Source organism: Rosa rugosa, chromosome 7, assembly GCF_958449725.1.
Source record: "Rosa rugosa chromosome 7, drRosRugo1.1, whole genome shotgun sequence".
NCBI lineage: Eukaryota > Viridiplantae > Streptophyta > Magnoliopsida > Rosales > Rosaceae > Rosa > Rosa rugosa.
The window spans coordinates 14,572,964-14,644,749 of NC_084826.1; the positions used below are offsets into that span (position 1 = coordinate 14,572,964).

The following is a 71,786-nucleotide window of genomic DNA, read 5'->3' on the forward strand; positions in this document are numbered from 1 at the left end:
TCTTTGTCAACCTACCAATACATAGTTTTACTTCGCAAATATGCATTTCCAAACTATCTATGCAGCAGTGATTGCGAGTTCATATTTAATTTGTTATTGTAGTTTCATGAGACAAAGTAGCTAGCAATTTTTGTATATATTTATTTATCTGTCCAAATCCAACTAAGTATTGGTTTATTTCAAAATTCAGAAAGAAGAAAATTAAACCAGGAGATGCATGGAAGGATACTCAAATGATTGACCTGGCCGGTACTCGATCGATTATGCTCAAGTTGATTTCTTGTTCTTTTATTAGAATCTAAAGTATGAAACAAAAGATGACTTTCATATAACACTGTGACGAGAAATCACGACCTACTTATAACAGAAAAAAAGTGTGAATTGGCTCTACTTCTGCCACAATCCTTGCTATCCTCTTTTCCTATCGTTGGGAAGTCAAGGGTAATAAGAAGATGCTAGAGTTTACGGTTATCTTGTGGACTTTACGGTTGATCCTTGTTATTAACTAAACCAATATGAAGTTATGAACATTCCTTATGTTATCGGGGGTATCCCCATTTTATGATTGATTCAGCGGCGAAGCATTAGTACGTGGGCGTGGAGCCAGTGGCAGCGGTTGCTGAATGGTAATTAACAGAGCCGTCTCAAAAGTTTTAGAGGCCCTGTGCGAAATTAAAAATAGGGCCCACTTTTTGCAGTTTTATATGTATATACTATTGAAAATTTTTGTTATATAGAGAAAATATAATACAAGATTATTTTTAAGATTGAAAAATCTTCAGTTGACCAAAAAAAAAAGATTGAAAAATCTTTTATCATTTTTCAGAGAGAAAGAGAACTAAAGCTTTGTTACAAAAATTTCATTAAAAGAATCAACATTACAATTGAATTATTAAAGAAGATAAATAAGATACTACCCAAAAAACATAAAAAAATTGTAAAGAATTCAAAGGATCAAAGATAAATATAGGGGCCCTACTGCAGTATCCACCAAAGAAATAAAACCAGGAAAATAGAGGAAGGAGAGGGGGGAAGGAAAAAAGAAAAGCAAGAGACATACAATGGTGAGAGTCGAACACCTAAAGAGGAAGGAAAAGAAAAGCTCAGTTCAGTGCCAACTGAACTACAACAGACTTATGTCATGAGGCCCTTTTCTATATATCTTATACGTCTCAGAACTTAAAATAGGGCCCCAAAATTTGGGGGCCCTGTTCCGTCGCTCATGTCGCACTTGCTCTAAGCCGGCTCTGGTACTAATTAACCAGCTGGCCAACTCCACTATTAGGTCCTATAGCTAGACTGTTGGTTTCTACACTTCAATGTTATGCGAGGGTTGTGTTATTGGCAAGCTTCTGTATTACTTTTTTATGCCAATTGATCACAGATTGTTAATACTTCTTCGGTTTATAATTGTTTCACATGATTGAATATCTGATGTTTGTTTATGGAAGGACTTTGATTATCACACATTCATGAAGCTATTGGCATTGATCAAGCTAGGTAGTGGTTTGGGTTTGATTCTCATCCCCTCTCCAAAAATGCAAAAACAAAAAAACAAAAAAGAAGATACAATTCCCACTGAACATTGCTAAGGCTGCAAAAGGTCAACGTGCTGATTTTCCAAGTTGTTGAGTAGCTAGCTAGCTCCATGCCTCCATAGTCCATACACAATATTGCCTTTTTCAATCGTCAAGTCAATTTCCTGGACTCGAGGAAATTCTTCTTATTATGCTCACGGGATGAAATATACTCTAGAAAATTGGCAAAATCGGTTTCTTTGTATCGCCTTGGGTTTGATTCATCCACAAGTTTTGGTGATGGGCCAACGGGGCGCATGAAAGGAAGACTGTGCAGAGAAGCCACTGAAATCCTATCTTTTCTAGAGTTCACCAGGACTCTGTGTAGAACACTCTTGTATTTTCCGTTGCTAAATATCTGCCGCAAGAACAAGAACCAATCAGTCAACAATTCACTGTTGAGTATCAAAAAACTAGGGTAAACTCACATAAATTATTACATGAATCTGATGTCAAATCAATGGTATATTGTTTCACTCAAATATATATTATATGATATACATTATTGATCGTCTACACTATCTATATATGATCTTAGAAATTTATATGCAGAATGATTTTACCGTCTCTCTTGTTTGGATACGCAATAATAAAGATGTATCGTTCTACTTAAATTTCATTATATTTAAAAATAAACACAACATGACTTTAAATAATGGAACATGTTACCCGTATATTGCATACCGTAAATAATTGTGGTATCCAATATTGAAATAATTCATTAGTTACTGATTATTCAAACTCACCTCAAGATGATCGCCAACGTTGACCACGAAAGAGTTGGCTATTGGTTCAACGGTGACCCATTTATCTTGGAATTGAATTTGAAGTCCTTCTATCTCATCTTGGAGAAGAAGTGTGAGGAATCCATAGTCAGAGTGAGGAGGCATCCCTAGGGTTAGATCAGGTTCTGGGCATGGCGGGTAGCAATTGACAACCATTAGCTGGCTTCCATCTTCGAATTCTTTCAACACCTCATCTTCTTCTGTCGTGTTCTTCTTGGCAGCTGATGAATCCACAAGTCCTAAGCTCTCAAATATGGCCTCCATTAGCATTAGGAACAAGTATTTGGTTTCTTTTGCGTAGGTAGCCGCCAAATTCCTATATATAAGGTAGAAGAAAGAAACAAATAATTAAAAACATATACAGGACAACAGATTGAGCTAGCAAGTGATACTCATCTATCATCTTTTTTAATTTAAATTATTGGATAATTAAGAAATAAATTAGTTTGCTGAGCAGCTGGTGCAGAGCTAGTGGCCAATTCCTCACGAGCCATATATTAACGACAGCCCCTAATTCTAGGGTTTTATAATAGTTTCTAATTATGCACGCATACAAAGGGAAGTTAAAACTAATTAACCAATGAACAATTTAACTTCAATTGACCAATCTCACATACACGTGCAATTAATACCCGTGGAACTCACATATGAAAGTTCCCAAATATGTTCTTCCATCAAATTTGTTTGTGGAGCATAAAAATATAACTATCCATCAGTACTAGTACTTCACTTTTATTTTCTCACTTGACTAGTTAACAGAAAGCAAATCAACTAATGGTAAAATACTTGGGCTATTATCATAATCGATTTATTGTAGAAATTTCGATCTAGCAGTTTATCATAAAGTTATGATGATTCTGAGTAAGTCTAAAAATATTATTATTCCAATCAATGAAAGGGTCCAGAAATAGGTTAGATTGTGATAGGTGAAGACGATAGGTGAAGACCATAATATATGGTTAAAGTTGAGCTCTTACCTTATGTCGACAGGTGAAGAAGGCCAGTGAGGAAGAACGTCTGGTAGGGGATGGCACAACAGCTTCAGGAAGTCCCTCCAACAAAACACCTTATCCTTGTTCTGATTAAAGCTAGTTCCATACCGAACAGGAGCTCGCATATCCGAGGACATGTACTTGGCTCTCTCCTCAAACGGTAGCTCAAAGAACTTTGTGCTCACTTCGATCATATTGCTTATAACATGGCTTGGAATGTCATGGTTTACCAGCTGCATTAACACAAAACTGATCATTAATTAATATTCCTTCAAAGCTCGCCGTATCTAGAGTTCTAGACTACATCTTTCAAAAACAAATTAACTGATAAATGCTCTGAATCGGTGATCTGATAACGTACCACATACCAGACTTTCAGAAAAAAAGTGAAATTTTCTCTTTCAACATGTACGTAATTAAAACTCACCTGAAAGAAGCCGTATTGTTCACAAGCATTGGCGAGGGACTGAAGGACTTGGGGTCTATTGGGACCCTGCAATTCTTGGAAGTCAATGATGGGGAGCTTAAGATTATTCTTGGTTACATTTGCTTGGTCGTGATTTGTAATACCGGGTCGCTCCAATACGGGCAGTATGTACTTGCTTGGAACTTTGTTTATTCCATTCTCATGCAAGCGCTTCACTCCATTCTGGTACTGGCTCTCCTCATTCTCAGTTGTCAAAGCTGCCATTGCTGGAGACATGGCCTGAATTGCAGAAACCCTAATCTCGATCAAATCTGCAAGCATAAACATTAAGGAAACATGTGTTAATATATATATTATGAAAGCAGTAGTGGTGTATATATAGGGCTTTGTTCGTGGGTGTAGCTAGGGGTGTGATCAAAGAAAGATGGGGAAAAAAGGACATGAAATAACTACCTGATTTCCTAAAACAGAAGGAAGGAGTGGGAGAATAATATAGAAGGGAAGAAATGAACAAGTTGGGGTATTCTGAGAAAGTTTTGGGGGGGATATATAGCAAAAAATCTGACGACTATACGTGTACAGTAGCAAGTTTTGGAGAAAACTGGAGGACTGACTGGTTCCTTAGATTATAGATACAAATGAAACCGTTGACAAAGTTGGAGTCAGACCACGGGGAGGTGTTGTAGGGACACAAGATTAGAGCATATATCTTAATAATCTCATGTCTTTGTCCTCTTTCCTAGAGCTTTCCACTTTTCATCGATCTCTCTCTATCTTTCCAGAAATTAAAAATGGCAGGATACCATGGCTGACTTTTGGCATGCAGCTTCGTTCAATTAATTTAAGTAGCTATACATAGCCTGGGGTCCATTTCCATCTTAATTTGGAAATAGTCTTTTTATTTTCTCCCAATAACTTCATTTACCTCTGTCTAAAAAATAAATCGTTTTACTCATTTTCCCCGTTCTGATCCAGAAAAAGAAAAAAAGAATTCATTTACTAAATTGTAGTATGTATGAACTAGTATCAAACTTTTCCAGAGAAATTGTCAAAGTAATATTTAAGGTCAAAATGATAGAAAAATATTACGTTAATAACAGAGATGCACTAACACAGACTTTTGAGTTGAGAATAGATAACGTGACCAAAGTAATGCAATTTATATTTGATTCACCTATATATATATATATAAACAATAATAAATTGTAGTCAAAAGTTCGTCCAGCATGCACTACATGCAAATCAAAAACAACAATCCTCTTTGACTCTTAGTGAAGGAATTCACTCAAGCTCTAAATAGATACAGGATTTCAATTCCAAATATCTCACAATTATACTGGGCTATAAAATTATGGATCTTCAATTTGTTGAGAAGATAAATCACACATGAGAAAATGAGGACATTGCCTATGGGTTTATAAGGCGTGTTGATATATATATATATTTTTTTTCCATGTAATATGGGCTTTAAATCCAAAATCAATTGACAATGGATGAAGTGACTCAAATCCTTATAAATCTCATTTGCAAAGTCCCCATTTATCCCACTCCATTTTCCTATATGGGGTTCATATTCTAATAAACATGCCTCTGCATGTATGGCGAATTTTCAAAGCCATACATGTAGACAACTTATATATATTGGGCGACGTTGAGCCCGTGAGCCATGCACACGTGGAATAACCATACTCTTATACCATGATAAAGTAATATGAGCTTTACTTCCAAAACCAATTGGCAAATGGCAATGGATGAAGTTGACTCAAACTCTTATAAACTCATATCCAAGGTCCCCATCTCTCAACATGCCCCCATGCACATATGTGGTGAATTTTCAAGCCATATAAGTTGACAACTTATATTGGGTGACATAGAGCCTATGCGGCCGCGATGCATTCACACATGATAAAATAATATGGGCTTCACATCCAAAATCAATTGGCAATTAATGGAGTGACCTAAAACCTTATAAAACCATAGGCAATGTTCTCATTTTCCAATGTGGAATTCATAATCTCAACACAATTGGGATCTATGATTCACCTAATAATTAATTAGATGTCAGACACAATATGCAAAGAAAGCGCACACCCCTCACTCTTGAACCACCATCAGTCACCAACACCATATGTAATTCATACTCGCAGTCGAGTCTCAACCATCCCATATATACTGCACATCAGGATCCCCATGCTCTCGACCTTTCAATATAACCACTGTCTCCATGTCACTCCACAACATGCTAGCCCATATGGCAACAAACATAATATGTTTTAAAAAAATAAATAAATAAATAAATAAGGGATGATGTGATATATATTAGCTCCTCAGAAATAGACGATTTAGGGAGCAAGTCTCACCCTCAAACCCGAATCGAAGGTGAAGGGTATACCACACTTTGAAAGTCCACCACCCGTCCCTTTATTTATATTTTTGTTAGTAATAAAGAAAAATACAAAATAGAGGGGAGAACAAAAGCCAAACCCTAAAAATACAGACATGAGAAAGAAATAAACATATTATGTTAAATATCATAATGAATTTGCGTTTTGAAAACCACCTTGCTCCGCGCCTCCCAAATGAGATCATTCGACACAATCATCACTACCAATCGGATATAAAAACGACTGTATATCACACAACTGTGATGTCCTTGACTGAGAGAAAATCACCCACCATCATTTTTTGTTCACTGGTCGTAGGGAAAGGAGGATGAAACACTAGGCTTTGATAGAGAAGGCGGCGAGAGAAAACCCTCTGAGTTTCATTTTCAAAGTTCAATTTGTTTCAAAAAAATAAGGAAAAAATTCACCAACGGTGTCTGGACACTTAGGGGACTTTCAGAATAATACCTAAACTTCTAAAGTTATCAATTTGATACTTGGACTCATTATTTTGTATCAACGTCGTACCTATGACCAATTTCCGTCATGGAGCCGTTAAATTTTGCACGTGCTATGCAGGTGAGTCACTTAATGAAGACAAAAATATTGATTTACCCTCAAATTTTTTTTTTCTTTCTTTCTTTCTTCTTCTTCTTTGGTTTCTTCTTCCCCCAATTAGTAGCGGGTCATTCCGGCTATGTCATAGTCTTGAAGAACACCGGCGCCGCCTTAAGCGATTGCGGCCACGGAGAATCACAGCAGACACAACTCACACAAGCGATTACTCCTCCATCACGACCAGCGGCCACTGGACTCCACCGCCACTGAGCAACCGCGTCCTCCTCCTCCTCCGCCCTCGAACTCCTCCCTCTGCCTCTGCCTCCTCTGCCGACCTTCACTCCCAGCCTGTCGATCAAGCGCGCCACCGGCCTACTGACGATGCCGACTTCGGAAAACAAGGATGCAGGGGGTTAGGTTGCCCATTGCTGAAGAGGACGAGGATGAAGAAGAAGAGGACCATGATGAAGAAAAAGGGTTTCGCCGGAGATCGAGAAAGGAAATGGGCTTGATGGGCGTGGGTGGGAGTTTCTAGGTTTCGTGATCTAATCGACTGGTGTGGTCTGGTGTTGGTTGTGGTGGTGTTGGCGAGGAGAAAAGGAGAGAATAAAAGATAGGGTTGAGAGAAAAGAGAGAGAAGAAATAAGAAATTTCTTCAAATTTTTTTTTTTTTTAATAAAAAAGTGTAATAAGACAATTTTACCCTTGAAAATCAAGTTACATGCGTGACACGTGCAAAATTTAATGGCTCCGTGATGAAAATTGGTCATAGTTACGACATTGATATGAAATAATGAGTCCAGGTATCACACTGATAACTTTGTGAGTCCAGGTATCACACTGATAACTTTGTAAGTTCAGGTATCATTCTGAAAGTCCCCTAAGTGTCTATAATTCTAAAAGTCCCCTAAGTGTCTAGACACCATTGGTGAATTTTTCCTAAAAAATAATGCTAGTTTTTCAGACTAAAGTAACGAAGATCATTAACTCTGTAGTGCAAAATGACAAATTTTAAAAGAGAAAGCAGCTCAATTATAGCTAGCTAAGAGTCGTCTCAATGGAAATAACTGCTATAGTTTTCACTTTAGAAATTTTTTGACTGCCTATACAAAATCAATGAGGCGCCTCAATGGAAAAGTTCTCGTGTTTCCACACCAGTTGTTCACTTGCATGCAGGACTCATTCTAATGTTATCATTTGCTTATGGCTTGATGTCATCGATTAGGTTACTATAAGATTTTTAATTGAAGAGATAACTGCGAAATCTTCTACGATAGGCTAGAAACAAGTACTTCATATATATCTGACACACAATTTCAACAGTATATAAATAGTACTGTTTTGCAGTATTTAGATTCAGATTAATCTCTTGGTTTTAGCTTTATATATTACAAATGACAAAGACTTCCATCATATGCATACAAGTTAAACACAAAGAATCAATCATTCTGTAGATTTGCAAGGACATGTTGTTGTCTATAGAGATACAAGTGAAAGCGTGTGAATATATCTCCCAGCCATGTTTCGAAGGATCCAAAGGAAAGACGACGATTTCTTTAGAAGCTTTATGCATGGTTGAAAATCACTGAAAAATCAAGGGCTCGCAACATTCAAAGCTTTTGTTGAGTCCACACAAACTTCCCTATTAATTGATTAGCAGAACCTAGTCTCTACATAAATGTATATTGGCCTTCTATATATCGTTTTCATTTTCATACATGACAGTTTACTTAATTAGTTTCGGGAAACAATTAAATTGTTATAGACGTATTTCCAAAAAGGTTAGAGGTATAATATACATGTGTATACCATAGGATGATAGGATTATGGCTAAGATGGATGATAATGCTGCAAAATTATTTGGGCGATCGAAGAACAAAATTTGTACGAAATAATTAAACTTGTGGGGTGTGGATACTGTGGGGATAAAGGCATGTGAACGAATAGGATTCACTACCAAGAACTATGTTCACCGTTTACTATATATACCGACTGTTTTCAATTATATCAAATTAAAAATCTATATCGTATTTTCAACTATGTTACTAGAGATGACAATGTAGGAAAATTCAAACTTGAGATAATAGTGATGTACTCTACGAATACTACTATGCACCACCACATGCATCATGGATAATATGGTATATTTTATTATTATTTTTTTTTTTTCAGAAAAGAAATATTCTTCCTCAAATTATTCCCTTCAAAGTAAGTTTTGGTGAAGGTGATATGAAAACAAGAGAGGAAAAACAAGAAAAACTCATCTCCTACTACAATCGTAGACTTCAAATTTTTATCAAATATACGGATGGTATGGTAAAGACTAAAACTCTAAAAGCTAGCCCTTGCATGGAGATCATTTCCTGACCCATCAGCCAGTCGTAATCGATCGCGTTCACGTTGTGGTCTGGGCTCTGCGTTGTCCCTGAGTCATTGGTCCACTGCCTTGTGACGTCCATAACCCTAGCTGATGCAGAGTCATCGTACCTTACCGATTATATGTGCCACGTGGCAGCAAAGGAGAGATCCACGGTGGCATGTACATCATTGGCCTGTTAGGGCAACCAAATATTACTTCTCCTTCACAATGCAAGCATCTAATAATAATACCAAACAAACAAACAAACAAACTATTTAACGTAATTAACATACTAGAATGGTTATAATTAATGGCAGCTCTTTAAATATAACAAGCTTATCCATGCATATACAGCTGTTAAGCTCAAAGTTCTTATGCTTAATCAAGCGATTATAATTTTTCTAATAATTAAGATAAGCTTAATCAAGTAAACGTGCGCGTGCATAGATATGTGCTTAATTAATATGATGAAGTTGCCATATATATTAGCTAGCTAAGCTATGGGGTTGTAGCTAGACTAGCTAATTAGAGTAGTATAACCCAACTAATGTCAGCCTCATATAGACCTTGCTGGCCATAGCCAGGAAGCAGATATTGATTTTTATTTTCTTTTTAGTATTAGAAACTTGCTAATTGGTTGGATTTATTAGTTGTAACATGATTAGGTGAACCCTAACAAAAAGCCAAGCTCTCGTACGTTTAAGATACCTAGCTTAGCTATATAATAGTACTTCTTATGGTCCTAAGATACTATTATTATTTCTGTATTATTTTTAACTAAGTTCTACTCAGTTGTCCAAACTTATGGTCTTCATTTGTTCCCTACCCTATTCCCTGAATGCATTTCTTCACCTAATTAGCTCACTCTCAATTATGAACTTGTCCTTTGTTCCCTACCATATTTCTTCAATAATGCCTCTTCACTTTCGCTCACTCTTATGATCCTTTAGGCCATGTTTGGCACTTTTTTTTTTGGATGGGATCGATAATAGACTATCCAAAGTCCCTAAACTATCCCAAATTTAAATGATCAAACAAGTGAACAAGAGTTGCCTCAAAAGAGACATGGTTTCCATATATATCCTTTCGATCATTTGCAACCGCATTTGCCTCTTCGATAGTTCGATATATAGGCTTGAAGCTCATGGACTGAAATTTCTCTGGAAGGCCCTTGTTTGGCCGGTATGAGTGCTCTCCTGGATTGTTTGGTTTGGTGCGTTAGACTAATTGTATAAAATTAGACTTCATTGATGAAAATTTAGTCTATGTTTTTGATATATCACATTAATTGTTACTATTCCATTAAAAATGACGTCCATATTTTTTAAAATTTAGTCCACCTTTCAAAGTTTTAATTATGTAGATATTAAGTTATGTTTAAGCAAATTTTTGGAGCCTTAATGAGTATATGACTGTATTTGAGTAACAACGTATTATACGTAATCTCAGGTATACTAAATAGTTACTCATATGATGAGCAGTTTTATATATTGGGTACTTGTATTAAACTGGAATACTGGATTAGTGTTGTCCAATGTAATTAGGTGATCGCCCCTGTAAGTTTAGAATGATTAAAAAGCTAGCAGCTATGGAGATAATGGTAGCAATTAATTAATCAATTTTCTAGCTATTTGTTACGTTACTAATATTTAACAGTATTTAAAGCTAATATTTAACTGCAATAGTTAATTGCATCGCAGACCCCCAAACCCTAGCTAGCTAGTTATTACTGTTTATAACTGTGAAGCACGAGTGACCTAGTAGAAGGTATCTAGGACCAAATTCCTCTCCTTAATGTCTTATATATGTCCAACTGTCCAAGTCAATGCCATTATCAAAACCCTACCATGCAAAACAGAGACGACCCGCCTGTGTGTGGGTAGGGGTGACGCCAAGCTCGTTCGTGGTCTAATGGTGGTTTCGTGCTTCCCCCAGTTGAATTCTACTTTCTAATATTTGTCCTTTGCTCCTCATTCGTTGCATGGTTTTCGGTCCACGTCAGCTCCCAATATTATAATCTCTTTCCTATAGTTTCTTTGTTGGATTTTTAATTTGGATATGCATTATTCAAAATTTGTGGAACTTCCTGATGTGTGGTAGCTAGTTCTGTTTCATATCCAGAAATTAGCTGCCGTTCAAATTTTTGTCAAACTCAAGCGTCTAGATAGTCATAGGCCGTGTTGAATTCAACTTTTCCGGTGCGCGATGATAGAGAGGAGTACTTTGATTAAGCAGAATAGCAGATCATCGTTTGATTTATTAATTTGTTTGAAAATAATTCCGGACACTAGTCAATGTTACAAACTTGTGTATGTGATGGTACGTTTTGGCGTTCATATTAGGTCTAGTCATATATGTGCTGTTTGGACCAAATCAAGCCGATTTGTGCCGAAATATTCAGCTACTGATATTTTGGTTTGGCTGAGTCATACTGAGTGTAATATTTTGTCGGTATATCATACAATATGAGAATTTGCATAACGTCGGTATACTATACCGACCAAATATATCTATACATACCCTCGAACCGAACCACTGTAAATGGATTAAATTTGGTAAAAGGCAAGATTCGAACCCTCTTACATAGAAACTCTAATCTCAACCACTACACCACAAGTTGTTCTCATATACAAATTCTATGTTTATACACTTCTTACGCAATAGAAGTAAAACAAACCAAAAAAGTAAAACCTCATTATTTTCATCATATTCTTCTTTCCATTTCTTTCCTCATCCTCTTCTTTCATCCCCCCTTTTCTTTCTTCCAGTTCTTTCATTGTCCTCTTCTTTTGTCCTTTTCCTTCCTCTCCTTCTATCTTTCTCCATCAACTGCATCATCATCGTCATTAAATCAACATCATTAGATCATCCTCATCTCCAACATCAGATCTGTATTTTCATTGTCGGATCTGCATATTCATCATTCGATTCCAGATCCAGCTATCCTCCGAATCTTTGCCATTAGGAATGTGAAAAATATTACGTGTAAAATATATTTAATAAGGGCACATTAGGAATGTGAAAAAAAATTAATTCAGCAAAATAGAAAAGGAAATAAATTTGATGTGGCAACTGAGTCATTGGACCACAATTAACAAAAAATATTGACCCGGACAACAACCAATATAGGATTCAGTTTTTGGACTTAAATTCAATAATGTGTGCTTTGGTTTGCTTGGTGAAGGCACTTTGCTTGCAGCAGTTGGGTCCTCAATTCATTTTTTTTTTTGAATTATTTTTCTTTTCTATTTATGAAAAATTTTAAATACACTCCCGGCCTCAATTACTTAATGCACACCCCTAATATTTTTGTCTCATTTTTTCACCAAACTTCCATCTATGCCCCTCTTCATTAAATAAATAAATGAGAAAAACTAAAAAAAAAAAATTAGGTCAGGTATGTATCATAAATTTTTATTTAATAATTCTTTTACTATAATTTTTTGATTTATAGTGGAATTAATTGTTAATTTTCAACAAAAAGGAATTAATTGCTAATTAATTCCGGCACATGTCAATGTGGTAATTACTAATTACCTTTCTTCTTTCTTATATCAATGAGATTTGTATATCGGTAGAAGATTGAATAACTTAACTTTCTTACCTTTGTTGTTCTTCAAGTTGAAAAAACTTGATGCCTCGAAGAGTTTAAAAGATTCAATATATGTGAATATTTTCATGATCCATATAGTCGTGGTCAATTATGGCCTGAGATGAATGATAAATCGTTTTGATTTGATTCAAAAAAAAAATAGTCATGGTCAATATTAAAATCGGTAAAGAATGAGTTATGGTAGTTGTTTTGCAAAGGAAGTGACTGGTGATGATGTATTCATGTATCCAAGATATGTTTGATGGTTTTTGTAATACCCGGTTGTTTCTTTAATCAAAGCAAACAGTGTGCTTTACTTTCATGATTCGATTACTTTAACTTTAATGATTATGCTGGGTTAATTGTTTGTGTTGATCGACATTGCCGACACTCTCTCTCTCCCTCACTCACACTCTCACTCTCTCTCGTCCGAAAGATACCGAAACAAAGCAAAAATTTCTCCAAGCTCTCTTTTCCTCCACAGGCCATCATTCAACGCCGGACAACCTCCAGTGGCATCATCTCAGCTTTGCGAAGCTACCTGCAGCGGTTTTGGGTCACGGCACAGTCGGAAACGGCGGCGAAGAGACCGGGTACGTCCAGCCCCGATTTCTTTCCAAGTGTGATAACTCGAGCTACAGATCACGAAACCTCCTCAAACTTCGTCCACAGCTTCGCTTCAACCATCTGAAACTCCCAGAAACACCCTTTCACGGCGGCGCTGTCTCTGGAGGCGGTTGGAGTTCAACCCCGACTTGAATCGAAACGGAGCAAGGGATCCAAATATCTCGAGTTACAGGACTTCGTTTTAGGTGTTTCTTGAACCAGTGAGTTCATCTTGTGTTTCTTAACAACTCTTCAGAAGGAATCGAAGCCCGAAATTGAAGTTTTTACGTCGAAACTCAAGCTCGCCGGATTCTGGAATTTTTCCGACCACCGAAGCTTTCGATCGGTATATCTCGAGCTACAGACCATATTTTTCTGTGATTCTTGAACCAATGAGTTCACATTGAGTTTCTTGACAACTCTCTAGAAGGGATCGAAGCCTGAAATTGAATTTTTGACGTCGAAATCAAGCCTTGCCGGATTCTGCAAATTTCGCCGGATTCTGGAAATTTTCCGGCCACCTCGACTGTTTTAGGTAATTTCAACCACTTCCGGTCATTTTCAGCTTACATGGTAGTTATGAAAGTTGTTAAGCATGATGAGAGGAAGAGGAGCAGCCCGGCCCCGACACCATTGGCGGTGGTCGGCGGCGGCTCTGCCACTAATTCCGGCAGCCCTTTACGGCCACCTCCGGGGATCAAAAATATGGTTTCTGTACATTTTCAGATTCTATATTTCAATATGATCATTTCGATATATTATACGCAATTTTTGGATATCGTATGATTAAGTTATGAATTTTTAAGTTTAGATCCATTTCGATCGTTAGATTTGTGATCTGTGAAGTTAGGACCGTCAGATGGACTTGTAGTTTTGATATGATGATCTTATGACTGTCCCAGTGGCTTTGTGTGGTCATGGGCGAAGATCCGACCGTTGGATCTTCGTATAAATGCAAAACAGTGATTAGGGAGGCGATTCGTGAGAATCCGTCCGTCGGATTTTCGTATAAATTTGTGAAGATGTTAGTAAGGACGATTCAGGAAGATCCGACCGTTGGATCTTCGTGATGATTTTTGGGGGGTGATCCTAAAGGCGATCCGTGAGGATCCGACCGTTGGATCATCATTTAATTTCGATCCGACCGTTGGATTGTCGTTTGAGTATGTTTTTGAGCTATTGGCTAAGTTAAGGTCATGTGTGATTAGGTGATTGACGGTCTCCCTTGGGTGAGCGGTTTCGGTGTGTATTGTGTTGAATTGAAGACGCAGCGGGAATATCGAGGTGAGTAAACCTCACGTGGTTCATATTACGAACCGAATAAATTTAATTACTTTATTTTGTCGTAATTGTGTGAAAATATTTATGAAATAAATATTTGTTTTAAATCATATGGGCTTGATCAACTACGGTCCATAGGTAAGTAAAATGTATTTAAACTATAAAAATGAATTTCACGATTTTATTGTGTGGACTATAGTTGGTATTAGTGATTATCCCTGAGCGGATAATTACGTATATATATATTTATGTGGAATATATATATGGATGGTGTGGCATTGTGGTATGTGGATTATTGAATTGAATATTTACATATGTCGGAAACATATATGTATTGGTAGAATTGTTGTGATGCAAACAATATTTGTGAGTGAGTTCATATATTGTTTTTGGGTATGACTTTTCGGGAAACAATATGTCGTGGGAAATGGTATTTCTATTGTTTTGAAAAGTGTTTGAGGATTTGGGGAGTTGCAGGTTGTGATTTCTCCTTTTGGGTTGGGAAACATTTTCAGGTCCGGTATGACCATTTTAAATGTTTTAATCTGACGACCGGTGGTCTGAGGATTTGAGAGTCACAGGTTGTGATTTCTCCGTTTGATTTGTTTTAACATTTTGGGTCCAGTGCGACTCGCTTAAATGTTTTGATCTAAGGGTCAGGTTGGCCTAAAGATCCGGGGTTTGCAGGTTGCATCCTCAGGCAATATATCGTAATTACGCCTTTGGCCCGGTTAGTGATTTCGATCAGTTAGAGCTCTAGTCTTTCTGCCAACGTGTCCAGGTTGGACCGGATTTTCATAATGATTTGTTAGGTTAACATTTCCTATGATTTTGTCACGATGTGACTTGTAAGAGTCCTTTTGGTAAAAGGTGTTGAGTTTTGGATGGATTTATTAGTGTGAGTTGATGATGTTTTTAATTAATTTCCTTGTTAATTCTTTTGTTTAAATTTCTATTCTTTTTCTCTTTTCTTCTTTTTCGGTTATATTGTTTATTATCTCTATTTATTTCCTTGATCATTTCTATGGTTCGATTTCCCGTTTATTTCTCGTTTTCATTTTATTGTTTGATTTTAATGTAATCTCCTGAACTAAATTATATGCAGGGATTACTATGACTTCTGATTTTATGCGTGTTGGTTATTTCCTGAATTAATTTTGTATGCATGATTAATGTTCTTATTAGTTTAATTGGGAAGTGCAGTGATGGATGAGACTTGTAGAAAGTTGAGAAATATTATTCCGTATTGTGGGGATAAAGACATCTTGTTAAGAGTAGAGATGAGTGATTCATTTGATTTCTTTGTGTGTGATTTCAAATGATTTGGAGTTAATGATTTTGGTGATCGATTATCGAGATTGTGGTTTTCTTTGTGGATGTTGAAATTGTTGGTTGTTACTTGAGTTAAAAGTACTGTGTTATAATAAATCAACCATTCTTTCTTTTACTCATACTGGCTGTCAAAAGCTTACCGGGTTTTGTGTTGTTGCAATCCCGGTACACTATTCAAACGGTGTAGCAGATAATCCTACAGGACTGGAGAATTCAGGAAGGTGATCGAACCGTGTAGAGTAGCTGCTTTGTAATACTCTGATTTTCAGTTGTGAGGTTTGTTATGCTCATTAGAGCTTTACAATTTACTTTGTACGAGTGAGTTGTAATAATTAACTCGAGGTCTTCGAGTTTTGAATTTGAGCGTGAGTGGCGAGGTTGTTTCTGAGAAAAAAAAATTCAGAACGTTTATTTGTTTAAGTTGTTTAATTCATGTTTCGGATTTGAATTTGTTATTCAAAATTCGGGGCGTGACAGTTTTATAACTTCTTTAAACATGTTTCAACCAATTTGGTTGCTTGCTAATTCTTCATGTGGATTACAATTATTTCATTTGTCATTGACGTTCATATATGATCTTGAAGAAACGTCGATTGTATCATGAAGACGAGGAGACAATTGAACCTGTAAGAAAATATTTAATTAATATTTTGATATATAAAGCACTTAATTCTTATTTTATTTTTGTGAATTCTTCTTTATTTTTATTTATTAATGGAGAGGGGTATAGATGAAAGTTTGATGAAAAAAAAAATATAGAGGGTGTATATAAAACTTCTCTCTATTTATTTGTTCCTTAGTGCCCTTTTTTTTATTCTTCTGATCGACAAATTTTCTTTTGACTTTTTATTTATAAGCTTTTGTTCTATTTTATTTAAGAACATTTTCTTCTGCTTTTTGTTCCTTAGTGTCCTACTTTTGTAACAGAAAGAAAAAGACATTAATTTTGCTTCCGTTATATCTTTTTTTTTTCTTAAGTATTTTCATAGAAAGTTACGATTAATAATATCTCATTTAAATTTTCACACTAGATCTTAAATATGCATCTCTTCTCTCAACTCTCTCGTGGGGATATCTCTAACTTAAGGTCAAAAGACTGGAAATTATGATGGTCTCATCGAAGTCATACGATATAGCTAATGACGTACAAGAGAAGCCAAAGAACTATGACATCATTTCAGTGGCCTCCTTGTAGTGACCACTAATATATGGTCACTAAATGGGTTTTCTGACCACAATTTGCTATTTTAAGTGACCACTTCAATGGTCATTAATGAGAAGCACAGAAGCTGCAGTACACTAGCATGGCCGTCTCCTGCAGTACTTGGAGCAGCTTCTGATGATAATTCACATATAAAACGATGGGAACGACCAATATCATCCCCAAGTCCACCATTGGATACCATGAATAAGATTGATGATCTTCCTGAAACTTTGCTGGTTCAAATCCTCTGTAGACTTCCTTGTAATATATAAGTCGCCTCTTTTTTTTTTTTTTTTTTTTTTTTAAGGAGAAGTCGGCTTTTCAATGCAATTGTGTCTCGAAACGTTGGCTCACTCTCATCTCTGATCCTTATTTTGTTCGGCGCTATGTGCGTTTCCAACATGTTGAGCAAGCCTATCGGAGGTGCTCTACTGGACACATATAGCACATTCTTTCCATTGTGCGAAACAAGCAATCTTCCATTGGATTTCATGATCCCTAGCTTGTTTTAGAGCCAAAGAAGAATTGGAGACCCAATGTTAACCAAAACCAGTTTTGTTCGGGACGTGTAAACGGTGTAATGACTTGGTTTTGTGTTGCTCAACCTTGTATGATCTAAGTGATTCCTACATATGCCATCCGTTAACCAAGCAATGGGTTGCTCTTCCTCCTACAGTTTATGATTACTTTGGAAACCCCAAAAGAGTAAAGGGACCAAATTAAGGGTTCATCTGTGAACCCTACTACAACTACTCAAACGAATTAGACGGCCGTGATGATCGAAATCCTAGTCATACTAGTTCTATCATACTCAGTGTTCAATAGACGTGGAGAGTTGTACAATTAAGAGTTTAAGACCGTTATCTTCTCAAGTGCAGATCTTTTCCTTCGAAAGTCGAAACTGGTGAATATATGGAGAGAGTTGATTTATTCCTTACGCTTTGACGGGCTCTTCATCTCTGCTGTAAGCCTTGCTTGCAATGGATTGTTGTATTGGCCGGTTTGGTTTACTTAATCAGGGAGGTATAGTGTAATTGAGGTGGATCTGTTTGGGAGTACAATCAGTTCGGTTAATTAAGGTGCCGTTTGATCTTCGATATGTATATCGATCTAGGTGTTTGCCGAGGGTGTCTTCAGTTGTGCCTGCAATGGGTTCATGATGATTCAAGTGTTTGGGAGTCGAGAGAAGAGGTAGACAACACCAGAGGCAATTAAATTGAAGAAATGGTATTCGATAGTCAAAGGGTTCCCTTAAATCAGATGATTAAAGATCTATTCTTTGATAACTGACCTTCATATAAGCTTGAGCAAAGAGGTACTAGGTTTCCGCCCAAATAATGTCCTGGTTTTTGGTTTAAGTGACTTCATTGTCATGTGCAATTTTCGTGATAGTTCCCCAAACTTGCAGTCCATTAGTTTCTAAAATGGTCTACCCATTTGTGCTCCCATGGTGGCCAACACCAGTTCCTAGGCTCTAGATAAGATTCAGTAAATTTCATTTCTCTTGCAGTTATCTTATGCTTCTCAGTGTTGTTATGTTCTAGTAATTTACTCGTAGCATTTAATGGATATTAACTTATATATCATTAACATGACTGGAAGAGACTGTTATAGCCAAAATTAATTGGAGATGTTAACAAGTAATATCTCAACCAACTTAACCTGGTGGTATTTGTCTTTCCAATATCGAAATAACTGTTAGTTTGAATCCCTCATCTCTGTTTAAAAAAGCATTATGTGAATTGGGTATGAACAGCGAACAAATTGATTCTGAAATAGTGTCAGAGTTGTATCCAAGGCAGATGCATGAATGTAAGCTGAAAGTGTAGCGAGCAAATGTTGCTGCTTTGCTTGATGGGTATGAAATAAGGATGGTTGTTGAAGGATATTGACACTTAGTGTGCCTAGTCAAACTAGGATAAGTTCTATAGTTGTAATAGGAGAGGTTTCCTACTCCAAGTTAGAATAGGAATCCTTGTACTATTAGATTATGCACTTTGTAATCTCTATATATAGGGCTCCTATTCTCTATAATAAAATACACTTCTCTCATCAATCTCTCTCAATACCAATATATATACTTAAACACGTTATCAGCACGAGCCCTAACCTTGAGATCAAAAATCCAAAACCAGAAAATTCTTCAACATCACCTTTTCACCGTTGCACCTAGCCCGTGCTAGACTAGCCACTGCTGCCCACCTGCGCGCCCCTGCGCTGCACGCTGCCCCTGCAGCCCTCACACACCCGTGTGCCGCCTACTGCCCCTGCAGCATCGCCGCACGCCTGCTGCCCCTGCAGCACAACAGGACGCTCGTTCCTGTGCAGATCAGTCTGCTTGCAAGCCCCGAAAAGTCTTGATAGGGACCTCAGATCAAAATGCTTCCTTCATCAAAGTTGTTCATCTCTGTCTCTTCTATCTGACCTCCGAAATTCAGCCTTATCAGAGTTGTTTTGAGACTTTTAGACCAATCGAAGTGAAAGCTGTTCATAGGCAGCTGCTGCCACCTTCAAGCATCACTGCAGCAGCTCCTAGCCCACGCTAGCCTCATCTGCGTGCCTGCCCCCGCAGCGCCTACGCGCCCCTGCGCACGCATCTGTCGGCCAGCTTCTCGGCTTACCTCGGCCAGACCTTTATCGGTCACACAGCAGGGATTGAAAAATTGTTTGCAATCCCCGAACCAGGATCGATAGCACGCCTACAATCCTACACGCCTGCATCAACACGCGCGTGTATTGAGAATTTCAAATTATGAAATTCATGTGTAAGTTTTCACTAGTAAGTTGTTCCCATTTTTGAAATTGAAATTTATTTTTATTTTTCCGGGGACTTACAAAATCCTTTCTTCTACATCCCACCTTTCTGTAACGTGGGTTCGATTTGCTAAAAGCGGAATCGTGGGGATTCACGCTACATACGAACTAAGAGTGTTCGTAATCTTCGGACTAAGAGCGTCCGTGAGCATCGATTTTTACGAACTAAGAGCGTTCGTAGGCTACGGACTAAGAGCGTTCGTAAGCATAAAAATCTGACCATATAAGCGTCATTGGTTTCAATCCATATCCAAAAAAAAAAAATTTGGAAACTATCAACAAAGACAGTGGTTATTACTCTTTCTCACTAGGCGTACTCAAGAGTAATTGTGATGTCTAGGAAAAGTTTGAACTGAGAGAACGGTCTTAAAAGTGAGCAACGCTCCACCAAAATCTCGCCTTACCTTACCTGGTCACAACCAAATTGGAATTACCAAACGGATTGAGTAATTACTACTTGTCTAAAGCTTGATTATCCTTTTTGGATTAAATTTAGAAACTTTGACGTAATCATTGGCTTTCATTAAAATAAAGTGTCGTTTTTGATTCGAACTTTATTCATTCAAGTATGTTTCCCGGAGAGCTAGAATGCCTCGTGGATAGTGCTACTACGCACACCATACTTCGAAATAGGCAGTTATTTCTTGAGATGACGCCTACTCGATCTTCAGTGACTACGATGGCAGGGTCATCTAAATTGATTCATGGTCAAGGACCAGCTCAATTCTTGTTGCCACATGGCACAATCATTAATGTTACTAAAGCTCTCTACGCTCCTAGGGCAGGAAGAACCCTATTGAGCTTCAAAGATATAAGAGCCAATGGTTTTCATGTGGAAACACATTGTGAGAATGGACAAGAGTTCTTTTGCATCACCTCTAATGACTACGGACATAAACGAGTATTAGAGAAACTTATGTGTCGATCTAGTGGGTTGTATGAAACCACTATTCGAATAATTGAATCCAATCATGTTATGAGAGATGATTTATGGGATTCTGACACATATAGGCTTTGGCATGACTGTTTGGGACACCCAGGTCGTGATATGATGATCCGTATATTAAAAACTTCACACGGACATCCATTTTTCAGAACGAAAAGAAGTAAAAATCGGATTTTGGACACCGAAAGAGCACCTGCGCCTCACGGCGCCGTTCACCCCCAGAACCGGCCATCCTTGGCCGGCACCGCCGTCCCCCTGCGGCCTCAAGGTGGCATTGACGCCACCAATGCTCTTTCTACTCAAAATTTTGCTTCTAAAGTCAATTATGACTTTGTGGCTCAACCAAAATCCTCATTGGTTGTTTCTAAAGCCCATCATTCGTTCTGCAAAGCCTGCTCTTTAGCAAAGTTAGGATCGAGACCATCCTATGCAAAGGACACCAAAGAAAATATACCATTCTTGCAAAGAATCCAAGGTGATATTTGTGGACCTATTCAACCACCATGCGGACAATTTAGATATTTTATGGTGTTGGTTGATGCATCGACACGCTGGTCACATGTCATGCTATTGTCCACAAGGAACGCTGCATTTGCTAAACTCCTAGCACAAATAATTAAGTTACGGGCTCACCACCCTGATCATCCTATTAAGTCTATAAGATTAGACAATGCTGGGGAGTTTACATCAAAAACTTTTGATGATTATTGCATGTCCATTCACTACTAGAATTTTATTCATAGACATCGGTTCTGGACCGATGTTAAACTAATTTTCGACCGATGTCTTAGTGGGTGTAGAGAAAAGTATAGACATCAGTATAAGAGTGTTTTCAACCGATGTCCCAGACAACAACCAACATCGATTCTAAAAAACAAATCGATGTATAATCGTTATAATCATCATATTTTTGTATGTTAGGTATGTCTAATTCTTCATATTTTCACATTTTATGCTTAATAAAGTATTTGTCGAACAATACCTACGTGAACATTTGCATCGATTTCTATTCCAGAAGCGATGTCTAGTACACTTGTACACATCAGTTGCCATGAGTATTGTTTGTTCGTGGGCATTTTTACATGTAGCTTGGCACATTATTTTCTTAGGAACGATGTCTATATCTTTAGGCGTCATCGGTTTTTTTTTAAGGACTGATGTTTCATTTAACACAGCACATCGTTTTCATTTAAGCAAAACGATGTTCAATGGTTTTATGTACATCGCTTGCTTTTTCTAGAACCGATGTGTTGTTTCATTGTAGACATCGCTTTTGTTTTGTAAAATCGATGTGCACTGGTTTTGAGTACATCGGTTCTGCGGACACGACTCGATACATTAATAATCATAAGACATCGATTTTCATTTTGATACTGATTTCTAATCTCTCAAGTGACTTCGTTTTCCTTGGCATTACTGTTTTGTTATGCTTTTATATACTTCACTTCATTTTGACAAGCGTGATGAGCTAAGTTTGCATCTAGCTGCTGCTGGGAAAAGAAATGCATTTCATAATCATCCAAAAATTGGGGCTTTCCATTAATTTTCTTTCCAAATTTATGATTGAACATATGTCACAAAAGAAAACCCCAAAACTTACAAAGGATAGCCTAGAAACATATGAGCAACAATCTACAAAATTTCTACACCAAACTTTGCTTCAAAGCAAAAAGTAGCCTTGCTCAAAATTCATCTTGGTAGTCAAGTGCAAGAGAAATATGTATTAAGCTAAAGGTTCACATGAAGTGAAGTTAACAGCGGTAACCAGACCAATGTGACTAGATCACCTTATCAGGCTTGCCCATCCATTTCACTTCACACCCTAGCTCTTCATATTTGGCAGCCAAATATTTCATAACTTGTAATCCAAGGCCCTGCAAGAGAATGACAAAGTCAGTTTCACAGTGCAACATAAACCTAATGACAGTGATTTCTGGTATTACTAAACTCAACAAAAAGAAATACCGACATGACTGAGCTTAAAAAGTACTAAAAAGGCAATGAATCTCAATACACATAATTCACATCGGAATACCAAGTGAGAATAAGCATGACCACTTTACCTTATCACTATCATCTCTCATCACATTAGTGGTCAAAGCCATCAACTTTTTCTTGCTACGCTCTGGCATTTCTACCAAGCTAATCTGCACAAATCCCAAGAGAACCAAATGCAAATGCAAATGCACATCAATATTCAAATCAGTATTATGGAAAGATAGTCTCGATAATATTCAAACAGTTCTAAATCTGCACAGAAAATACTGAAAATTTCCACTCCAATTAAGATGCATGATGCCTCACCCCTCCTTGTCCACCCCTCGCTCATCACGATAAGTAATCTAATTGGGAAGATACAAGAGAAAACAAAGAAGAATTTTATACACAAGTTACAACCATGTAAACATTATAAACGAGAAACAGTATGCACCAACACCCACCTCGTCGTCTATATAGTCATTGTTTTGCAATGCATAGAGCCAGAAGTTAGGCACCCCTTTCTCTGCCAAAATACGTAACAGGATAATAAATAGTGATGATATAAATAACAAACTGTTAAAGTTAATGAATATATAAAAGTATCAAAAGTGTACCATTGACAAATGCTTCCTCTTCAGAGTCGCTACTAACTCCATCTGCTTCAGGATCAATACTCTCTCCATCTGCTTCATCATTTATGATATTGTATCGCTGTGAAGTGGAGTGACAATTAACTTTATCTTTAAAACAAAAAAAAGGTATAGAGATGACACAAAGATTGATACATTGTATAAATTGTCTACATACCTGTGCGTACAAAGTTTGACATGATTGAAGATATTTTGCTTGAATTGATGCTCTATCCTTGTCAAACTCTGCTTTCAATGCATCATATTTTTCCTTCAAGTTGAGAAAGCATCAAGGTATTTCAAATGCAAACTTCTATAAAATGATCATGTAATGTAACAGCGTGAATGATCAAGAAGTCGCAGTAAACACACCACAAGAACTATAATATGGATCAATAAATAAAACAAAGCTGTAAAGGTAGTTGCTAGCTATTAACAAAAAACATAACAAACTAATTTGGAGTGCAGACATCCAAGCACTGTCTCTCAATTGTAAATAATAATCATGGAAACATATCAAATTGAATAATGCAATGTCCAATACAGTAATACAAATTTCAGAGTAAGGGAGAATAGTACCTGGATCAATCTTAGACTTCCAACACACTCCCTGACATTTTTTGATAGATTCTTGAGGAAATTGGAGTGCTGTGCAGATATTTGGGTATTCTCCTCCAGTCCAGTCTCCCCCATAAACCATGAAACGGCACGTGGGATGATCTCATCTCAAATGGTCAACCTACACAAGAATAAAAACGTCGAGCAATAGCAAAGTTCAGAGAATCTGTTTATATTGAGACCTTAATCATACTGTAGCTAATAACAAAGTTCAAGCATTTGCCTGTGGGTAAAACCTAAGTTATGAGCTCACCCAAAGAAACAATCCCTTTCCATCTCGTCTTTCAGATTTATGACCTGTTGAGAAAAATGAAATATAAGAAATTGTGTGTACACAGTCAATGAGTCAAATAAGGAAACAAATTTAAATATGATGACCATGTTACAAAAACCTCACCTCAACAGTATCTTTCATATCTTTCAGGTTCTTTGGGATTTCAGGTGGACTGAAAAAGCCAAAGAAGCTTTTATTAGTCATTGGCTTATGATGACCATAAAGCAGTCATGAAGACCATAAGTTTATGTAACCAATAGTATATTGAAGTTCATGACAACCATAAAAGCATCTAATCTGATCGATCTATAAGTTTGTTCAACTGGTTCAACTATAAGTCACTCCATGCATAAGGTCATATCTATTCTTACCTGCAAGAACTTGATCATGTATTTTCTTGATGTTTATACATCACTATACAGGTGTTGAGGTTCAGGACATCACATAATTGCCTTCTGCATAATTTCCCACACACTGCATTTCCACTTCAAGGGAATATCTTGTGTTTCTTTCCACTGTCATATATATATATATATATATATATATATATATATATATATATATATATATATATATATATATATATATATATATATTGCGCGGCATGACCTTCTTTATGCCTGCACCAAAATTGTCAGGAGTATCTACCGTGTTTTGACAACTCAATAAACTTGACCGAGCTAAATGCAACTACATTTTAGTAATAAAAACTATTGACTGCAGCTGAACAATCTTGTGACCTAATATGAAGTAGTAATGTAGGTATCCCACCTCTTGAGCATCCAGAACTTAAGTATTTACACTAAAAGTACTTCTGTGAATTTGTAGATCTGCATCTTTTACTAATTATGAGTAACATGACTAACATCAATATTCTGTATACTTTAATGAAGAGTAAAGAAATTAAAAAGAAGGACTAAATTGAGACCAGAAACCTATTATCACAAAAAGATTTCAGAACCCATTACCCAATTGTAACTTGTAAGTACCCAAAAAAAAAAAAAAAAGGTTTCTGGATTTAATCTTTGTTACTTTAACAAAGGTTCGATAAGAAACTGTAACTAGTTATGAGCAGAGTTCACTTACCAGTCACATCATACATAGAGAACGAAATTGGCAAGAAAACTGGCAATAGAAAGAATCATTATTTCATTGAACAACTACCTCAAGACAAGCAAGTGAAATAACACTCGGAAAAAACAAAAAGCTGGGCAAGAAGAAAAAGAGCCACGTACTTGTACTAGCAAAGAAACAACCGTTGGTTAAGCATAGCATGGCAAGTATACGAGGCAAGACATTTTCCATACTTTCTTGACAGAGCATAAACCAGAATGGTTTCAGTAATAACAGAGATGAGACCAAGAAAGATCCTAACATCATAAAATACCCTCACCTGTAATCAACAACAGTTTGGCTCAGAACAATTGGATAAAAATCAATACGATAAAACAAAATCTCAACAAACATGAGAAGAAAACAGTTCAAAAGGCAGGGACAAAGTTCTTACTTTTTCCTCTCCGTACAACAAGGAAGCCAGTCGACCCACCAACTCATGGAAAAGAATGTATAAATTGAGTGCAAATTGAGAACTGCACGAGGCATATTGCAATAAGAACCAACATTAGATAGTCATAAAACACAAAACAAACTGGTCATCAGAACAAACCCAGCACAAACTTGTTGGACCTAACAAGATTTTCGATCAAATACTAGGAACCCATTACTACCCAGAGTGGCAAAACCAAATCCTTTCAATCTAAACTACTTGGACTCTTAGTAAACCAAAGAACATATACCCTAAGTTCTGAACTTTTGGAGCAATTAACTCCAAACTCTTTTCCTCTCCAGTCAACTCCAGACCACTCAATCTCTAAAGCATAACAAAATCAACAGTTCAAACTCAAGGTGACCATACAAATCATAGAATAAAGCAATTAAAACCAAAATTGCATAGCTCACAATTTCAATTGGTACAAAGATTGGAAGCAAGCGAGAGCACATACCCAAGCTGGACTTGACTTTCTCCAACAATTCACAGTTCTTCAACCCACCCACAAACTCGAGCTTCTTAAACTCTAAACAAAAACAATCATACTTCAACAATAGCCCACAAATCCGTACAATAATTTCGCCCAAATGAAAACAATAGCCCATAAAAACAATCATACCTATAAAGATTACTTCGTCTCCGACCGGTGACTCGCAGCACTGTCCAAGAATGGAGTCGTAATCGAAACCTTCGAGAGGTAAACCCTACAGTGACCTCCCAGTCGTTCTCTGAAGCCACTCGCACCGAATCACCGCTATGATATTGCAGTCGCCGAGCTTCGATTCGAGAGACTAAGAAGGAACGCCGCCATTTAGAACGGCTTGGATGATGTCCTCGTCCTCCTCGAAGCACAATGAGGGGTCGGTGTGGACGAATTTGGGTTTGGCTGGGGGAGGGCAGCAACGGCAGTTGATGAGCACCTCGTCATCGTAGTGGGAGGCACGTGAGATGAAGGACTAGACGAAGCCGAGGAGATAGATGAAGGAGGCGATGAGGGTAACAATGGCGGCGACTGAGGAGGAGGAGCTCGAGTTTGGTTCAGAAAGGAGGTCGAGAGTCGAGATAGAGCTCGAGTTAGGGTTTATGTTTCTGTTTAAGTTTTGGGGTTGAGCGCTTTTTTTTTCCAAGTGTGAGAATTTTGAGTTTTAGAACCCGCTTCCTTCAATTCACTTAAACACTTAGCGTTTTTTGCAAAAATAGGTTCCCGCAAATTTTCAAACAAAACTTTTAACACCGGTCATTTTAAGACCCGATGTTAATGATATACATTTAAATCGGTATTTTCGTAAAACGATGTTAGATTACGTTTTTACATCGTGTGCAAGTCTGACCGATTTAAAACATGCGATGTCTATGAACAGATTTCTAGTAGTGATTGGGATAGAAATTGAACATCCAGTTCCTCATGTTCACACCCAAAATGGTCTCGCAGAAGCCGCCATTAAACGACTACAAATGGTTGCTAGGGCATTGGTAATGCACACCAATCTCCCTATTTCTGCTTGGGGCTATGCAATATTGCATGCAGCTGTGCTTATTCGTCTGAGGCCCACTGCCACTCAACCCTTTTCTGCGTCCAAGATGGTGACTGGGTATGAGCCTAATGTCTCACACTTACGCATATTTGGGTGTGCAGTTTATGTGCCAATTGCGCCGCCACAACGCACCAAAATGGGTCCTCAACGACGATTAGGCATTTATGTTGGATATGATTCTCCAAACGATTATCCGCTACATAGAACCCTTGACAGGCGATCTTTTTACCGCTAGATTTGCGGATTGTCACTTCGATGAGACAGTCTTCCCGTCGTTAGGGGGAGATAAGAACATCAATGTTCAACAGGAACGACAGGAATTGTCGTGGTCTGTCCCCACTCTGTCTCATCTTGATCCCCGAACCGCACAGTCCGAAATTGAAGTGCGGAGAATTCTCGATCTTCAAAACATAGCAGAATCGATGCCTGATGCGTTTTCTGATATCGCTAAAGTGACGAGATCACATATACCTGCTGCAAACGTGCCTGCAAGGATTGAAGTCTCTAAAAGTAGAGGACATGACGCCAACTCAAGAATGCATGAGCATGGCGCCAACGTCCCATCTCTTAAAGATGGTGACGTTATGGCTAGGCCCACGGCTCCTGCCAGGAAGCGCGGGAGGCCCATAGGTTCGATGGATTCTCGCCCAAGAAAGAAAGCGAGTTTGGCTCAAAATAATCCATTAATCATCGATGTGAATAATCCATCTCATGAGAATATTCCGGATTATGGTTATGTCCAAGAGACATCATTGGGGGACGCTCCAATGTCAGAACCAACTCCAGAGAATAGAGAGATCTCCATAAATTACACTAGTGTACATGAGATGATGGATAGAAATTCTATGGCGATTGATGATGCATTTGCATATCATATTGCAAAAGGAATTATAGAATATGATGATATCGAACCTCGCTCTGTTGAAGAATGTCAACGAAGAGCAGATTGGCCTAAATGGAAAGATGCGATCCAGGTTGAATTTGATTCACTAACAAAGAGACAGGTATTTGGGCCTGTAACGCAGACACCCCAAGTGTAAAGCCTGTTGGCCATAAATGGGTCTTTATTAGAAAGCGTAATGAGAAAAATGAGGTGGTAAGATATAAAGCCCGCCTTGTGGCGCAAGGTTTCTCACAACGCCCTGGAATCGACTACGAGGAGACATATTCTCCCGTAATGGACGTTATAACGTTCCGCTACCTTGTCAGTTTGGTAGTTTCTGAAAAACTTGACATGCAGCTTATGGATGTGGTTACAGCATATCTCTATGAGGATCTAGATTCAGAGATATATATGAAGGTTCCAGATGGACTTCAATTACCCAAATCAAGTGGCTCTAAACCACGGAGCGCGTTTTCAATAAGATTAAAACGCTCACTATATGGATTAAAACAATCCGGACGGATGTGGTATAACCGTCTAAGTGACTACTTGATTGGGAAGGGATATATTAACAATGAAATATGCCCATGCGTGTTCATTAAAAGAACAAGTTCCGGATTTGCAATCGTAGCAGTTTATGTCGATGACATGAACCTAATTGGAACTCTAGATGAGTTGAAGGAAACTGCTAAATACTTGAAATCCAAATTTGAGATGAAAGATCTTGGGAAAACACGGTTTTGTCTCGGTTTAGAACTCGAGCACCGTAGTGATGGGATTTTGATCCATCAGTCTGCATATACTCAGAAGGTCCTAAGGCGCTTTAATGAAGATAAAGCGAAGCCTGCGAGTACTCCCATGATCGGCCGTAGTCTTGAGCCCGGAAAAGATCCGTTTCGTCCAAGGGATGAGGACGAAGAACCATTAGAGGCCGAAGTGCCCTATTTGAGTGCAATAGGCGCATTATTGTACTTAGCTCAATGCACAAGACCGGATATCTCATTCGCAGTGAACTTGTTAACTAGACATAGCTCTGCGCCAACACGCCGCCATTGGATTGGTGTAAAGACCATCTTTCGATACCTAAGAGGTACGATTGATATGGGCCTATTCTATCCCTACAGAGAGAAAAGGAATGACGGAAAGTTGGGATTGGACCCCAAAAGGCAAAACGCCCCCGTCCATGGAATGGCCGCCGCTCATGGTGGCCGGCGTCCTCCTATCTCCCTCCATCAAAACTACAATGATGTCTTGATGGGTTTTGCTGATGCAGGGTACCTCTCTGACCCTCACAAAGGTCGCTCCCAATCAGGTTATGTCTTTACCATGGGAAGCACTGCGATATCTTGGAGGTCTACAAAACAGACTCTTGTTGCTACTTCCTCAAATCATGTAGAGATTATTGCTCTACATGAAGCTGTACGTGAATGTGTATGGCTAAGGTCTGTAATTCGACACATTCAAGGAAGTTGTGGTTTGAAATCTACCACGGATGAACCTACATGCATTTATGAGGATAATGCAGCTTGTATTGAACAAATGAAGTTAGGTTTCATCAAAGGCGACAACACCAAGCATATATTGCCTAAGTTCTTTTATAATCAGCAACAACAATCACTTCTAAAGATTGAAGTAAACCAAATCCGATCAGAGGATAATGTAGCGGACTTATTCACTAAGTCGTTACCTAAATCCACCTTCGAGAAACTTGTGAAGAGTATCGGATTAAGAAGGTTATCCGAACTCTCATGATTGTAGCAATCAGGGGGAGATATCGACATCAGGGGGAGTTACTCAGTCTCGAAGGATCAAGGACGTGTTGCACTCTTTTCTCCTCCTCGAGTTCATTTTTATCCCACAGGGTTTTTCACTCGAGCAAGGTTTTTAACGAGACAATGGATGAAGCGTCGCCACCAAGTTTGAGCGGCACAAGGGGGAGTATTGAAGGATATTGACACTTAGTGTGCCTAGTCAAACTAGGATAAGTTCTATAGTTGTAATAGGAGAGGTTTCCTACTCCAAGTTAGAATAGGAATCCTTGTACTCTTAGATTATGCACTTTGTAATCCCTATATATAGGGCTCCTATTCTCTATAATAAAATACACTTCTCTCATCAATCTCTCTCAATACCAATATACTTAAACAATGGTATTGTTATTAAAAATTTAAAACTCCCTAAATTGGATTGGGGTAGGAACAATTTTGGGTGATAGTAGCAACAGTTCATTTTCAACTGCAAGGACTTTGCATATTGGTCTTGAATTCTTGATGTTAATATTGGCCAAACAGTGAGATCCAAGGAACACTAAGAATTTTCAGAACAGTGAGATCCAAGGAACACTAAGAATTTTCAGAACATTCAAAATCTGAGAAGAAATTTTGCCCGAGGTGAATTTGGTTCATTTTAGTAAACTTGGATATTGGTAAAGTCATCCAAGTTTATATTGAAGAAGTACGAGTCCTGGTTTTCTCCGTGTTTGCTTGGTTCATCCACTGCTAAATAAATGAAAACTGAAGGGACAATACCAATAATGCATCATTCTTTCATGCAACAAGTTCAAACTGTTATTTGCAGCATCATATTCTTATATACTAAAAGTAAATTGCTTTAGGAGCCATAATATTATTATAATTTACAAAGACAGGTTTACAGCTTTGAATAAAGATTTCATCTTCACAAAATGTATGCAAATTTATTGTGTTTGGAATCAAAACCTTAGTTTGCAGGAGGCAATAGTGGGTCTTCTGAAGCGAGAGACTTGTTCTGTTTTCTTTTCAAAGATAACAGAAGCCAATAGAGAAAACCAGCAGAGAAGAAGCTAACAAACCAGGCATTGTTGTAGATGATCACAAATGTATGTGATACTGAAGAAAGAACACCAACTTTTTGCAAGAAACCTGGAACCACGGGCAAAATCCCAAACACAAGAGCTGCCATTGCTGCCAAATTGTAGCCTCCCGTATAGTAGTAAGCGCCATAAGGACTTTGTGTGTACAAGTCCTTCATGCTTAAGGTTGTGTGGTGGACAAGATAGTAATCTGCGAGAATTATGCCTCCAATTGGACCCAACAGAGCAGAATATCCAACAAGCCATGTGTAGACAAAGCTCTCACTTGATCTAAGAAGCCTCCATGGCTGAAATGCAATTCCAAGCAAAGCTGTGAAAATAGCTCCCCTTCTGAATGTGAACTTCGAAGGACTAAGATTGACTAGCGCATTTGCTGGTGCCACAACATTAGCTGCAATGTTGGTGGTAAAGGTAGCAAGGCTAACACCAAAAATGGCTAGGAATATTGTTGTTACCCCTCCGATCTCACCAAGAAGTTGGATTGGATTGGATATGACACGCCCAAAAATTACCTCAGTGGAGCAGGTTACAGCTAGGCCAACGAATGTGAATGCCCCCATGAAGATTGGCAGCCCCGCCTGACCGATGACCTGATCAGTCTGGCTCTTGGCGTATCGGGTAAAATCGGGTATGTTGAGAGCAACAGTAGCCCAGAAGCTTATGTTTGCAGTGAGGGAAGGAAAGAAGAGGGACCAAAATTGTTGGGATGTTAGTTTGGAGGATATGGAAAGCATGTGGCTAAAACCACCAGCTTTGACATAAGCCCAAATTACAAGGCAGGACGTGAGTGTGATTAGAATTGGAGCAGAGTATTTCTCAAGCTCTCTGATTCCATCCATGCCTTTCCAAACAATGGCCGATTGGGCAACCCAAAAGACAATAAAACAAGCAAACTCTAATGGGGATGTGCCTAGCCGTGGCAGGAATTGAGACAAAGAGGAACTTTTGATTGAACTTGGTAGTAGAAGGAAAATTGCTTCACCACCGATCCACGTCTCAATTCCATACCAACCACAACCTACCAAGGCTCTAAGAAGAGTTGGGATATGAGCACCATGGATCCCAAATGAGGATCTAGCCAAAACCGGGAAAGAGATGCCATATTTAGTGCCCGGATGACCGGTGAGGATCAGTGGGACTAGTAGTACTATGTTGGCTGCTACAACTGTGGCAATTCCTTGCCACCAAGCCATTCCAAGGTCAACTAGACTACCAGCCAGGTAGTAAGTTGGCACTCCCACAACAAGGCCAACCCAAAGACTAGCCAATTCCCACCGGGAAAAACTCCTCTGGTCCGGCGTTGTGGGCTTGAGATCGTCGTTGGTGAGAGTGGGATCGGCTTCAAAGTCATCGAATTTGGGACTAGGAGTGGATTGGATTGAAGCCATGGTGGTGAAAATGGGGCTTCTAAGAGTAAGATGATGATGAGCTTGAACATGGGTGGTGTGGAACTTGGCAGTTAAGTTAGTTGGCAAAAAAGGAGAGGTCAGAAAGCTAGTTGGGTTTTTGGTTATTGCAGGAAAGGAGGGATGGAGATGGAAGCTGAGACATTTGGGCACCATGATTCACTGGGATTCCTAATGACTCTGGAATCTATGGTATCAGTTTGAGATAGATGATGAGTGGTTGCTATCAGCCAATGAGAATTGCTTTGTTTTTGTGTGAATGAATGGGGTTCCTTGGAGTCTAAGTCCCACAAGTTGACTATTCTATATTTTGGAATTTGGAATCTTGGATCAAATGACAGATCAAATCCGCAACTCTAATAATCACATGACAGAGCAAGTCTGCAACTATAATATATTTTATGATTTTTATCTCCTCAATCAAACATTAGGAAATTTCCAGGTAACCTACACAACGTACTTTCTTTGTTGAAAGGGATTAAAATAAGATAATTTCAATGTGTTGGAACTTGTGGGACTCTAGTCCCCCATGGAAGAAATTTTGAAGGATCATACCCTTTTTAAGGACACACCCATGTAAAGAATTAAATGGGCAACAAGTCAAAATATGGGATTCGGTGGGCTTTCCTATTGGGCTTCTCATAGGAATATATATATATATATATATATATATATATATATATATATATATATAATTTCTATCTCAGGTCACTGCAGTGCAGACCTCTATCTGATCAAGTTAGTGAATTCAATTTCGAATTAAAGTTATTTGATTTCAATTGCTTACTTGTTATATATGGGAATCTGCTTTTACTCGAAGGAATTTGCTTTTACTTGAGGGAATCTGCTTTTACTCAATAAAGGCAAAAAACAGGAAGCAACACGATTATCTATGTTTTTGCCTCGTGAATGAATAGTGAAAAGTTACTACTGTTCATAAATAGTGAACTGTCTTGGTAGTGGGTCTTGACTATTTTACTCGAAGTCTTCTTATGGGTCTTGGCTGTCTTGGAAATCAGCCCATTTGACTAGTTTACCGGGAGTGCCTGGATGACTGCGAGATGAGGATGAGGATCGGGAAGAAATTTCTTCTTCTTCATCAGATTCATCTTCATCATTACTGAGAGTAGCTGCTTGTGCTAAGAGCTTTTTTGCTAACTCTTTCAATTCTTCTGACTTGGAGGATGTATCTGATTTTGCTTTCCCCTTTGACTTGGAAGAGGAAGGTGACTTGAGGGATTTAGGTTGTGACTGGGAAGTGGATGCCGTTTGGGGTGGCATTGGAGTGACTGGAGCTCTTGACTGAGTAGGTTGTGATGGAGTAACTGGAAATTCTTCATTAAATTGGGAGATAATTCTTTCAGTTTTGAATTTATCCCACCATTTGACTAGGAAATGCCTTGAGACTACATGTTCTTTGACTTCATAATGCCATTTGAAGATCCAGGGGAGCTTGTATTTGGCATAGGAAAAAACATATTGTCACTCTCCCCTATATGAAGGGATTCAATGAGAAAAATATTCCTACCAAAGCTCGCCCAATCCAAATGAATCAAGAAGTCATGGAATTTTGCAAAACAGAAATTAAAGATTTACTCCATAAAGGAATCATCAGACCTGCCTTCTATGTGCAAAAAAATGCTGAATTAGAAAGAGGAACTCCACGCTTAGTCATCAATTATAAACCCCTCAATACAGTACTAGAATGGATTCGATACCCTATTCCCAATAAAAGAGATCTCATTAACAGATTAAACAATTCTGTCATTTTCTCCAAATTTGATATGAAATCAGGTTTCTGGCAAATAAAAATACAAAGACAAATACAAAACTGCTTTTGTCACACCCTTTGGTCATTACGAATGGAATGTAATGCCATTCGGCCTTAAAAATGCCCCCAGTGAATTTCAGAATATTATGAATGATATTTTTAATCCATATAGTCATTTTTCCATAGTCTACATTGATGATATCCTTATTTTCTCACAATCCCTTGATCAACATTGGAAACATTTACACCAATTCTTCACCATCATCAAAAACAATGGTCTAGTCGTCTCTGCTTCAAAAATTAAGCTCTTCCAAACTAACATTAGGTTTTTAGGATTCAATATCCATCATCTCCAAATTAGTCCAATAGATCGAGTGATACAATTTGCCGACAAATTTCCAGATGTAATCCTAGACAAAAACCAATTGCAAAGTTCTTAGGATCCTTAAATTATGTGGCAGATTTTTACCAAAATCTAAGAAAAAAATGCAAACCTTTATTTGATAGGTTACAAACCAACCCCCCTCCTTGGTCATCAATTCATACTTCTTTAGTCAAAGAAATTAAAAGTTATGTCAAAACCCTTCCATGCCTAGGCATTCCCCTAGCCAATTCCTTCAAAATTGTAGAAATTGATGCTTCTGAAGTAGGCTATGGTGGTGTCTTAAAACAACAAATCTCTCCTACTCATCCTGAGCAAATAGTTAGATACTACTCTGGAGTCTGGAACCAATCACAAAGCAATTATAGTACTATCAAAAAAGAAATTTTATCTATTGTTTGATGTATTAGTAAATTTCAAGATGATTTATTAAATCAAAAATTTTTAGCCAGAGTTCATTGCAAAAGTGCAAAAGATGTTTTAGAAAAAGATGTTCAAAATATTGCTAGTAAACAAATCTTTGCCAGATGGCAAGCGATTTTAAGTATTTTTGATTTTGAAATTGCATTCATTAAAGGTAGTGACAATCACATACCAGACTTTCTAACCCGAGAATTTCTACAGGGTTCCAAAAATGAAGACTCGATCATCCACCGGGAGAAATCCCTCAAATCTAGACAATGAAGACCCTTTTGATATTTGCCCAACTGCTCCCAAAAATACAGTTAAAACAGAATCATCAACACCAGTCAAACAAAAGTCATCCTCTAGTCTTGTCCCATATGCTGGGCACCCACCACTACCGCTACCACCCAATAATAGATTCAATACCATTGGTAGCATCCTTGGTACTAGTCGTCCCAACTACCAGTCAGCCCTAGTCAACCAATATGACCCATTCAAATCTGATTCTCATACAAATTACAAAAAAACCTCTCCCTATTACCTGAGAACTAGTCACCATCTTTTCTACGTTGAACCAACCAAGAGTCATCTCAAAAACCCAATGTCCTTAGTTAAAACTTACTACCCTCCTGGTTTTCACTTTCTACCTAGTCATCCTACCAAGTCATTAAAATTTTATAGAGATATTCTTTTTGAAACCAAATCAGTCACCATTAAGCCTATTCATGACACAAAGGATCCAACTAAGATCCTATATCATTATATATATATATATACTGTTATTGTTCGTATATACTGATTGGATCTAACACAATGTATTTTACAAGTCAGGAAATTACTTGTAGGGGGAATTTGGAGTTCTTTTTCTAACTTTACTTTCACTATGCCACGTTTTTGTTAAGCCATTAAGCAAATCATATAAGCTGTATTATTTATCGCACCATCATATCGGTTCTAACAATAAAATCATTAGATTAAGTTGTTCCCCAAAGCCAATAATGCATTAGTGGGTGTCCAAAGATAATTGGAGCTAAATATTGGTTACACCCACTATCACGCATATCATGTTGAACCACCTTAGTGTTTTAACCTTAATGTAACGAAAAGTAAACATCAACAAAAACGAGTCTCAAATCATGTCGGCAGATCTTAAAATAGGAGCTAAATGATTTAAGAATTGAACACGAATGATGCATGAGTAGTGGCAAACTACCAACAACCAGAACAGGAACCTTAAGGTGTCCAGGAATCATGAATGTGTAGATAGATATCATAGAATCACTCATTTTGCTCAAGTCGTGGAAATATTAGGGCCTACATCCCCTTATTCTTTCATTTCTTTCGCCTTTGGGACAAAAGTTTCATTGATTTGTAGTCACCGAGACAAAGTTTCAAAGAAGACTCACCTGTTGAATGACGATAGTTCTATAGTGCTCTGGAGCCGAAAGTTGTTTGAGTATGAAAACAGAAACAATGAGCATCTCTCTGCCGTTTGACATGGATTTCAAACATGAGCGGCTGCAACAGAAGCCATGAATCTCTATCCAAACGAACGAAGACAGAGTCCACACCGACAGCCAAAGTTATACGCAACAGCCTTGTGTGCTTAACTGGTCAGCATCCACCATTCCAACTCACAGAGCACAAAAAGCCACTGAAGACGGAGCTTCCTTAACCATATGGCCGGGGGCACCAAGTCAAAGATTATTGGATAATCTCAACACAGAACCATCTACTTATCACCCGTGAATCCCTTACCTGTCCCTTAAGCAACAATCCATCTGTCCAAAATCATATTCAAAATTAAAATCCGGTTGGTGCTTGGATATCTCCAAAAGACCAAATCTTGGTTGTCTACATCACCAAAAATAATATTCATGTCCATTGTCATAGTTACACTTGGGCGACCTGTAACCATAAAAGCGGAGCACTCTCAATGTCCACACCAGCACTGGGTACGTGTAAGCCACTTGAAGCACTCAAAGCGGATCAAAACCCAGCATTATCGGAACAATCTACGAAATCAAAGTGCTACCCTTTAGTCTCTTATATATACGTACACTCAACCAAGTGTCATAGCGCATATATAGTCCCACAAAACTCTCTCTTCTCTCGGTCATTTCGTCGAACGCTTTCAGAAACGAGCTTGATTTGCAGAAACCCAGAAGTGAAATGAGCGATGGAGGACTTTGCATCCAACTTCCAACCTTCTTCACGGTCCTACTTCACACCCCTTTTGATTTCCATGGCCGGAATAGTCTCCACTACTCTAGCCGTAATAGCATACCATTTCATAGTGACGAAGTTTTGCTTGAGGCATAGGCATAGGCAGAGACAGAGAATACTAGAAACATTCTCCAATTTCTCACCGCAACCGAACCCCAACAACAACCAAACTGGGGTAGATAAGAAAGTCCTGAGCTCTATCCCAATTCTCTCTTACTCCACAAAAGACGGACTGACCGGTCTAGATCAGAGTGAGTGTGTAATCTGCTTGGGTGAGCTCGAAGATGGTGACATGGTGAGGCTTCTGCCCAATTGCAAACATGTGTTTCACAATCCATGCATAGACAAATGGTTCTTGGCACATACAAACTGCCCGGTTTGTAGGGCACCTATAGCCGCGCCCATTAAAACTGTGGAGCCTTTGCCTACAGATCAAGAAACCCGAGAACAAGAAGTTCGAGGTGAAGCCAGCAGCGTTGAATGTTCTAATTCGAATTCGTCTCCCCAGAGTCATGAGGAGGAAAGGGGACTACTTAGCAATAATCCAACCACTGTTCAATTGCCAAAAAATGGTTTGCTAAGGAATTGTGTGTCCCTCGTGCTGTTGCCTATAGAAGGAAGTTCTAAGAAGAAAAGATTTGTGAACGGGTTGGAGAGGTCATTGTCTTTGGATCTGTCACATATCCTCATCAACGTACAGAGAGAATGTGGCGATGATCACGAGCCCTCTTCATCATCATCTCCATCTTCTCCTTCTTCTTCTTCTCCTCCTCTGGCGAAAGCGGTTCTTGTAGAGTCTGGATCATTCGGGGAAAGATCTTTCAGACAGTTTGATCGGATGTCTACAGTGTTAATAAGATCACTTTCGCAGTTGCGGGTAGGGCAAAGTAGCAGCACCATGGCCAATGGTCATGAAATTCTTCCTTGTTAGGATGTTCAAAGATTCTTTTTCGTTAAATGACTTTGCTAGGAGACTATTTTCTTTGTGAAAGTAATAAGCTAGCTAGGATCGCATTATTCATTCATTCAATCCAAAAAGAGAGACATTATGCATTTTTTTCCTGGACTCCAACAACACTAGACACCTATTCTTTGTCAATTTTTTAGTAAACCAATTTTAAAATGGTAAGTACCAAAATGAAAAGTAATATGAAGCGTTATAGTTTTAAATTTGGATAATTCTATTTGCACATCCCAAAATACGTTGGTGATGAAAAATTTTAATTAGACTTTGACTCATAAATAAATTCGGACTAGAGTTGGAGCTGGCCAATAAAAATCGAAAATCATTGTTTGACCGTTCACTCGTATGCATGGGGTACATGCACAATACCCTCCAATGTCTAAGTCAATATTTTTCTTACTTGATTGTAGTAAACAGGTTGGAATGAAATGTTTCACCTAACAATTAATAGACCTCTTTAAATAGCGTGAAGTGCAGCTTGGGCTCCAAGCCAACCTTCTGAAACTTGGGCCAGACTCCTCGAGGATGTGCCTTGGGCCTTACTCTACTCACCCTGACCCAATGGCGTGCTGCCACTTGTCACATATTTCTTGAATCATGGTGATGAATTATTATTGAATAAATGTCATTAAATTTTATTTCACTGCTGGGCCCTCTGTTATAATTGCATGCCCAAAATTGATTGTCCACCCCCACAATGCCCCCTTTTTCTCTTGCTGTGCACATTCAAATACAAATAGGGAAGGGAAAAGCCATTACTTTCAACAATTTGTCAACCTTAACAGGAATTGGTTAGCATAATGAGAAATAAACTATGCAATATTCACATGTCTGCACTAGGAATAAATACATTCAACAGTAGAAAACAAAGACATTCAGCGATATTAAGAGCGAGAAATCAAATCATATAAGATGAATCAATCTCTACGATTGTCCTACTCGAGGAATCAGTTCCAACAAATCAAGTGCAACTGTCTTACTCTAGGAACTAGTCTCGAAGCATAAAGGTAACTATCTTACTAGAGGAATCAGTCTTGAAGCATAAAGATAATTGTCTTACTTGAGGAACCAGCTCCTATGAATCAAATGCAACTGTCCTACTCGAGAAATCAGCTCCTATGAATCGAATGAAACTATCCTACTCGAGGAACCAGTTATACAACAATAAAAGGCAACTTGCTCGACTGCTCGAGGAACGGTCTCGATAATATTATTCGTGCGAGGAATGCACTAGAAATAATTTCGATAGTCTCTTGAATAATCAACATGAGCAAAAATCACTAAACATTTTTATTTTTTCTTACTTGATTTTTATCAAGTCGTACCAATCTTTTAAGGTCAAATGAAGTCAGGATCTTGAGAAGAATTTTGGCACGTGGACTTTTTCATGATCCCTCTTGTTACCTCGACTCATGTCATTATATTGAAAAAGTTGCCCAGCTTTCATTGCTGCGAGGATTGCTGGTCGCACTCTCTCACACTTATATATCTCGTGACCCCTTGCATCGTGGAGCAAACAATATCGACTCCTCTCAACCTCATTAGCCTCCGGTCTGGGTTTTTCCACAAATGGTCACTTGTTGGTATGAAAAATTCTGATTGGACTTTGACTCACCAATAAAGTCTGATGCCTAAGTCAATATTTTTCTTAGTTAATTTTAGTAAATAGGTCGGAATGATATGTTTTACCTGATAATTAATTGGATGCTCTTTAATAGCCTGAAATGTTACTTAGACTCCAAGCAAACTTTCTGAAACTTGGGCCACACTCCTCAAGGATGTGCCTTGGGCCTTACTCTATTCACCATGACTAAATAGTGTGCTGCCACTTGTCACCTATTCCTTAAATCATTTTGATTAATTATTATCAAATAAATGTCATTGAACTTAGTTCACTGTTGGGCTCTCTGTTGTAATTGCCTCCACAAAATACTTGATACACATTTTTTTTTTCACGTATAAAATCATATTTCATGGGTAAGTAAAAGGACCAAATAAAAATCACCCAGCAGTACCAAATACATATGTCATTGAACTTAATTCACTACTGAGCTCTCTGTTGTAATTGCAGGCCCAAAATTAATTTACCACCCCACAAAATACTTGACACACACACACACACATATATATATCTTTGTTGGAGAAATTACAATAAAATTATAATTTCTATGTGAGAAACTCGTTGACAATAGGCTGAGGCGCAGGTATCTCGCTTTCTTTAAGGAGATTCAATCCCTTTGTGGAACAATGCCGGTGCACCAGAAATCTCTTGACTTGTCCCCTCCAGGATACAACAGCCCAAAAACAAGTTGTACGGCTCACACCAATCTGCACAAATTGGAGGAACCCAAAGCTCCACCAAAAGAACACATTTCTTTGGCTAAAAAACACACAAGACACTTTGGGGAATTTTGGAAAGAAAGTTGATGAGTGAATAGTAGTGTTTCGTAATAGTATTACGTAAAAGCAATGATATATTTGAGCATGCAACAAATGGTGCTATTTATAGGCACTTAGGGCACTCCCTTCAATTAATAGGGTAGTAACCAAAAGCCATAGGTTACAAGAATTAAAACCCAAAATAAATCAAAATAAATCACCATGAGTTACAAACAAAACTCAATAAATTTTGAATTTAAACACACAAATAAATTCAGAATTTAAACACAAAATAAATTCACCCAAATTTAATTTCAAAAATAGATAAAATATTAAAATGTTACAACAATCTTTTTCACATGTACAGTCATATTTCATGGGTAGGTAAAAGGACCAAATACAAATCAATTTAAAAGATTATAATCCCCAAGTCTTGGAGCCTGTTTTCTGATCTTTATCCACGAGCCTTGCAAGTTGCAACAAGTTGATTACACAAGTTGTTTCGGTTCTTAATCAACAGAATCATCACCAGTGTTTCAATTCAGAATCAACAGACACATTTCTGATCCAAAAAAGAAAAAAACATTATTTATATCTTAACTTGCAAAATTTTCTTCCATTAATTTCTTAATTGAAAGTTCTCAACAAAAAAAATCATAACTTTGAACATAAAATGCACACTCAGAATCCTTTAAGCATAAATAAGAAAGGAGCACGCCATAGAGGACAGTCGCATTGATCAGTTGCTTATATATACAAAACTAAACGTGTCCAAATATATGTGTATGTATGTATATATTGTTGGCGTGAGTCATGCCATGTAATTAGGATTGTGAATATTGAGTATTATTAGAATTATTTTGTTGTAATTAGTTTCCTAATAGGTCTTGATGTATCTTGTATATATACTCCGTTCGGAGAAGGTAAATATTACATCTGAAAGTTCCAATCTCTTTGTTCCTTTGTTCTATTTGACTTGGTATCAGAGCCGAGATCTCTTCGGACTTGGTGTAGGTGTTATTTGGTTTCCGCTGCGAGAGAAAAAAAAAATCAATTTGCTCTTGTTCTTTTGTTTCTTTGGTCGCTGGCCCTTTCGTTTGATTACTGATCCCTTTGCTTTATTCTTGGTTACTGGTTCTATTGCTTCAATCATACCTTGGTTGTACGCTTGGTATTTGGAACACTAATTGATATATATCAATCATCAATATATCAATCATTCCTTTGGTCTACGTTCTGTACTAAAGCATCCCTTTGGTCTACGTTCTTTTTTATTACTGGTCTAAAGCATCCCTTAAGCTACGTTCTGCACATCAAGTCCATTCTACACATCTGCTCTTAGGGACCGACCGCTTCCATCAACAATTGGTTTGTGGTTTCTTAATTTGGATATTTGAAGAAAATTGTGGATCTGACTATTACCGATGGGAATACTAGAGGAAGTGGTGGTGGTCAAAGAGGCAAAGCGGCAGTCCAATTGGTGCCAGAACCTGACTTCTACGGCATTGCAGGGCAAGATCCTTCACAGGGTAATGTTTCCTTGACTAAGGAAACTCGAGGTAAAATTGGTGTTGCTTTACATGTTTATGACTTTACTGGTAGTGATACATGGATAATTGATTCTGGTGCGTCTGACCATATGACCTATGATAAGTCCTTCTTTATGTCTATGTCATACCCTTCTATATCCCCTGTTTCTAATGCGAATGGTGCGTCTTTTCCAGTCTTAGGTATTGGGTATGTTCAGGTTACACCCTCCATTGTATTGCATGATGTGCTTTATGTACCCTCATTGTCTCATGATCTTTTGTCTGTATCCCAGTTGGGGTCACAAAATAAATGCTTTGTAACCTTTTATCCAATGTATGTTATTTTTCAGAATCTGTGCACCAGGGTGATCATGGGCAAGGGAGACTTGAGGGGGAGACTGTTTCACTTAGATTGCATGTACGCAGAGCCAACACAAGCACCGGAACAGCCTTTGGCCCTGACATTGAATTCTGACAGATTGAGTGAGCTATGGTTGTGGCATAGGCGTTTGGGTCATTCATCTTTTGGAGTTATGAAGAAGTCCATGCCTTCATTGTTTCTGGGAGTTAGTAAGTCTAGCCTGCATTGTGAAACTTGTGCTTTGGCTAAGAGTCATAGGTCTAGTTATCCTTCGAGTTTTCATTCTAGTACTATGCCTTTTGAGTTAATTCATTCAGATGTATGGGGTCCTTCTAAACATTCTACCCTTTCTGGAATGCGATATTTTGTGTTATTCATTGATGACTTTACTCGATTATCTTGGGTGGTTTTACTTAAGTCCAAAGATTATGTTTTCTCTGCTTTTATAGCATTCCATAAGGTTGTTCGTACTCAATATGATGCTCATATTAAGGTCTTTCGTTCCGATAATGGGGGTGAGTTTGTCAATCATTCTTTTCATGAATATTTCCAACACCATGACATAATACATCAAACTTCATGCCCACAGACACCTGAGCAAAATGGGGTGGCTGAACGGAAAAATAGTCATCTTCTGGACATGGATCGGTCTCTTCTTCTTAGTGCTAACATGCCTAAGTATCTTTGGGGAGAGGCCGTATTGTGTGCTTCTCATCTAATCAATCGTCTTCCATCTGTCCCTCTTCAAGGTCGTGTCCCACTTGAGGTCCTGTCTAACTATGTTTCTATTTCATCTTCTAATACTCTTCCTGCTCGTGTCTTTGGTTGTATTGCTTATGTTCATCTATATAAGAATCAGAGGTCAAAGTTGGATGCTAGAGCCCTTAAGTGTGTGTTTGTGGGGTATGGTTCTCATCAGAAAGGTTACAAATGTTATCATCCTCAATCCCAGAAGTTTTATGTCACCATGGATGTTACGTTCAATGAAGATGCATGTTATTTTTTGCCTCATGTGACTCCTCATCAGGGGGAGAAGTCTTGTTATTATGAAGATTTGTTTAGTGGGCAAGATGGGAGACTGGCATCCGAGTTCTCAAGGCTGGAGTGTTTGGGAACGGAACTTGGAAAAGAGGACAGCAGCACACCGAACGGAGAAGAGAATTTGGGTAGTCAGCTACTGACTAGTCTACCGGATCAGTCTGACCGGTCGGCCGGAGAGGAAGTTCCCGATTCTATTTCCAATGAAATTCCCGATGTCGCCAATGCCGTTTTGAACAGTTCTTCTGTCTCTTCCTCTCCTTCAGTGGTCTCACCTACTCAATCATCACCCGAGGTATGTTCTAATCCTTCTTTATCTAATACTCATTTTGTGTTAGCTAGTGTTCCTTCTTCTGTGTCAGATATTGTTCCCACCGAAACTCTACCTAGTCCTTCTGTGTCATCTAGTGTTCCTTCTTTTGTGTCAGATATTGTTCCCACCAAAACTCTGCCTAGTCGTTCCACCCGTGGTCAACCCCCGAAGCACTATGAACCTACTCTAAGTGCAAAAGCTAAATACCCCGTCGCTAATTATGTGTCGACCCATAGACTGTCTAAACCGTATGTAGCCTTTGTGAATCAATTATCTTCTGTGTCTCTCCCTAGTAAAGTGCAGGATGCAATGAGGGATGAGAAGTGGATGCAAGCAATGACAGTCAAAATGGATGCTCTTGAGAAGAATTGTACGTGGGAGCTAGTATCATTACCACCCGGGAAGAAGACAGTTGGTTGTCGGTGGGTGTATACCGTGAAACAAAATTCAGATGGATCGGTGGACAGGTACAAGGCAAGACTAGTGGCTAAAGGCTATACTCAGAAGTATGGAGTGGATTATGATGAGACATTTGCACCAGTGGCCAAAATTAACACAATTCGGGTACTTCTTTCGTTAGCTGCCAATCTTGATTGGCCTTTACAACAGTTTGATGTTAAGAATGCATTCTTGCATGGTGATCTGCATGAAGAGGTTTATATAGATTTGCCTCCTGGATATGGTACTTCTACTGGAGAGCAGGTGGTGAGCAGATTGAAAAAATCTCTTTATGGTTTGAAGCAGTCTCCTAGAGCTTGGTTTGGCAGGTTCACCAAGTTCATGAAGAAAATTGGGTACCGACAAAGCAATTCAGATCACACCTTGTTCCTTAAACATCGGTGTGGTAAAGTGACTGCCTTGATTATTTATGTTGATGACATGGTTGTGACAGGTGATGACTTTGAGGAGATTCAAAGGTTACAAGGTCAGTTATGTTTAGAATTTGAGATGAAAGATTTGGGTAATTTGAAATATATCTTGGGAATTGAAGTTGCTCGTGGGAAGGATTGTATTGTGTTGAGTCAGAGGAAGTATGTTCTCGACTTGCTAGCAGAAACAGGTATGCTTGACTGTCAACCTGTTGATACTCCTATTGAGCAAAACCATCGGTTAGCAGAGTACTTAGATCATGTCAATTACCTACGAATAAAGCAAGATACCAGAGGTTAGTTGGCCGGTTGATTTATTTATCCCACACTAGACCAGATTTAGCCTATGCAGTTAGTGTGGTGAGTCAGTTTATGCATAATCCCAGTAAGACTCATATGGATGCTGTATTTCGTATTTTGCGGTATTTAAAGTCTGCTCCAGGGAATGGATTACTCTTTTCAAAACACAATCACTTGTATGTTTCCGGGTACACAGACGCGGACTGGGTAGGTAATATTACAGATCGCATGTCCACTTCTGGCTACTTCATGATACGCTATGAGCGCTCAACTTAACCTTGCAAAATGTAGTCGTCAGTAGTAAAGGATAAGCAAGGATCGTTCGATGCCAAAGATTGAGGGTAACTATATTAATCACATAAAAGAAAAAAAAAACAAAACAAAACTAACACTAAAGAAAATGTCACACAACAAAAAGAAAAGAGAAAGAAAGATGGAGGGACATAGAGGAGGATTGAAGAAGGCGTTGCAATCCTAAAACGAACTGAACTGGGGTTTTTGGTTTTTAACGAAAATAAAAGGAAAATAAGAAAGCAAAAACAATTTTAGAGTTTGAAAAACAATATGGAGAAGACGTTAGAGACTCGGAAATCCACCACCAATTACTTTCGAACAATGTTAAGTTAAACTAGTTTCAATTACTAAGGTGTGAATATAAACCAACCAAGAAACAAGTCGGAGCAGATCATGTCCCTTATTAATGTTTCCCTAATTACTTAGTCTACGTGAACGCACAATGGCTAAGCCTATCAAACATGCAATCAAGGTATAGAACGCTATCCTATCAACAACACATATAGTGTCAACACATTTGAAGCATTAGATCTCATGGAAACGATTGGTTATAGAGTTGCAGTCTAGTGTGGAACGCCTACCTAGCATGCTCTTCTAGTTGTTTAAAACATCAGCTTTTGTCCAAAGCGTTGCATACTTGTGGATTAGAAAACAAGACGATTAGGTGAATTATTTTCTAAACCTAGCTCCAATTACATGCATAAATCCTATGTTGGCCACCATAAAACAAACACATGCAAAAGTTTTCAATCAAGCAGAAATAAACAACCAATTCACACCAAAGATCAAGAAACTAGATTTAAACAAACATATGTTCTACATAATTGGGACTTCAAACCTCGCCCCTAACAAAAAGTGACTAGCCACACATCGTCTTAAATTCAACAAATAAAAGCATGAGTATTAGATTACAAGAGGATAAAAACCATAAAAGGGAGAGTATGAGAGCCACGAATTCACTTTTAGGCAGCCTTAGATGCAAGCACTCCTTCAAGATGGGTTACGGCAGAAGCTTGATGGAAGGTGGAAGATGGATTGCACGGTTTTTCTTCTTGAAGACTTGGGAATTTTAAGACTTTGTGTACTAGGGTTTGGGAGCAGAAGATGGCGCTGTAGGATGGTGGTTTTCAACGTGTTCAGAGCCTCTATATGTATGGAATACACATCCCAAGTTTCCTTTTCCAATTCTACTTTGAAAGCCTCCCCTAGTTGCTTGAGGATTCCTTTAATTGGTGCACAATTAAATGATTTTCAAGCCTTAGTAATCTTCTCAAAATATTGAGGAATCATTCTAGGACTCTTGTAATTTGCAGCATCAATAACCTTCCAAAAATGCCCTAGAAATCCGTCCAAAGAAGAGTCTCGGCCAAAATGCCCTGTTTTGACTAGGATTCAATTTCTGTCTCTGAAGCTTCCTTCTTGGACAAGGAACGACTTTGTCTTGACAAGTTTCTGGATGGTTCTTGAATCCCACGTGTTCTATGACATCATATATTCTATAATGATCAACAATCTTCTGGAAAAACTCCAAGAAAGTCGCCGGAAAAGATCTCCCAAAAAAACTTCGTGAAAAGCTGACAGTTTCTTCCTTATTAGGAAGCCTTCTTTGAGCTTGATTCCCTACTGCCTCGTTGACACTTCTGACTAGTTCTTTAGCTCTAGTTGAAGTATAACATCATGTATTCAAGGATCGCTGGCCCTTTCTTCATAGGTGCAGCTGTAAGGATGCAAGAATTTCTCCTCAAAACCGTTCCCAGAAAGCTGATTCAGAAACTGCAGTTTTCTGCTGTGCAGCAACTGTTTTGCACAACGATTTCCGTAGACTTCCCTTGTAATTTTTGGCTAAAAGGGTGATCAAACTTAGTCCTTTGCATCAGTACTTCATGGTTCATGGCTTCGTTGCTCCCTTTAAGTTCTTATTTCTCTTGAACTGCTTCACGAACTACCTAAAAAGAAAATAAAGTTAAAACTGACTTTTTAAAGGAAATAGCTAAGAAAAGTGTAAAGTATTGCACATTATATTTGTCGCATTTATGCTCCTATCACTTCACATTTGTGGGTGGTAACTTGGTTACTTGGAAGAGCAAGAAACAGAAGGTGGTGGCTCGTTCTAGTGCAGAAGCAGAGTATAGAGGAATGGCCCGAGGACTTTGTGAGATGTTGTGGTTGAGAAATTTGTTGAGGGATTTGGGGTTCAAGCAGAAAAAGGCTATGCCGCTTTATTGTGATAATAAGGCTGCAATTGAAATTGCTCACAATCCTGTTTAGCATGATCGCACGAAACATGTGGAGGTAGATCGACACTTCATTAAAGAGAAGCTGGATGGACAGAAAATTATGTTTCCCTTCGTTCCTACTGAAGAACAGTTGGCAGATATTGGCAGATATTCTTACAAAGGCTCTCTCGAGTAAAGCCGTCTATGACTCACTTGACAAGTTGGTCATCCGTGATCTGTATGCACCAACTTGAGGGGGAGTGTTGGCGTGAGTCATGCCATGTAATTAGGATTGTGAATATTGAGTATTATTAGGATTATTCTGTTGTAATTAGTTTCCTAATAGGTCTTGATGTATCTTGTATATATACTCCGTTCGGAGAAGGAAAATATTACATCTGAAAATTCCAATCTCTTTGTTCCTTTGTTCTATATATTTGACTTATATGTATATAAAAATAAATAAATATATATATAGTCCTTTTAGTAAAAAATTCTTGTTTCGATTACATATTGACATCTCGACCGTTTAGTTTCTAAGTCTCTGTTAGAAGATCGCTTACGCATTTTTTAGATTTTTAGTTAAATTGATGATTGTTAAAGTATTCATAACGTGAATTTACCATTATGAACGTAAACTGTTCAAGTTGAACAGATTTAATTCGTGTATTGATTTGATCTACTTCGGTAATTTAACGATTATAGAGAAAAAATATTAATCAATGTGGGTTCTTTTTTCTCTTGTGGGTTTTGAAAGATAGAACTTCCATTATTTGTATCAAAAATTTTTTTTCCATTATTTGAAATGCTTGTTCTACTTCTATTCCGCTATATATATGATGGTTGCTCGCTACATTTTCAATTGTCACGTTTATTTTTTAACCATATTTTTGGATAGGGTCTTTCTAAATGTACCCAGCAAATATCTAAATACACTAGCAAAATTATAAAATCTCTCTAACTACACCTAGCAAATATTCAATAATACCCTTGTTAATTAAACCCAGCAAAACCCAAACACCCAACAAAACCAATATTGAGCAAAAACTCCTTTGTTCATCTGAAATGATCGAACTCAGATCTCTGAATACCCAACACCTCAATCTAGTTGGTTGCAGATATGAGAATATACATAAATCCTTGAACATATCTCCATCTGTCCATTATAGCAAGTAACAATTAATTAAATCTTGAATAATCAACACGAACGAAGTTCTTTCGAAGAACTTAGAGAAACTAAACACAGTTCATATACACAGAATTTAACACTCATTCATCACATGAAATATGACTTTTGTGTTACTATCCAATATGCAAACACAAACATAAATGTTATCAAAATTATCAGAATAATAGAAAGATAAAAAAACGTAGAACTACCCCCTCTAAGATGTATCTGGCAATTTTGGTGGCATTTGAGCAATACCCACCTCCTCTCTGATTTTAGAAACTTTGCTTTTCAAATCAAGGACTTCATTGATATCCCACAACATAGCTGCAAGTTTTCTCGCTGAGACTGACATAACTTCCTTCCCTTTCCTGTCGTCCTTGGAATGTTGTTGACCCTTATGCTTCTACGCCATGGTGACGCAACTGGGTGGCTATCTGGAGCTTATTGACCAAAACAAATAATGCTTATTTGGTTGTTAACAACTAATCGAAGTGCGATTGAATTCTATGCAATTGCAAAGTTTTTTTTATGTCGAATGATAAAGCGACTTCAGTTCCCTGAATGCAATGAACTGCTAGGTTCAAATTTTATGGTTCATTTTGTTATTATTTTAATTTACCATAAGTTTTATCGTCATTTCTTATAAGGGCATAATTGTTTTTTCATGCAAAATTGATTTTGTGTATATAGATATTTGCTGGGTACATTTAGAAAGACCCTTTTTGACAAGACCCGCCCCGAATTCCACCCTGGAATCCGAAGTGGCCCTGCGGGACCCACCTTTAAAGGAGATTTACCAAAAATTTCGGCATAACCTCCCTTAAAAATGGATAACCCAAAATCCTGCGAAAAACCAAAATTCACTTCTAATCATCCAACCATAACTCCTGGAGCCACCCTGCTCCCAAATTCCTCCAAATCCGTCTCAAAGTTAAAAACATCATACATAATCTTCGAAAGGTACAAGTTACTACAATCACCAAAGTTAGGCCATAGACCTCAAATATAATACATATAAGTTGGGTCACATATCCCTTAGTAATCAGAGCATTCTAGGAATATAAATAGACAAGTAATACAGTAGGTTAACCAGGTAACCTACAGAATGTGATGGCGGAAGCAGGTACGGTCACTATGGCTCACCCTCGTACACCGAGCAACAGTACTGCAATCTGGGCATTTGAAACCGAAGGGCCCAGGGAAAAGTATATAAAACGTTAGCGTGAGTGGACAAAAATAAATAAGTGAAAGAAAAGAAAAAAAAAGGGTTTTATACTTTTCCACATTTATCTCAATAAAACTCCCGATGCATGCAATAATTAAGAAAAACCGACTAGCCCCGCTAGTCACAACAACAGAGTAAAAGATTGAAATTTCAATACTCGAAAATATAAGTCCAGCCCCGCTGGTTAAGAAAACTCAGACTAGTCCCCGCTAGTCAAAAATAGTATAAGTAGGGGAAGATGATAGCCATACGAATAAGCCACGCAGGCTTGGTTGGGTGATAGCCTCCCAGGCTAAAGAACTCCCATAACTCCGGTAATATACCCTTACGCCACTAAGTGTAGCGATAGGATACTGGGCTACAGAATTACTATCACAGAGACAGTAACCTGCGCCACAAAGGCGGAAGGGCTACGGTGATCCCATCACCGCGCCACAAAGGCGGAAAATCAATGCTAGCATGATAAAATCACCCCTCAGTATGGCACAAGGAAACATAACCGAAAATCCAGTAAATCCAAAATACATAAGGCTTCCCCCATCTCTCGTAAAAGAATTTCCAACGACGTGTCCCACACGCCAAAAGTATCACCAAATCAATAGCAGAAAGGCGAGATCAAACAAAATCACAATTCTCAAACCGAAATCATTACTAAGGCATTCCCAATGCCAAAACCAAAGATCGAATAAATAAACAAGAAATAATTCCATCGAAATCCCATTTCGAAACTCCTTTAAAAGTCTCAAATCGAAATAAAATATAATTAGAGAATAATTCCGGAAATAACCTCGGAAATAAGATAATTCACCATTAAGATTATAAATCAAAAGCAATTTCGGAAACGAATCAATAATGAAAGTATTTATATGAGATAATACGAAATCAATTTATAATCTCATACTCGAAATGTAAATTGATGAATAAATAGAGCATACTTTAAGAAATAATGCATGCATCAATTACTTAAAAACAAAAGTCCACTCACAATATGCGGTCAATCCTGACGTCGCTCGTGGTTCTCCTCGTATGGAGACTCCTCTCGTCCTGTACGAATAACAATCATAAATATGTATAATTCACAGGACTGAACTTTAACTTTACGATACTTATAATTGGAAATTCAAAATAATCCCCCTTCCTAAAACCGACTTCTCAACACTCTACAACATCCATCCTTAATACTCCGTCAATATTCAATCATCGATAAATTAATTCTCGAGTGAATTCGAAATAGTTCCGGCATTCGAATTCACGCAAACCGTTAATTATACAATTTAAACTCAATCCGAAATTCCTCCGATGTCAACCAAACTTCACACATTACATTCTACAATCATTAACTGGTATAGGGGATTAAAACGACATCTAAAACCCTGCTATACGCGCCTCCACGCGCTACCTACAGTGGCGGCGCGTGGGGACCACGCGCCGGCGGCGACCTTCTCCGATGACCACCAAATTCCGGCAACAACATCATCTCAACAGACCCAAACAACTTCTCAACTACAACATTGATCAATTTTACCTCTAAGTGGCCGAATCGAGCCGGTGAAGGAAAGCCCCGAAGCTCCAAGAACCCTAGAATGGAAAATTATCAATTCGGATTCTACAATGCAAATTGGAACGAACCACCTTAGGGAAAATAATAACCATCAAAAACCGTACCTTCGATGGGAATATGGCGGCCGGAGGTGGCCGGAATGGCCGGAAATCGGCAAAATCCCAAAACTGCAACCGGGGAGGAATTTCCTTCGATCCGAGCTTTTCCGGCCAAATCGTCCAAAGATACCTCCAGGGACGTGACCGGGGGAAGAAACCGAGCTTGGGGGTGGCCGGATTACGTCCGGAGTCGGCCGGAAGAGGAAGAAATCGAAGGGGAAAGAAATCGGCCGAGAGGGGAGGAAGAGTCGGGGAGAGAGAGAGAAAAAGGGGGGGGTGGGTTTCCGGTTTTGGAAACCTACCCTGGTAAGTTTCTATTTTTATCCAAAATTACCATGAACAGTAATTTTTGAATTTCACTCATAACTTTTGCATACGAGCTCCGATTTTTACGTACCACATATGCACGCACTCGGTTTAACGTCCTCTACAACTTTCATGAAGGAAATTTTCTCAAATTTTTAACTCATAAAAAGTCAATTTTTAACCACCCCCTAAACGTTAAAATTATAACCGCAAACGGTAACCATAAGGAATTCCATGCAACTGAATAACAAGGGTATATCAGATATGGGGTGTAACACTTTTGGATATTTGAAGCTTGTTATTGCGGGTGTAATCGGCTAGCTAAAGCAAGTTAGTTAGTGTAATTCCTTCTAAAGCAAGTTAAGTATAGAAAGATAATATTTCAAGTGAAGTATATATAATTGTTCTTTGATTAATCAACAATTATATTGATGAGATTCTGATACCTCCTTTAATTGGTTTCTTCTGTTTTTCGTCGTGATAGTCGATTGCACCTTCCAACATAGCAACTTAAAACCCGTGGGACTGGGGCTCGACTAAGTTGCGTTATCCTTACTCAACATGACTAGTCATCCTGAGTGAGCACCCCTAAGGTGGGACGTCACACTAAGTTTCAAAATCCCTAATACCAAGCTCGGACTCGCCTCTGACAATCTCGAGGACTAGGGGATCTTCTATATGGCGACCAGGAATTCATGGTTGCGACGAAGAGGTTGCCAGACTTGTTCATAAACAGCGGGGACAGAGTCACAAACGCCCTATCAGTTTCAACCTTGGAACGGTAAGGGACAGCGGCGAAGACGATCGATGATGTACGTGGTGGTGAAGAAAATCTTGGAGGAAAAGGTTCATGAGACGTCGGTGACGTCCTTCGGGGTTAACTTATCTCTCCTGCCGTTACTCCTATAAGACTGAAGCGCGGGCGTGGTTCCTGGATAATGATATCTTTTCCAAGCTATACTTGTGAAGACAATCATCCAAAAATACGTACCTGTGAAGACAGGTCCAATTTGAGGTTTCTTCAGAATATATTCTTGAGTTAGGTTTTTAATTTTTTATTAGCAATTAATATGAGAAATGCACCTCATGATTGTTATAATTTGGTAATAGCCATTTTTGAATTTGTAACATACTTCAATGGTCGGTTTCTTTTTAAACATCTCGATCTCCCAAAGATTAGAGGAGATTTGATTATACAACAATCTCCTTTGATCTTTGTTTTTTGGCTTTCACAATTTTTTTTTCTTTTTGGATACTTTGGGATTTGATATAGAATTTACCAGCAAGTGTACCAACTTTTTCTTCGCGGTGGTATTGTTAAGCTACTTCATAGTGATCATGACTTTTTGGTTTATGTGTACCCATTGAATTTTTGTTTGCTGAAGATGAAGAAGCCATCCTCACAAGTACCAACTACCAGCAAGTGTACCCTTTGAATCTTTGTTTGCTACTGGGAGTTTTACACACCTACTGGGAGTTTGGTTAGAAACTAGGAGGCCAGAGGGAATACATAGATGACTTACCAATCCTTTGTCAGACACAAATATTGTGATGGCCAGTGACATATGTGCTAGCTAATGTGTATGTTCCAGAGATCGATCTAAGCTCGTCCCATGGGTTTACAATGCTCTCAGTGTGACCTCTAGACTTTGCGATTCCTCTGCGACTGCTACTGGATATTTCAACAAATTAAGTGCGGGAGTTTTATTAGAAGTTTACTGCTAAATCTTTAGGTAGGTACAATAGTGTAAGCTCCTACTGCTGCAAAAAAAAAAAGACGTCTAGTGCAAAAAATAAAGTCTCTTCAAAGGAAAAGAAAAATAAGGTAGAAATTGGTCCTCTTCAAGATTCCTTTTAAAACTCCTAGTCCAAATTATAAGGGCAAGGAGAAATTTTTTTAATTACCTTTATGTTGACCTTAGCTTACAGTCTATGTGGTTGTGTTTACATCAAGTAAATGGATCTTCTGGAGTATCCAATTCAATGAATTGATGAAGGGGGGAGAGGGGGTTCAAACTATTTTATTTTGTATAGAATAACTTTACATAGTCATGTGGACTCTTGAATAAGTGAGTTTCAATATATTAGTGAATGTGACCACAACCCGTGAGAATATTTCTAGAGAGAGAGGCTCCTCCTTCTCTCTAGAAATCTTCTCTAGATCTGCCATTTTGAGAGTCCAACACCACCACTCCCATCACTCCCATCCCACCCACCACCACCTCCACCACTTCCCCCATCACCTTTACCTCCATCTCCACCTTCACCCAACCTCTTTGCTCGACCAGATCTGCCCACTTCGCCATCTACCAGCTCCCTCTCTTTCCTCTCATGAGATTTCCAGTGATGGAGAGTTCTCTGTTCATCACCACTTTCACCTTCTCTCCATTCCACGTTTCCTCCTTCTCCATCTCCACAAACCAAATTTCCTCTCAAGCTACCAGATTCTTCTTTATCTAGCTGAGTTTTGTTCATTCTTTCTTTGGATGGGTTTGACTACCGTGGCTTCCAGATCTACTTACTTCTCCACCACATCTAGGCAAGCTTTCGCCCGTTGGCGGATTTTTGTCCACTCAAAAGAGGTTGTTCAGATTGCCTTGACAATCACGCCCTCTACAGTTACTTTTCTCTTGGGCTTTCTTGAGCCCTGTGTGTGTTCCAATCGGTGGAGGAGGAGGTGTGATATGACTCTACGATGGTTGCTTCTGTTCAAGAAATGGCTCGAATTTGGCGGCGGGATTTTGCGGCTGTAGATCCCTCGGTGGCAGATTGATAGGTTGCTAGGGTTTGCTAGTTTTTTCTTTGGGCTTTTGTCTTGTATCTGGGTTAGACCCATTGTAGGTTTTATTTCATGTTTGCTGGGCCTTTGTGCCTCATTTACTGGGCCTATGTGCCTCTAGGCTTTTGTGCCTTTTGCTGGGGTCTTGTACCTCTTGTATTTGGTTTGATCATTTGGATCTTCTAATACAATCAACTATTGACCAAAAAAATATATATATATATATTAGTGAATGATACTGTTTTTGGGAAGTGAAATTCACACTCTATTTTAATGAAGGGGGGAGAGGGGGTTCAAACTATTTTATTTTGTATAGAATAACTTTACATAGTCATGTGGACTTTTGAATAAGTGAGTTTCAATATATTAGTGAATGGTACTGTTTTTGGGAAGTGAAATTCACATTCTCTATTTTACAATCCATATTCCATGTTTCCTCTTTTAGTATTTAACATCACATATTTTACAATCCACACTACAAAAAGACAAAATTTAAGATACTAAAAAATGAAACATGGAGTGTGGATTGTAAAATGGGGAGTGTGAATTTCACTCCCCCTGTTTTTCCCTGTAGTATGGGAACTCAATGTGAGTGTCATTCTGGCCTTAAGAGTTAAGACTAATGAAATCTTTATGATCTTGATTCAAAAAGATGTGTATAAGAGATCTTTAAGAGACCAGAGAAGGCAGTTATTCCTTATGATCAAGATGACAAGAAAATTTAGTTTCACTCTCTATCTTTTTAAAGTAACGGCAACTTTCAACTTTAAGGGAAATTTGCAGTGCACTTACGTATCGATACACAAATATAAATCATCTCTATACCTTTGGTATAGAGCCTAGCCATATACACTTTTTAATTTATGTCTAGTCTTATAGTGATTGCACACATTCAAAGTTTACACATGTCGACATATTACAAGTATTGAGATATGCCAACCAAAAAAAAAACATATATGGTTTGTTATTTTTTGTCCAAAACCATATGTTCTTACTTGGGATCTCAATTTGTCACTTTATTTTTTGATGAAACTCAACAAAGCGAGTAAGTTTATTAAGGAAAAGAAAAGAAAATAAAGGAAACAAAAGTTTGTCACTAAAATAACCTAGGGAATGTGGATTACCTAGTACCATTTGGTTAGTGGTATAAAAGTCTCATTTTTATAAGTGAGAGATCGTCTCACATAAATTGTTGTAATTTTTAATTATTAATGTAATATAAAGAAAAAGCATGAGAGAGAGAGAGCGTTAGCGCAAGTTTCGGACTTCAAGTCTTCTTTATGTGGTGTAATTGATCATGTGCAATAATAGGAGGATTTGGAGAATCGCATTAAAAACCAACACATTTGTAGACAAACTCCCTGAGTCTTTTGCATCGACATTTCACTTATCTTGATCCCCCAATTTTAGCTAGTCAGTAACATTTATTATACCCAGAATTCATCGCTTTGAATACTTGGAAAGAAAGATGTAACCTGAAAGATTGTGTAAACGGAGTTGCAGGGGATGAACAAGCAATTCAAATTCAGCTCGGTTTTTATGTTTTGCCCTTTCATATATCTAACAGTGCAGATTAAATACAGTAACACAAACAGATCAATAGCCTCTTGCTCCTCCATCAACCTTCAAGCTGAAGGGATTCCTCCTCCCACATAAATTCGAGAGACTGATCGAAGTTGGCCAAATACGATCGATCTAGAAAGGTTCAACAAATTGTAGCAGAAATGAAAGTACTCGCACATTATTGTCACCGAGGTTTGCTCGGTACAAATAGTCGCAATATGAAAACATGTAAGAGTTGAACTTATCATCATATATAGGGGTAACTTGATACAAAAGATTTAGACTTTGTGAGATTAGAGCCCTAAAATGAGGCTGCAATGTGAGCCATCAAGAAGAGCCATGACCAAAGCTGTATAGAAGCAGTCAAGCAGAGTACAAGAGCTAGTGAAGACATATATACAGATAGGATACAAGAAATTTAAGATTTCATCTCTGACTTGTTGAAGAAGAACAAAGTTAATGATCGAGCGGTTGAGCAAACTCCAATCATGGATATTTAGAAAAATGTCAATGATCACTCTAATTAAATCTGGAATAGCAATTGTATACCTACCTTCTTACTTGTTAAATTGTCGTAGAGGCACCATGTGATACCAAGTATCCATCAATCCCCATCCACCCCACCTACATGTTGCGCTTCCTTGCTTTGCAAAATCTTAGAAGGTGCCATAAATTAAGAACCACATTCGTCACTATTTTGTTCATTATCAAAATTGACAATAGAATTTTGAGTCTTTTTTTTTTTTTTGGAGTCTATTTTGTTCATTATCAAGACTTACATAATAGTTTAAGATAAATTTTTAATATACATATCCATTCATAAGAGTTTGAGTCTAAAATATTTCAAATTCTTGTGATACATTGTCTCTTCTCAAGTAGTTGTGCCACATGACTAGTGCAACTATCCAATACCATTGTGTCAAATTAGGTGTAGGATCTATTGCATGATTTAAACCTTAATTGAAAAGGCAACCCTTCTCCTCTCCTCATTTTTACCCTATTTTTTTCGACTAGGATCATTTTTACCCTATTAAGTTGATCACATCGTCACTCTGCTGAAATTCAAATATTCAATCTACAATAAAAGATTATTTTAAATCTTCGTGAAACAATTAAAAAAAAACTCACTACCTACATAATATGTGTTAAGATAAACTTTGAGCACGTGTATTAATTTGTTATAGGATAATTCAGAAATCTTTCTATCAAGACAATTGTGTCACATGGTTATAGTGCAACAGCCCAACCACATTTGGTAGTGTCTATTGCATAATCCACATAATCCAAACCCTAGTCTGGTAAAGTTTTATCCTCATTCTTACCCTACTAATTAACTTGGTTTAATAGTTACTATTGAAGATTCAAATTGCTCAAACTAGGTTAAGGATGATAGAAAGTTGATTAGCTCCCTTACTTAATATTAAACAAATAAAAAGGTGTTGTATCTTTATGTAAACGGCCCATGTGGTGAGTGGGCCCATGAAAACTATAAATCGGATTCCACAAAGACTTGCTTTAAATTTCTTAATTGACATGTACACCTTGCAACTATCAATAACAACTATGCATTATTGGCATTCTTCTTCACATTCACAAAGAAGAGAATTTTGTTTGTTTTGGGACCCCAAAACCTAAAAGGAACAACTTTTCTTTCCTATACCCCAATTCCAATACACCCCCCATGTTTTCTTCTTGGACTCCAAAGCCTCTTGTAGACTTGTAACCCCTTCCCTTCACTTTCTTGAACCAAGTACATCACCAAGAAAAGAAAAGAAAAGAAAAGGAAAAAAAAAAAAAAACACTGGGTTTTCTGCATAAACAAGAATTCAAAATAAATTAATATATTTTGTTTGAATTTTGAAAGAGGGCAAATGTGCTCCAATTTTGGTTTTTTAGGTTTTAGGTCCCAAATGGTGCCCTATGAGGAATGCCTTTCCTTCTCCTTGTAGTTGAAGAAGGAGGTGGTGGAGGCGTGTCCGGGTACATGTCTTGTTGTGAGCCTTCACGCAACTCCTCCTCCCCCATTGTCACTCTCCTTGTTGTTGATGATGTTATCATTCCTTCTCTTGTTCCATTTCCATTTCCCTCTTCATTCCTTGCCTCCAATGTAAAGTTGGCATCCCCATTCCTCTTTATTCCCACAAGCTTTTCCATCCCAAAAGAGAAAAAGAATAATAAGAAAATTGCAAAATTACCCAATTTCAAAATGAGAATGCCATGGATCTACAATGTCAATGCCTCAAAGGCTCAAATGGTGGGTGAAAAATGATGGGTTTTTGAGAAATGTGTGGTATGACCTTAAAGAACACAATGTGAAGCAAATTGGGGGTTTGAGAGTGGAGAAATGCTCACCTTACAACCCAGAGAGCAGAATCGAAATGGGTCCAAGAGGCCTCTGCTACAGATTTCACAAATGTGGGGGACTCCTTTGATTCCAGCTTTTGGTTGAGGCCTCTCATTCAAGAACAGAACTCTGGCACTGTTTATCACATAGGTCTGAACCCCACTAATGTCCAGAACCTTTTGTATCTCCGAAACCCTCACCACATCATGGTAAGAAGACCTCCTTATCTGGTATTACAAAAACCCCAAAACCAAAACTGGTTGAGAAAACCAAGCACAATGCCGGAGAAAACTAAACGAAAGTTTTGAAATTGGGGGAAATTTCGTTGACCAGACCTGGATCACTTGGTGGTCTTTGTGTCTGGAGGAGCGGCAGTAGAAGCAAAATGCATCTCCACCGCAGTCCAAGCAGAACATGTTGCATTCACTCCTGGCTGCGTCGCCGTGAGTACGGCAGATGGTGAAGAACGACGAGGTCAGCAACTGCTCCAGCCATGGCGGTACCAACATTGTTGTGTCCTGCATAGGAATTTTGGTGAGGACCCAAAATTGAAAATGGGGATGGAAATGCAGAGAGAGACCATACAGAAGAAAAAAAAAAGATGCAAACTTTACCATTTTCTCCTCAAAAATGCTGCAGAAGTGGGTTATCTGGAGAAGTATGATAGTGGTAATGTTGGTGTGTACAGCTATTGTTGGCACCTAATGGGAGTTCAAAATTCACAGAAGGGAGTTACTTTTGTTTCAGATGAAATTGCAGAGAGGAGGAGAGAGAGTCAGAGAGAGAGAGAGAGAGAGAGAGAGGCCTAAACGACCTGCAGACTTAGACTTCAACAACACAACAACGCTTTAGACTAGGGGACAAAGGCTCATAAACTAATGTGGCGAGGCTTAAGGAATGGAGGGCTGAGATTGGGCGTGGTGGCTGAAGTGAGGGGCGGACCGTCGGATGTGGTTTAGACAGGGATGGGTAGGTTTGGCGCTTACGCTACTTTGGATCTTCTTTGCGTCTCTACGTACGCTCGAGGTCATCCACTTGGCTACGCTTAAGCCAATTAGTCGTTCATCAGGAAATTGATGCGGACCCTTGACGCTCCACGTGGCAGATTTTACACGTGGCTTATCCTTGGCGGTCCGATTACGAAAAGAACCTGAAAATTAAATTGTCCGAGCTCAAGAAAACTGAAAGCTGTGTTTGAGGGTGTATAGCTATTCAACTTGTAATTCTATTGAATTGGTATAAATATTGAGTAAAAGGAATTTCATTTATTGATATTTAGTACGAAGAATCTTGAAAAGCGACGAATTATTAAAAACGACAGACGTGATATTAAATTTTGTTAAACGGACCATAAATGCATTATCAGCGAAAAGCAGTATATTTCCAGCTATACTATCTAATAGCATTTATTAAACCACTGCAAGTGGCCTAATGGTTCTTGCCTAGTTGGGTGTGCTCCTCAACCTAGGTTCGAACCCTAAAGCTGTCAAAATGGTCAGGCACTGTGCTGCAATGCACAATTGGAGCATTTCACATGCGCCGAAGGGGTTTATCTTGGGCCTAGAAAGCCTTTGGGTTCCTCTTGACAAAGTCAAAAAAAAAAAAATCTAATAGCATTTATCTCTGTACCAAGTCGCCAATGACAGGCATTTGAAATCCTTCTAGCATTGTTATGACTTAAAACTCAAAAGAAAGAAAAATGATTACCTAAGGTTCCCAAATAGATCGTCAGTATTAATGTGAAAGTGTGAGTCATGCCAAGGACATTATGATAAGTTTGTACAACTTTAAAGTTTAACTTTGGTATTATGGGTGGATCTGCGATGACTCAAAATACATACTTTACAGTGGTCGGCTCATCACGAAAAAAAAATGGTTGTTACAAAAGCCTTCATAAAAAAGATTTTGTATTTTTAGGGTCTGAAGAATTGTCTCTCAATCGGAGAATATGAATGTCATGCTCCTTCTTTAGTTTATCAAAAGTTATGATCACCAAATCACTCAAGAAATTCTTTAGTTCTTCTAGAATTGATGCTCATTCTTGTTAAGTACAATAGTGTTGGGGCAATTCAAGTGGTTCCCTTGTGTTCTATTAGAGTGTGGGTATCCATAGATTTACTTTATACCATGTAGGTGACAATGTTAGTGGGGGGACGGGCAAACAAGCCATTTCATGTGCGATTGAGGTTTATGTGTATATAGATTGTCCATGATATTGTGACTTTAGTGCGGTCTAGAGAGAGAGTTTATGCTTCTCGTCTTCCATTGAGAATTGAGATTGGATTTTAAGTATGAACAATTAGTGATTTATTATTGGACTTGTAGTTACTAAAATACGGTCCCTTTGGGTGTGTTAGAGGTGTAACGTCGGTTAAGACTAGCTCTGCTTTGGGAGACAGTGTTGATCGATCTTGGCACAAAGCCAGCTTCACAATCGTTTATTACTTTCTCATTAGTGGGTATGGCCTCTAGGGTTTATGCAGTCTCAAAGTAGTGGAACAATGCTTGACCTAATGCCTTATCCGCTAGCTAAACCACCCATTTACTACTATGTTTTGTGTTCCGACCAGTTTGATCTTGTAAAGGCGCAACTGCGTTACTCTACTAAAAACATGCATTAACTAGACTGGTCCACGTTATTTCAGCTACGGACACCTCTACCATATAGGTTACCGGACCCAACTCCCTCTCCTTACTTGGATGAAGAGGACATAATTTATTTAGCCTCCAGCGACCTCGTTACCAGACCCCCTTGGTTTGTACTAGTGTTATCTTGATGTAGAGCGAATGACGATAAGAATTGAAGAACAACTCGATCGTGGAAAAGGAGGAAAACCCGGTTTGCTGCAACTTTGGCATTCGGTGTTCGAATCACGATTGCTATAGCTTTCCGGAAAGGGAACGACGCTAGGAACAAAACTCGTCGCTTTGCTTCAACTTGTGGGCTTTTTTGGGCTTTCGGGGTCGTTTAGGGCCTCAAAACTGCAATTTACTAATTTTCAGAATTTTCGGTTTTCTAGTTTGTTTTGGATTTGTTTTGTTTTTACCCGTGGGCTTTAGGGTTTCATTGTTAGTCACCCTAGGGTTTATTTTCTCATATATAAGCAACCTTAAACGGCTGCAGAACCTATCTTTTATCATATTATCAATCAAATTGAGAATTTTCTCTTTTATCTCTGGTGGACTCCAAAACCTTTGTTTTAGGTTTATTGCTTGTAAACCTTAAGTGATCTTTCTGACTGCGTCAAGTGGTATCAGAGCAGGTCTTCCCTGTCTCTCTTATTTGCCTTAGTAGCAATGGGTGAAGTTACAAAAGCAAATCTTAAAGCTCTTACCGCAGCGTTTACTGCTGCCTTCAACACCGTGAATACTCAGATTTGAGAAATTCGTGGAATGTTGGGAGAGAGGAATAACAACAACAACAATCGTAATAGAGGCGGGGAAGGAGGCCAGTGAGCTAAGGCTCCACGTGGTGAAGTTGTTGATAATTCAGAATCTGATTCTGAAGAAGAAATTGTGCAACCTGAACAACAGGGACAAGCTGACCAGGATTACAAAGTCAAGGCAGTAATTCCTTTCTTTTTGGGCAACTTGGGTGTGGAAGATTATCTAGATTAGCAGCTTCAGGTGGACAGATTCTTTGAGATTATGGAGGTGCCTGAACGCAAGCAGGTTAAGCATGTTGCCTGGCGATTAAAGAGTACTGCTGCAGTTTGGTGGGATAAGTTGCAGAATACTCGAAAGAAGCAGAGGAAGCAGGGCATTCAAACATGGCCAAGATTGAAACAGCTGATGATGGAGAGGTTCTTGCCAGATGATTATGAGCAGATTTTGTACAGGTTGTATATTGATTGTGTCCAAGGCACTAGGACCGTGGCTGAGTACACTGCTAAGTTCTTACGCTATTCAGAGCGTAATGAACTAGGAGAAACTGAAAGTCAGAAGGTGGCTAGCTATATTAGTGGGTTGAAACCAGCCATTCAGGAGAAAATTGGGTTGCAAATTGTGTAAACTATGACAGAAGCTTCAAGCCTAGCATTGAAAGCAGAATTATTAGAGAAGCCTTCACGAGCTTCTTCCTTCTAGAGGTATACCTATCAGAGGAGCCCAGAGTTAGTGAACTCCTCAGCTGGCAAGGGAAAATCCGTACAACAAAATACAGAGAGTGCTCCTAGGGCTTCCAATCCTCCTTTTAAAGGGACTAGCGGTTCTAGCAGTTCCAGTGGTGCTCCAATTATGGTCCAAAATCAGAAGCCTAATAATCCTTATGCGAGGCCTACAACAGAACTCTGCTATAGATGCAACAAACCTGGACATAGGTCTAATGTGTGTCCTGAGAGGAGACAAACTGCTCTTATAGATGATTATGATGAAGATGAAGAAGAAGTTGGAAGAGGTGAAGAATATGAAGGGGTTGAGTTTGCGGTGGAGGAGTCTCTTGAGAAGGTTAATATTGTGTTGCAGAGGATCTTATTATCTCCTAAAGAAGATGGGCAGTGGCGCAATATTTTCATATCACTTTGTTCCATTAATAACAAAGTGTGCAATCTAATTGTGGATAATGGGAGCTGCGAAAATTTCGTAGCCAGGAAATTGGTGGAGTATTTGTAGTTACCTACACAGCCTCATGAGGCACCTTATTCTCTAGGATGGGTCAAGAAAGGTCCATAAGTTCGAGTTGCTGAGTCCTGCAAAGTACCAGTATCCATTGGTAAGCATTATAAAGATGAAGTTCGGTGTGATATTATTGATATGGATGCTTGTCATATTTTATTTGGGCGACCTTGGCAATATGATGTGGATGTGACTTATAAAGGTAGAGATAATGTGATGATGTTTATGTGGAATAGTCATAAAATTGCTATGGCTCCTGTTTATCAATTTGAGATATCTGGTGTAAAGAAAGGGTAGAGTTTTCTAACCTTGTCTAGCAGTGAATTCGAGATGGAGAAAGCATTTAAAGAATCTGAAGTTATTTGTCCAGTGGTGATTAAAGGGTTGTTGACAGCAGAAAAGGAAGATATGGTGATCCCTAAGGAAGTACAGAATATGTTGGGAGAGTTTGAGAAGCTGATTTCGGATGAGTTGCCCAACGAGTTACCACCTATGAGGGACATTCAGCATCAGATTGATCTGGTTCCTGGAGCTAGTTTGCCTAATCTGCCCCATTATCGCATGAGTCCTAAGGAGAATGAGATTTTAAGGGAGCAAATTGAAGACTTGCTGAAGAAAGGGTTCATTCGTGAAAGTATGAGTCCTTGTGCAGTTCCAGTCCTCCTTGTTCCTAAGAAGGGCAATCAATGGCGGATGTGTGTTGATAGCAGGGCCATAAATAAGATAACTGTGAAGTACAAGTTTCCTATTCCTCGTTTAGAGGACATGCTTGATGAGCTGGAAGGTTCCAAGGTGTTTACCAAGATAGATTTTCGAAGTGGTTACCACCAGATTCGAATCAAACCAGGGGATGAGTGGAAGACAGCCTTTAAGAGCAAGGATGAGTTATATGAGTGGATGGTTGATGCCATTCGGGTTGTCTAATGCACCCAGCACCTTTATGAGGCTTATGAACCAGGTTCTTCGTCCTTTTATTGGTTCTTTTGTCGTGGTGTATTTTGATGATATATTGATATATAGCAGTACCAAAGAAGAACATCTTATACATTTGAGGCAGGTTCTGGGAGCTTTACAGGAAAATAAACTGTACATTAACCTGAAAAAGTGTACTTTCTGCACCAACAAGCTGTTGTTTCTGGGTTTTGTGGTTGGAAAACAAGGCATTCAGGTTGATGAAGAGAAGATAAGAGCTATAAGAGAATGACCACCCCCAAAAACAGTTTCTGAGGTGCGAAGCTTCCATGGTTTGGCTACTTTCTACAGGAGATTTGTAAGAATTTTTGAAGAAAGACAAATTCCAGTGGGGAGAAGAACAAGAAAAAAGTTTTGCTTTAATCAAGGAGAAACTTTGTACTGCACCGGTTCTTGCTCTTCCCAATTTTGACAAGGTGTTTGAGGTGAAATGTGATGCTAGCGGCGTGGGAGTAGGTGCTGTGTTGTCACAAGAGAAGAGACCAGTAGCGTTCTTTAGTGAAAAATTGAGTGAAGCTCGTTAGAAGTGGAGTACTTATGATCAGAAATTTTATGCAGTGTTCCGGGCATTGAAGCAATGGGAGCACTACTTAATCCAGAGAGAATTTGTATTGTTCACTGATCATCAGGCCTTGAAGTACCTTAATAGTCAGAAAACTGTGAACAAGATGCATGCAAGATGGGTGAGTTTTCTGCAGAAATTTCCTTTTGTAATTCAGCATAAATCTGGTACTCTTAATAGGGTGGCAGATGCCTTGAGTAGGAGGGCTTCCTTGCTGGTCACTTTAGCTCAGGAGATTGTGGGTTTTGATCTCTTGAAGGAATTATATGAGGAAGATGTTGATTTTAAGGAGATTTGGGCCAAGTGCAGTAGCAATCATGCAGTGGCAGATTTCTGTGTGAATGATGGTTATTTATTCAAGGGCAATCGGCTTTGTATTCCTAGTTCATCATTGAGGGAGAAACTGATCAGAGATCTGCATGGAAGGGGTTTGAGTGGACACTTGGGCCGAGATAAAACTATTGCTAGCCTTGAGGAGAGGTATTTCTGGCCACAGTTGAAAAAGGATGTAGGAGCTATTGTGAGGAAGTGCTACACCTACCAGGTTTCTAAGGGTCAGTCCCAAAATACTGGTCTTTATTTACCTTTACCTCTTCCTGAAGATATTTGGCAGGATCCTGCTATGGACTTTGTGTTGGGATTACCCTGTACCCAAAGGGGAGTGGATTTTGTGTTTGTGGTTGTTGACAGGTTCTCCAAGATGACGCACTTTATAGCTTGTAAGAAGACTGCTGATGCTTCCAATATAGCCAAATTGTTTTTCAGGGAGGTGGTTCGTTTGCATGGAGTGCCCAAGTCCATTACTTCTGATACAGACACGAAGTTCCTTAGTCACTTCTGGATTACGTTGTGGAGAATGTTTGGAATAGCTTTGAATCGTAGCAGCACAGCTCATCCTCAAACTGATGGGCAAACAAAGGTTACTAACAGAACTTTGGGTAACATGGTCAGGAGTGTTTGTGGAGATAGGCCCAAACAGTGGGATTATGCCTTGCCACAGGTGGAGTTTGCTTATAACAGTGTTGTGCATAGCGCCATAGGGAAGTCACCATTCTCATTAGTTTATATTGCTGTTCCTTGACATGTGGTTGATTTAGTGAAGCTTCCTAAAGTTCCTGGTGTTAGTGTTGCTGCTGAGGGCATGGCTAGGGATGTGCAGTATGTTAGAGAAGAAGTTAAGGCCAAGTTGGAAGAAACTAATGCCAAGTATAAAGCTGCAGCTGACAAGCATCGAAGAGTTAAAGTGTTCCAAGAGGGTGATGACGTGATGGTGTTTCTAAGGAAGGAGAGGTTTCCTGTTGGTACCTACAACAAGCTGAAGCCAAGAAAATATGGACCTTTTAAGGTGCTGAAGAAGATCAACGACAATGCTTATGTTGTTGCACTTCCTGATTCCATGGGCATTTCTAACACCTTTAATGTTGCTGATCTGCATAAGTTTCGTGAAGATGATGTTCTTTATCCTGAAGAGAACTCGGGGTCGAGTTCTTCGGAGGTGGAGGAGACTGATGTAGAGCGAATGGCGATAAGAATCGAAGAACAGCTCGATCGTGGAAAAGGAGGAAAACCCGGTTTGCTGCAACTTTGGCATTCGGAGTCCGAATCGCGATTGCTATAGCTTTCCTGAAAGGGAACGACTCCAGGAACAAAACTTATCGCTTTTCCACGACATGTGGACTTTTTCGGGCTTTCGGAGTTGTTTAGGGCCTCAAAACTGCAATTTACTAATTTTCAGAATTTTCGGTTTTCTAGTTTGTTTTGTTTTTACCCGTGGACTTTAGGGTTTCATTGTTAGTTGCCCTAGGGTTTCTTTTCTCATATATAAGCAACCTTAAACGGCTGAAGAACCTATCTTTCATCATATTATCAATCAAATTGAGAATTTTCTCTTTTATCTCTGGTGGACTCTAGAACCTTTGTTTTAGGTTTATTGCTTGTAAACCTTAGGTGATCTTTCCGACTGCGTCATATCTCTACTAACTTTTGGGTGATTTTCTCTGTTTGTCCGAAGCTCTAGATGCAATTTCATGTTTCTCATGTGTTTAAGAAGTCAGAAGCTGGTTGTTATGCTCGAGGGTCGCAGACTCTCCCTTGGTATATGATAGATGTTGCAAGTTTGCAAACATAATTTAAGCCTTTTTTTTTTTGTTATCAAATTTTCTTAGTACGTTTCTAATTTTCAGAATTGATACAAATTTGAGATTGTTTTTTTTTTTTTTTTTTGGTCTGAAAATTTGAGATTGTTTAGATAATGATATTCTCTGTCGCTCATTGTTATATGTTCTTTGAATGAAAAACCAATATTTAGTCACCTTGCATTTTTATTATTTAAAAAAAGAGTGATTCTTGCGTGGGGCAGCCGCACCGACACGTGGTGCGGCAGGCCAATCATTCCCCTAGCAGGGGGGTATTTTGGGTATTTCACATTTAAAAATCAGAGACAATTTCGAAACAAAAACAAAAATTTCTTAAATTTGATTGGGCAGCCGCACCGTACACGTGGTGCGGCTACCCGCACCTAAGAGCGCCCAAGATGAAGTCAACTAGTGTTGCTAAACATCAAAATATGGCGATGATATTTTGACTGATGTGATTACAAATTACCCTGCTGACGTTCGGCTTGGTCATTCGAGCTAGGCTCTTTATGCATAATTGGCACCATGTCATGTCTGAAGAGAGATTTAATATTAGCTTAATTAAACTAAAGAATGAGCTTAGCTTGAACCAAAATGCTGTTTGTGTCTTTTAGAATAACTCAAAAATAAAATACAATTACAGCATTTTGCCAGCATATGGTGGCATCCAGCATTGTGGAAAAATGCTAAGCATATATGTCACTTGTTGTCTCACCCCATCTATATATTAGGAGCCATTTGAGTATGGCAAACCAAAAATTCAACAAAAAGATGTAGCAAAAGGAATAATGGTCGCTTCTGTCTATAATCTTCAACTCTTACCTCAATCAATCTTAGAATTTGAAAGATGATGATCATCATCATGATCGACAAGGTTCATTATTACAGTTAATAATAAGATTAGTTAAGATCGATAATGTCTTATGATGTAACATTTTAAACAGCTGAAAACATATTAAAAAAATTATTTTATTTTTAGAAATAGATGTTCTAATTCCAATGAAGCTGGGAGGTTTAACTTCACACTCTTATCATTTCGAAGAAAATGCATACCCCAGTGGGGAATATATAGATCTATCGTCATATTAAGAAAGAGTAGAAGACCTCAAGTTATCTTTCGTCTCTCTACTTATGGTGAGATGTTGTCTAGGCCGGGTACATATATTCCTATGATGGTACGATGATCTTAGAAATGTGAAAGATAGGCGGTGATGGATGTTAGATCACTGGTCTTCTGGCGGTTCAAAGGTGATGACGACTAGACTGTGTTGCCCCTAAAGAGCTAGGTATTTTGTGGCCTATGTTGGAGGTATTTCCTAGATAGTAGATACTACATTAACACTCCTCCCAAAAAAAAAAGAATGCTTCTCAAGGCCATCAGACTACTATTGCGGAGTACTTTACTCTACGTACATCCAGAAATATGACGGTAATTACATGGAATAAATCATATTTACTTCATTAGTGAACTTTAGTTTCCGATCGAACTATATTGATTAATAGCACAACCACCATGGTTAACAACTATTGCATGTGCATGTTATCCAACTTAACATAAGTAAATCAAAATTGTCAAGCAGATGTTGAGACACCATCTTAATGAAAGTTCCCTTTGCCAACAAAAAAAAAAAAATCTTAGCATGTTTTAGGTACCTCTAGTGTACATGGATTGAGATTTACTTAAGAGACTCCCAAATGGGATAACAGTTTAAGAGTATCACACGAGTAGTTCACCGGCGAGTTGGTGAAGAGACGAAACCTTTACCTTTTTTTAGGAGCTAATTAGTTTCCTCTTCCTTCGAGTTAGGATTATTGTGTGTTGTGACATTGTTCTTATATAGCTTTTCTATGGTTTCATTTCTGAAATAAAAGTCAGCAATTCGTTGGACTTAAGTTAGGAGGAGATATCCCGAGATCACTTAAATACAAAACTAAAACCTGCCGGAGGGCTGCTTAAACAATCCTAGATAAGAATTGGTTTCCTTTTTCTGGACAGAAATTCCTAATTAATTGATTTATATCAAATATTTTCTTCATCAATTTATTCATCGACTACTACTTGTCTGTGACGATGTAGATTCCAATAATATCTAATAGTCAACCAATTTAATTTTGTTGTACATGACCAGAACCACATTTTAATTTAACATCATGAGAGTATCTATAGGCGGGATGAAATCACCTGTCCCCATTATTCTATCCATATTCTGTCTCCTCAACATGATTGGTCCACAAAGATTAAAAAAATATTTTCTTAATCTTTTGTTCTATTTTTTAATCTCTGTAAATCAATAATGTTGAAGAGACAGAATTAGGACATAGGAATCTGGGACAGGTGATTTCATCCCGAAAAATAGTAACATTTAGTATTTAATGACTATCGGCTATTCGGATTAATCAGAATGTGCTTGATTTAATTCACAACATATTTTGGATCTTAGTTATGATTATTAGGGCATATAATTAATCAAATGAATTAGGGCATGAATTTTCTATCACCCAAATAATGCTTTCGCTAAAGAACTTTGGAGATATATATTGTCGATTTTTTTTTTTTTTTTTTGGAATATGTACAGTCACAATTACCTAGATTTCGATGGATCCCTTGTTGTAGATTCGCGTATCTATGCATGCCTATACTAATCTCAATTAACACATTTATAAAGCTTCACATTACCAACGTGAGCTTCTAGATGTGGCTGAAGACCTTGATGCCTAATGTCTAAGAACTACTTGCATCCACAACTTAATTAGGGATGTAATATTGACAAATAAGTAAAATTTCATTCGTATATTTTTGGTGTTGGTCAATGTTTAGTGAACTTACTCTACGAAACAAGCACTTCAATGTTCATCTTGTATCTCTACACACTTAACCCGAGACTAGCTACCAAATCTGACATAACCAACCAACCTATATATACATATCTTCGATATCCGACTCAATCATCTGACGACTAGAAAATTAGCTTGCCACCTCTTGCAACAGAATAGCCGTTAAAACCCACAATATTGAAGGAGGCAGTGAGAAGGTTCAAATAAATCATTTAAATCATATTCAGACCACCGCAGTTACCAATGCATTATGCTATGCTACAACTGGTTGACCACACATGTGCGTCTACAAGCAAAAAGTTTAGGTATTAGACTCGACAAAATCTTAATATGATGCTAGGATTTTTTCTCTCCTCCACATATTACTTGATTAATTCTTATTCTCAGAGTAAACTGGGGCACCAACAAAGTACAATAAATTGGGAGAGCTTTCATGTTGGAAATACCCAATTCGATGTCAATTACAATATTATGAATTGATTTATTTTGTTTTTCTTCACCATTTCTTAGCTCTTCAGAAAATTTCTCATGTAGTATGGGGCTTTGATAAAGAGAGACGAGCTTTTTTTTATTGCATGTGTTAAAGGTAAGGTTTTGGACAAAATGAGAAAGAAAAGAACAAAATATTTAGGGGTGGTTTTCCACATCGATGAAAAGCAATTTTCCTGTGAAAACAAAAAAAGAACGATAAAGATAGATAGGCAATGGACAATGATGAAACTGATGATATGCATATCCTGTGGGAGGAATATGAGGCTTAAAATTAGCTATGTACCTAAGCAAAAGACTACGATCAAAAAGAGCCCTACATATATTATGTGCTTAACTTCTAAAGAGACTCCACCCCACACATTTTCAAAGTTTTCCATCTTATAACTTAATCTTAGATTCTTTCTTTCTTTATCTCTAAGATGCTTTCCACTAAGACTCTTTCCAAATTTTAATCATCAAGTGATGCGATAAATTAAGCCATTAATTGGGGTTAACGAAATTGGTGACGAAAGGTACTAGGATTATTACAATAGTTCAAGAGTTCGATCCCTTCTAGTGTAATGGAAGCTAACATTAGTCTAGCTATCTAGTTTCTTTCCGTTCCAACGTTAGTCTTCCTGTTCGTATACGATTTTATAACAGCTGTGGCCTTAGCCTCTCCAATTCATGAAATCTCTAGAAATTTTGTTTCCCCAAAAGGTCTGCTAATTAATTGGCACAACTAAATCAATATCTGGCACACAAAGATTTGGAAAAATTAAGTTTCCATGAGTATAGCATTTCTCAACAACAAAATTGGAATTAGAGAATTTATCCCTTCGATCTTAACTGCATTCCACAAGCTGAAAAGTTTCCTTCTCTCATATCAGTTGGTATTGGATTGCCTGTGAAGCCAACCGGGCTGTAGATGCAGCGGCTAAGCTTGCCAAATCGAGGTTGCGCTCTTCGGATTGGGTAAATGGACCTCCAAGCTTTTTAATCAGCATTCTCTCTTCTGATGGTCTCCCTGGCCCTCCTTAATTTATCTTTGTACCAGTGCTGCACTCAATATCAGCAAGCACTAGCTGATATTTTTATCTTGTTCTGGTTCTTTTCTTTCACTGCTTTGCTGCTATTTTTCCCCTTTTCTTCCCTGTATTGCTTTGTTCTTTTGAGCTTTTATGAATTGTATCCGACTCAGAGACAAAAAATAAAAATAAAACACTAATAACTTTGTACAAAACTACAAACAAATTACACTAGGACTAATATTCCTCTAACGTTGATCATGCATATAGTTAATTTTCGGCAACCCAAGATAAATCAAATAACAGTCATCTTCAAATGAAGTGATGCAAACCTATAAAGCATGTGCAAGGTGATATATTTCTCCATCTACAAGTTGGTAGCTAGTCAATACTTTCGTTTTCGTTGGCACGTACAAAGCTAAAGCTGAAGCTGAACTAGCTGTTCATGACTTCATGATAGTCTCCCCCAAAAAACCAAAAGCTCGGTGAAGCT

The 71,786-nt window shown here is 38.3% G+C and overlaps 6 protein-coding genes and 1 long non-coding RNA gene across 7 annotated transcripts; 1 reads left to right on the plus strand and 6 right to left on the minus strand.

The window, feature by feature from the left end:
• Positions 1 to 1,454: 1,454 nt before the first annotated feature.
• On the minus strand, positions 1,455 to 4,388 carry LOC133721529 (probable 2-oxoglutarate-dependent dioxygenase SLC1). The gene is made up of 5 exons (XM_062148172.1): positions 4,235 to 4,388; positions 3,782 to 4,092; positions 3,340 to 3,587; positions 2,324 to 2,678; positions 1,455 to 1,935 (listed from the first exon to the last, which is right to left on the minus strand). The coding sequence occupies exons 2-5, from the start codon at positions 4,055 to 4,057 to the stop codon at positions 1,690 to 1,692; spliced, it is 1,125 nt and encodes a 374-aa protein (XP_062004156.1). The 5' UTR covers positions 4,058 to 4,092; positions 4,235 to 4,388; the 3' UTR covers positions 1,455 to 1,689.
• An 18,037-nt stretch (positions 4,389 to 22,425) lies between these two features.
• LOC133719952 (uncharacterized) lies at positions 22,426 to 24,555 on the minus strand. Its single transcript, XM_062146136.1, has 6 exons — positions 24,482 to 24,555; positions 24,338 to 24,381; positions 24,046 to 24,205; positions 23,645 to 23,737; positions 22,921 to 23,004; positions 22,426 to 22,731 (listed from the first exon to the last, which is right to left on the minus strand). The coding sequence occupies exons 3-6, from the start codon at positions 24,157 to 24,159 to the stop codon at positions 22,636 to 22,638; spliced, it is 387 nt and encodes a 128-aa protein (XP_062002120.1). The 5' UTR covers positions 24,160 to 24,205; positions 24,338 to 24,381; positions 24,482 to 24,555; the 3' UTR covers positions 22,426 to 22,635.
• Positions 24,556 to 30,920: 6,365 nt separating this feature from the next.
• On the minus strand, positions 30,921 to 32,861 carry LOC133721045 (purine-uracil permease NCS1). The gene has a single exon (XM_062147561.1). It carries the CDS (start codon positions 32,736 to 32,738, stop codon positions 31,044 to 31,046), a length of 1,695 nt encoding a protein of 564 aa, XP_062003545.1. The 5' UTR covers positions 32,739 to 32,861; the 3' UTR covers positions 30,921 to 31,043.
• A 4,190-nt stretch (positions 32,862 to 37,051) lies between these two features.
• On the plus strand, positions 37,052 to 38,421 carry LOC133721764 (RING-H2 finger protein ATL52-like). Its single transcript, XM_062148479.1, has one exon. It carries the CDS (start codon positions 37,320 to 37,322, stop codon positions 38,295 to 38,297), a length of 978 nt encoding a protein of 325 aa, XP_062004463.1. The 5' UTR covers positions 37,052 to 37,319; the 3' UTR covers positions 38,298 to 38,421.
• Positions 38,422 to 49,907: 11,486 nt separating this feature from the next.
• On the minus strand, positions 49,908 to 51,950 carry LOC133720321 (uncharacterized). Its single transcript, XR_009851806.1, has 4 exons — positions 51,691 to 51,950; positions 51,551 to 51,603; positions 51,011 to 51,069; positions 49,908 to 49,972 (listed from the first exon to the last, which is right to left on the minus strand). It is a non-coding gene; the product is annotated as an uncharacterized LOC133720321 (long non-coding RNA).
• A 2,197-nt stretch (positions 51,951 to 54,147) lies between these two features.
• Positions 54,148 to 54,465, minus strand: LOC133722891 (uncharacterized). Its single transcript, XM_062149748.1, has one exon. The coding sequence runs from the start codon at positions 54,463 to 54,465 to the stop codon at positions 54,148 to 54,150; it is 318 nt and encodes a 105-aa protein (XP_062005732.1).
• A 3,319-nt stretch (positions 54,466 to 57,784) lies between these two features.
• On the minus strand, positions 57,785 to 59,521 carry LOC133721586 (protein RGF1 INDUCIBLE TRANSCRIPTION FACTOR 1-like). Its single transcript, XM_062148239.1, has 4 exons — positions 59,291 to 59,521; positions 59,012 to 59,194; positions 58,685 to 58,903; positions 57,785 to 58,477 (listed from the first exon to the last, which is right to left on the minus strand). The coding sequence occupies exons 1-4, from the start codon at positions 59,291 to 59,293 to the stop codon at positions 58,232 to 58,234; spliced, it is 651 nt and encodes a 216-aa protein (XP_062004223.1). The 5' UTR covers positions 59,294 to 59,521; the 3' UTR covers positions 57,785 to 58,231.
• Between the last annotated feature and the right edge of the window lie 12,265 nt (positions 59,522 to 71,786).

Bases quoted from the DNA above. Each gene is read 5' to 3' on its own strand.
- LOC133721529 (XM_062148172.1), bottom strand. From the start codon at position 4,057: ATGTCTCCAGCAATGGCAGCTTTGACAACTGAGAATGAGGAGAGCCAG. The intron at 3,588-3,781 runs GTGAGTTTTAAT...GTGTTAATGCAG, and splicing joins AACAATACGGCTTCTTTCAG to CTGGTAAACCATGACATTCC. The intron at 2,679-3,339 runs GTAAGAGCTCAA...CCTTATATATAG, and splicing joins TCTTCACCTGTCGACATAAG to GAATTTGGCGGCTACCTACG.
- LOC133719952 (XM_062146136.1), bottom strand. From the start codon at position 24,159: ATGGGGGAGACTGGACTGGAGGAGAATACCCAAATATCTGCACAGCAC. The intron at 23,738-24,045 runs GTACTATTCTCC...CTCAACTTGAAG, and splicing joins GAAGTCTAAGATTGATCCAG to GAAAAATATGATGCATTGAA. The intron at 23,005-23,644 runs GTATGTAGACAA...GGATTTGTGCAG, and splicing joins GTCAAACTTTGTACGCACAG to ATTAGCTTGGTAGAAATGCC.
- LOC133721045 (XM_062147561.1), bottom strand. From the start codon at position 32,738: ATGGTGCCCAAATGTCTCAGCTTCCATCTCCATCCCTCCTTTCCTGCA.
- LOC133721764 (XM_062148479.1), top strand. From the start codon at position 37,320: ATGGAGGACTTTGCATCCAACTTCCAACCTTCTTCACGGTCCTACTTC.
- LOC133722891 (XM_062149748.1), bottom strand. From the start codon at position 54,465: ATGAACAAAACTCAGCTAGATAAAGAAGAATCTGGTAGCTTGAGAGGA.
- LOC133721586 (XM_062148239.1), bottom strand. The intron at 58,904-59,011 runs GTCTGGTCAACG...TTGTAATACCAG, and splicing joins AAGACCACCAAGTGATCCAG to ATAAGGAGGTCTTCTTACCA. The intron at 58,478-58,684 runs GTGAGCATTTCT...GGGATGGAAAAG, and splicing joins TCTGCTCTCTGGGTTGTAAG to CTTGTGGGAATAAAGAGGAA.